This window comes from Dermacentor variabilis, chromosome 7, assembly GCF_050947875.1.
Source record: "Dermacentor variabilis isolate Ectoservices chromosome 7, ASM5094787v1, whole genome shotgun sequence".
In the NCBI taxonomy this organism is placed as follows: Eukaryota; Metazoa; Arthropoda; class Arachnida; order Ixodida; family Ixodidae; genus Dermacentor; species Dermacentor variabilis.
The window spans coordinates 169498059-169570147 of record NC_134574.1 but is presented as its reverse complement, the minus strand read 5'-3'; the positions used below and the strand labels follow the sequence as shown (position 1 = coordinate 169570147).

The 72089-nt window shown below is 44.0% G+C and overlaps 1 long non-coding RNA gene across 1 annotated transcript; it reads right to left on the bottom strand.

Annotated features, from left to right (window-relative positions):
• Positions 1 to 15227: 15227 nt before the first annotated feature.
• Positions 15228 to 58731, bottom strand: LOC142587268 (uncharacterized). The gene is made up of 3 exons (XR_012829422.1): positions 58602 to 58731; positions 17198 to 17360; positions 15228 to 15295 (listed from the first exon to the last, which is right to left on the bottom strand). It is a non-coding gene; the product is annotated as an uncharacterized LOC142587268 (long non-coding RNA).
• Positions 58732 to 72089: the final 13358 nt, after the last annotated feature.

Genomic DNA, 72089 nt, shown 5'->3' with positions numbered 1-72089 from the left:
ACGACGAAAACGCAGGCAATAGAAAAGGGCGCCGGAAAGGAATCGGCGTCACTGTTCAATCCATTGAGAAAATCTACATTCCCTTATAAAAATTTCTAGCAACATTCTTTAGACACTCTTTAGACTTTTGTTACTAGAACCTACCAACAGTCAATTGAAATCCTACCAGCTGTCTTTATACATCCTAACAACGCTCTAGTAACATCCTAGAAACAATTGGCCACCAACTTCCAATAGAAACATGTTCATAGGATGTCTTTAAACTTCCTACCAATTTCCTATGAACATTTGTCTTTATACACCCTAGTAACATACTTTCAAAAGAGAAATGTTCATATATATTCTGTTAACTTCCTACCAATCCCCTATTAACAAGCTTTCTTTATACACCATATTAACATTCTTTCAAAAGAAAAATTTTCATATATTTTCTGTTGACTTCCTACCAATCCCTATTAACAAGCTTTCTTTATACACCTTATTAACATTCTTCCAATTGAACAATGTTTGTTAACGTTCTGCCAACTTCCTACCAATCACCTATTAACATTTGTCTTTAAACACCCAAGTAACATCATATCAAGAATTGGATGCCATCAAGAATTGGCTACCGTACTTCAATTGAAGCATGTTCATAGATGGTCTGTAAACATTCTACTAACCACCAACCAACACAAGTCCTTAGGCTCTTTAGTAACACTCTGGCAATATTTTACTTCCATGTACTTGTGTACTTGCTACTGAGGTCTTATTATCCCCCTAGTAACATTAGTCCCACATACGACCTAGTAGCATAGTGTAAAAACTTGTCAGTATGCGTGAACATGTTGGTAAAAGGCAGTATGAAACCTAGAAGGTGCATGTACATGGAAAAAAAATGCAAGTTTGCACTGAAAGAATTTTATTCACACAAAAATATTTACACAGAATTGTGAGAGAAGTAGTAGAGAAATTAATAAAAATAATAAATGAATAATGACTTAGTCGATTGCGGCATGGCAGCTGTCGCATAGTCTCTAGCAAGCATCGATTATAATGTATTTTTTAGATTCAGAACTGATGTCTGAGAATGTTTGCAGAATGAACCAACCCTGCACAGAAACAAGATGGTCAGTGTTAACATCATGTTCAGGTTAGCATATCACATACACAGAACAGCTTTTTAACAGGGTTCACATGAATCCTAAAATTGTAACAGTCATCCCTGCTTACTTGCAGAGGAGATGGCAAGGATGAGGAACATTTTGCAATGCGTATCTTTTGCTGCTTTGTATTTACTACGTGTTATTAAAATTAGGAAAGTGTCCAAAATGTTTTCTCTACCAATTATCTGCATAAATGAGTTACTCACTCAAAAAGTTAATTGCATGGTTTATTCGTGGTGAAATTTGTAGCGCGCACATCAGACACGGACGCAGAGACGGTGGACACGCGAGCGCTTTCTCACAGCTGGTTATTTTTGGAAGGACTGAACGTAACAGCGCCAGCTAGCTGCACCGAGCATGTGCAAAACGTGCCATCCATATTTATATAAGCAGGTTACAGAGCCTGAAGCAGTATTCAAGAATACAAATGCTTTGTCAGTGATAGCAACCAATGGCTGACTGACGCATATTTAAGCACGCCTTATTATATGGAACGCTTCTGTAATTTGACGTGATCGTTTATTTTTACTCGAAAACAAAATATCAGTGTCAAAAAATACCGGTTCACAATGACATTGGTTGCAATGGTTAAACAAGTGCGAATGATTTTCTTTCACATTCGCACTTGTCTAACCAGTGCAACCTATGGCATTGTGAACCGGTTCGCTGAAACATGTAATTGTGAACCGTGAAACTATACGCTCAATATTTTACTATCTCTCACTAAGTGCAGCCAGAGTAGGAAAGAGCAAAGAATGATTTTAATATCAGACAATATTTAACACATTAAGTCATTGCGAACGCTGTGAAAACGAAGTATTCGCACGCTTCTTGTTTATAGCAACTTCAAGCGAACCGCATGACGCGGGGCAGCTGGAAAATGTAAGACAATCGTTCTTAAAACATTTCACGTCGTTACAGTTCGCGCTATAATAACCTGCCAAAATGCGGCGTAAGAAACAGAAATAAAATAACATCAAAATAATATGTTTATGAAAAATAATGGAAAAGAACATACCTTTTATTAGAGTTTGGAGATAGAGAAAACTTCGGCGCATAGCAGTCTTGAGGAACAGCTGTACGCTATTTGCGCAGTTTAAAACACGGACAGTGCCAATATTAAATCACTTCACACGACACTGCATCGCAGCTGGCAGAGAAGTTCCAGAAACGCTCACATCACGGAACGAAGAAAGCACCGTGGGCTTCGAAAACACCTTGCTGGTTGGCTTGCATCGATCAATTAGCCACAACACAGCATAAGAATAAATAGAAGCAAAAATAGCTAGATTTCTGCTACAATACGCCACGAAACCTACATCGCTCCGACCGTGCCATGCAGGTGTCGCAAAGCAACTGATGGCGATTGCGATGGTCTCCCTGTTTGCCTCGACTCGGCCAACTGTCAAATTTGTGCGCATGCGCGGGAGTGGCATGGGACATTCTTTCCATCCACCTGCTTCGCCTTGACCACCGCGGAACTAAAGCCCCTCTTTAAGCCGAAACATGCCCCCCCTCCCCCACTACCGTGCGATGGTTGACTCACACCTAGACATTCTTCGCCTCTCGGTGAAAGCTGTGGCCGGCATTTTTGTACGCACCCCTCTCTGGGAACTACACCTAGAGGGAGGAATGTCCCTCGTGGCCAAGGTTGAAAAAAAAAAAAAAACTGACCGGACAGCCGGCTCGATTTTGTTGGGCATTTAGGGGCTGCATAGTTTTATCTTTCGAGACAATTATTGTTCTGAAAACCAACTATTTCTCGAAATGTAATAAACATAGTGAAATAAAATCATATTGGGTATAATATGTGTTTATTCTATTTTGCGCAAGAGCATCATTTAGCACTTGCTGCTTTCGAAGACAAAACTTTGCTCTCTGGCGCCCAACGGTGAAGCACATTGTAGTACTATTTTTATAGTCAAATACATGTCCAAAGCGTGGCGGCTATGACGTTAGCAGTTTTCAGACGCGCGAAGCACGGCAAAAGCATGGCCTTTGATATCCTGGCTCTTGGTATACGGAATGTCATTATTACGGATGTCATGATGAACCCTTGTCGGAGCTCAAAATTTTGTCGCCGTGTTGTGAAGCAAGATCACTGAATATTAAGAGTGCATAATTATTTCTTTTCAATCTGTTTTCACACACAGCAAGCTACCATCGCCATAAAGCACATCAACTGACATAGTTACTTTGCCTTCACTTTGATGCAATGCCATGTTTCCTTTAATGTGCAGAGGCCGTCGGTAGGAGGCAGGGACGAAAGCGTGCGAATGGGAACGCGTAGAAAGCTACATTTTTTTATACAGTAAGGGTAATTTAATTATTTTTTCACAGAAAGGTGTTACTTGCACAAAGTTCAGCTTTTCTTTCTATTCGACCTGTGCGCTTCTCAGGTCAATACTCGCTCTCACTCAGCAGCAGCAGCCTTTTGGACATTTGAGCGGCAACGTTCCAGCGCCGTGTTACCCTGAGTTTCGGCTCTTTTTCTTCTTTTTAACAAATATCGTGACGCTACTATGCTGACACGTTCCAGCTTTGGGCGTACTATTTATATCGCAGAATGCACTGACCTGATTATTTCGTTGCAAAGCTAATTGGTGGCATTGCAATAGCAGTGCGTGGAAAGGGCAAATTTACGCTCGAGCCCCACGCCACACCACCCGCCTGCCCGCACGCATGTGGTCGGGTGAAAATTTGCACATTTCGTAGACTGGTACACACAATTCGGTTTACACTGCATGTGCGAGCCCAGTGAATGCCAAAATTTGTGAACCAGTGGGCGAAATGTACAGCTTTTGGCACGACCGCACGCGTCACGGCTCAAGCATAAATCGGCCTTTAATTAACCAGCCCCAAGGTCGGGATAAAGCTCTGCAACTGGTGCGCGGCCTGCATAGTAGTCCGCTATCACACCGGTCAGGTGGTGTAGCGCAAACATTTTTTCTCGGAGTGTGCTGACGTCACCGCACGCTCACGTAGTCCAGTAGAACCTTTAAAAATATTAGTTCTAACAGTTTACGAACATATTTCTTTAAACATTTTAGTAGCACTCCGTCAACAATTGGCTACCGACTTGGATTGGCACTATTATTTAAAACGAAGAGCTTGACTCCTGAGTATGTCATATATCGGCATTAATGTGTGTTAGAAAAATTTATGAAGAACTTTCAAGTTACTTCCCATTCTAAATATTTTTCGGCAAACAGTACGAGCTGTGGACGTACTGGATACATGTCCTTCAAACAAAAAAAAAATATAGTTCGGTGATGTATAGTAAAACATTCTTTACACAAAAGTAACGAGCCTTTTTTCGCAGTACTAAAGTGGTTATAGAGACAAAAGCTAGAAAAATACATGTTGATGGGGACCTTAAAAATTCTGCCACTAAAGTAACAATGAAGTCTCTTACGGTGTATTAAAAATATTCTTTATACAAAAGTAAGAAGGAAGTCTATTAACGGTGTATTTAAAACATTCTTTATACAAAAGTAAGAAGGAAGTCTGTTAACTGTGCATTGAAAATATTCTTTATACAAAAGTAAGAAGGAAGTCTTTTAACGGTGTACTTAAAACATTATTTATACAAAAGTAAGAAGAAAGTCTGTTAACAGTGTATTGAATATATTCTTTATACAAAAGTAAGAAGGAAGTCTTTTAACGGTGTATTTAAAATATTCTTTATACAAAAGTCAGAAGAAAGTCTTTTAACGGTGTATTTAAAACATTCTTTATACAAAAGTCAGAAGAAAGTCTTCTAACGGTGTATTGAAAATATTCTTTATACTAAAGTAAGAAGGAAGTCTTTTGACTGTGTATGAACAAAGGTTACTAGAATGTAAATGTAAATAGACTGTCAATAAAGTAAATAGAAAGTTGGTAGGAGTTCTAAAGAATGTTAACGTTCATTTTTATAAGGGTTCCTTCGTCCGGCGTCATTGCAGACGACGCGTACTTCTGATTTATTATGGACGAAGCAGGTTAATAGCGTGTTGAAATAACGTGCATTATATCGTAACTAAATAAATGCCGACCGAGCGCCCCTTCTTGTCTTGGAATCTCACGTGGACTCTTTTCATGCAGCTTAAAGGGCCACCACAGATGCGTTTGAGTACAACAACAAAGAAGCGGAGTTGACGCAGCGTCAATGCTATCCGCTAGATCACTTGGGTGCCAAGGCGGCGTTGTGCTATCCGCTGCTGGCACGACGCACGCCGATATCGCTCCTTCTGAGTTGTTCGGTGCAGGCAATTCCCGGACCGGAACGAACTGTAGACGACAAGCTAACGTTATCCAATATTTTACTGGACGCTGGCGAACACCGACAGTGTCCCGTCGGTCTCATTTTGTGCGCCATCGAGGTTCGAAGCGTGCAACGCCAGTGGTGACAGTCCTAAGCTCTCCATCATTGTGAGACTCTGGAAGATGCCAAAGCGCTGTGTCTTCTACCCGGCGGAGCTGCTTTGCGTGCTGTGTCGTGCCAACATGTCACACCCATGCACAGTTATAGCTCCGTCCGAGGATTCCAAGTTCAATGCTAAACATTACTGCTATGAATGCTTCACGCTTGAGGTGAAACTTAAAATTTTCATGCGTTCGGATTAGGAGTGTCAAAGCGAAAAAAAAGTGTATACGTGGGTAGTGAGGGAAGTTGGTCACGTGTGACACACACACACACACACACACACACACACACACACACACACACACACACACACACACACACACACACACACACACACACACACACACACACACACAGACATTATATATATATATATATTCACGTATATATATATATATATATATACGTGAATGCGATGTAGTCGTGTCACAGTTATACATCCAGACATCATACACTTATCACTTTGTCCCACACGAACATGCGCATAATCAAGTCCTAGTCAAAGAAAATGCAAGCGAGTACCATGGTGAAAAAATGTAAAAATAGCCAGGCAGTTCTAGAAAACACAGCAGATAGACAATGTCACTACATGTAATCACATAATCATGCGGTGCTCAAGAAGCATAAACTGCACACGAGTAAAAGATAAGGTGTTGACGAGCTCGTTCCCGGTTCTGCTCACGGCGTTGCTGATCGAAAGCTTCCTGCCCCTGAGGAGTACGTATGACACGTGGCCTTCCCAATTCGGAGCCGGAAAGAAACTTGCGCGCGCGTTTGGGTGCGGCGGAGAGCAACGACGTCACTACTCGCGAAGCCTATCGCGCGCCTCTCCTCTTTCTTTTTTCGCGCATGCGATTAGGGTTATGCTGGAGGAGTTTCGCGCGTACATGTGACAGACGGACGGACGAATCGGCTAGCCATATACACCTTCAATGTGAAATTCCGGTAGAACTCATCTACGATGAATATCCAAATATGCGAATTGCATTCATTTGGGACAAAAAGCAAGTCGGTGTAATATGAAATTTTTTTCATTGAAGAGCGCCATAAAGAAGATTGGATCCATAATTTTATACTACCCTACCTTCGGGATCGGCCCATAAGGAACGCTAGACAGATACTCAGAAACAAAAACTTATCAGACAATACCAATATGCTATTTTCGTTAATAGATAACAAAAGTCGGCAGCGTAATTAAGTACAAGGAAATATTTTCTACCCAATACGAAACACAGCGAGCAGAAAAAGAAAGAAAAGGCGCCTGCAGCAGGCAGACGCAAAAGGAAGAATACGTGCACAAGAATAATCTTGTCAATAGGCACTTGAATAATTCTTATGAACAGCAAGCTATGCGTTTTTTTTTTCTTTCTCTCTCTTATGTTCGAGTCAATTGTTCATGGTAGTGCTGTTCTTGTAAATTTATAACTTTTATATTGTTCTTAATTTTTCGGGATCAATGGACTTGTTTGATAGCCTTTTCTTATTTCGATACTTCCTTTCTTGCCCGAGATAGTATGATAGCCCGATCTTTTCCGTGGCCAAACTTCCCATATTGCAATAAGACCATAACAGCTTATATTAAAGGAACGAAGAAAGTAGCGTCGCCCTGCCTTTAGTGGTTGTGCCAGTCCAGCAGCGCACGCTCGCTCGCAAGAGCGTAAAAAGGTAGCCCAGATCAAAGCGTTTCAGATCGTTTCGGCTGAAGAGTGACTACAGTCAGGTTAATGTCGAACTAAGCAATAACGTTGCGTTGACAACTTAGTGCCCGTGATTACAAGCGGTAGGAATTGTTGACGACCACACAAGAGGCATACAGACGACGTCAAGTCAATCTCCCGGGGGTTTTCCGTCTCTCAACTCGATGTGAACACAAGCGGCGAAGTCGCAAGACTGCCCGATTCACTCCATCAATTTTTGTTACCAGAGCGGGACCCGGATAATCAAATTAACCCCGTCTCCAAGCTGACTTTTCCAATTCTCGTCTTCCGTTTGTGAGACGTAATGGGCTCTTTTGCTTGTTGTTTCGTTCGTTCTTCCGTTTTAGTTTATTTAGTGGACCCACGTATCCCCCCCCCCCCAAAAAAAAAACAAAAAAAAAAAAACGTCACCGGGTGAAGGCAGGCAGGAAGATTGTCAGCCCACACTGGAGCCCAATTATTTACGACCTTGGGAAACACAGCCCTGCGAGCGAATTATTTGTTCAGAGCAAGACTGACGTCAAACAGAAGAGGTGCTAGTTTACTCAGGGTCAATCCCTCTGAACCGCTTGTTGCGATTTGTTGAGCAGCACAGCAGCAGACGACGACGTCGCAGCTGCTACTTATGACGCTTCTGGTGAACGGGCTGATTAGGCAGACAACCATAACGAACGCTTCTTTATTACAGCCAGTTATATAACCCACATGCCCACCAGCATGCTCTCTCTCTCTCTCTCTCTCTCTCTCTCTCTCTCTCTCTCTCTCTCTCTCACACACACACACACACACACACACACACACACACACACACACACACACACACACACACACACACACACACACACACACACACACACACACACGCGCGCGCACGCACGCATGGAGGCCCCTCTTGTCAGTGAAAAGCGTCCCTTCGCTGTAAACGGGAAGTAGACGCAATGTTTACTGCAGTCTGGACTTATCATATCTAACTGGTATATTTCATATTGCTCCGTAATTCTGGTGCCTCCTTGTACTTATATCTTCATTGCTAATATTAATTGGCCCATGGATGCGCTTAAGCATGGAAGCTTCCCTACCATCCACAAGCACCCACAGGTACGTAGTCTCAGAAAGCTAAAACGATTTCTTTGAAGAACCCCCTAAGCAATTTCGGCTACAGCTGTAGCTAGCTGTGTGAGGCAACATGAAAAATATTTTCACGGAAGATGCCGATCTCGTTGTTACACGTAAGTTCTTTCTGTATAACTTGAGGCGTTGCGCAGTAGACCAGACGGGACGAGAAAAAGAGACAATGAGACAGCGCTCCACTGTTATCCTGCGTACCCTCCTGCTCTATACCTAACGTTATGTGGCACCAGCTAGCCCATCAGTCTATTCCCTCTACAGTCGGCGGCATCCTGCTCACGGAGGCTGGAAATTTCTTCGAGTTCAAGACACTGCAACGAATGAGGCACGTCGGTTTAATTAAGTTGTTATGCGGGCTGCATTCATTAGCGCCAGGCTGTCACACGCACTGTGAGAACCTCGTTGCATTGCACGCTTAAGGCTGCAGATATTATTAACGGTCCACCTCCCAGACGGGAGGCTAAGACACTTAGGGAAGACCTACGGCTTTGTGTTTCTGTCAATCTGCGTCAGTCACACTTAGCAGTGTAAGTAGTACTCCGGATCGGCGTGTATAGGAGCCTAAGAGCAGAGCGGAAGAGCAGCGTGCGAGCGCTTAGGGGCGCCTTACAAAACGCCTTCTTGTGATTAAATACCGCGTAACTCAGCGGACAGCCGCTCTCCTACTTGACCGCACCAGAGACAGCATTTCATTTACCTCGGCTACGGACACCCAGATATTGAATTGAAGTAAGCCAGAGGCTCAAAATGCTTATGCGAATGCAGTAGTGGCAACTATTGTACATTACCGTTAGAATGCAGTGATACTCCCTAAAAATAATTACACTGTCTAGGGCGTATCTTGCTCCCGAACAATTATCGTTATTTGTCTTGCGCAGCAAGATACATGACGATTACTGCTTGGGGAGAAGTCTCAAAGGGTGAAATTTTCTCTTAGCGTATACGTCTTCTTTCCTTTTTTTCTATTGCGCACCAAACCGAACGGATGTGAAAACACTAGACAATGTTATGGTAACCACAGAACATTCTGCAGTTTATATCAGTAGCAGTCCTCTTTCGTACTTCAGTTCATACTCCCTAATTCATTTTTTCATGCTATTTTTTGTCTGTAACATGCAATATGGTCTTTGTCATGGTGCCTAGGTGCTTGCTTTTCATCACAGCTAGCATGCCGTAGTGGGGGGACTGAATTGATTTTTGACTACAAGGGAATATTTAACATACCCTCAATCCACGGGGCACCGGTGTTTTTGCATTTTGTCAAATAACATAATACGATAAGAAGGTCATGACAGGAGTGTCAAAAACGAAATACAGACAAAGAAAATTAAAGGAGTGAAGACAGCGAAGTGAAGAATGCAAAATAGAGTAGAAATGTGGGACACACGGTGATGTCGTCAACATCACGACTGTTAAAATGTTTCCGTGTTGCGGTCGTTACGAATGTCATCTGATAGTCTTTTCCAGTAGTTATGGAAGCAGGCAGAAATAACTGATGAAAAATATTTGTTTTACCATGAAGAATGCTAAGGGAATTAAAAAGCCATCCGAGTGTGAGAGTTGGAGAGGCAAGAACAGAATTACGCCAGCCAAAAAACGAGAAAGAAAGCCACCAGACGCAATGAAACAAGCAAGCTCGAGTGATCTGGCGATGCTTGTTCGATTACGTGCGTTGCCTCACAGCTCGATCGTCATCACATCGTTACTATCATTAAGTCATTCCTCTCGGGTGAACCTCGAGAGGAATGACTTAATGATAGTAACACTCTGCTGACGGTCAATCTGTGAGAAAAGAAAGCGTGCAGCGTGGTTTTTAATAGCTTCCCTGGAGCTCATTATAGTAATCTTAATGGAGGTACCAGGTGGCTGATGTGAATCTAATTTTGCGCGTCCGAAGTTTAAAGGGAATATGTTGTACAGCAAGGTGAGATGATGAGTTCGTTCCTTACACACGACCTTGAAGAATTCGCACACCAAGATAGAATTTGAACCTTTCAGAGAATACACAAAAGCTGATTTCTCGAATTCGCTGCCTGATACGCCAATACTATATAGCAGATGTAGCTAACGCATTTTGAACTGACATTTCAGTGAGTTACTGTGCCTCATCTTTGAATCAGCACTGGCTAAATGTTCTTGGAAGCTGTATTTAAATGAATATAACAGCTGCACATTCACGAAATATTTGTATTATGTACAGCTGCATGACGCAGGCATATTAATTAAATTGTATACGGAGGCATACAATTACATTTGACACCTAATAAGATCATTTCTGCGTTTTATGTTTGATCTGATAAATTGGAGTAGGTCCCGAGTTAAAGGTTCACTTTTATCTTGGCTAGGGAGCAGCAGTTTACATATCAATGGAAATACGGCTCTAACTCTTACTTCCTGTTGCTATCGTACTATAAATGTCTTTCACCCTTTCTAGGCTATCACACAGGGAAGTGACTGAAGTTCTAGCTACTTTTAGCGAGCGTAGAGTAAAAGTAAAAAAAAAATGTTTTACTGTTCGCCGATTGTCAGAAAATGTTGAACAGTCTTGTGAGAAGTGACGAGAAATTGTGGCCTATGCTCGAGCTCCCTGTCCTAAAGCAGCAGCTGTGCAACGGACGAAATGCAATTTACGATCTTTCTAGACATGAGTGATACGGTTCACTGTCAGGTTTCTCCGGTTGTGTGTCGGAATTAACTGGAACGCCTGCGCCTCAAATATTTTTCCTTTGCCAACTGCCGCAGAAACTCGTTTGAGGGCCGATGTAAGCAGGCAGGCCTGTGCTTACTTCCACCGTCCGCGCTCAGTATACAGAGAGTTAACAAGTGCTGACAGGGCTTCTTTTAGCGCCCTTGTTTAGCAAGTGTGCCCTTGAACCAAAGCAAGGAGTGTCGTAAGTAAAAGAAGAAATAGTTAATTTTCTTATAACATTTTAAGGGACATTTTAGAAAACATAGTCTGTTTCACAGAAACGTATATTTAGGCAAGAATACATTCGGGAGTAAGAGATAAAGTAGGCGACAATGTGCGAGAGATCAAATTAGCCGACAGGAATTGCCGAGATAACGCCAGCAGTCATAAAAATTCTCTGTATACGACCGCTCTGAAAAGAAGCGGAGAAAATATCGATTTACTTTTTGTCATTGTACTTCCCATTTCGTGAATGCTTCGCAGATTACCCATAGCAGAAATGTCACATCGTTCTTGTGAACAGCTATTAACCAGCTTCCCTTGTATTGGTCTGCTATTTACGACCTCATTTTGATTATTTTGAGCGCGTAATGGGACGGCCGTTTTGCCAGAACATTTTATTCGCCCCATTGAACGTGCATTGTAAGTAACAAATACGAGAGTGCAAAGGATATAACGGCAAAGCACTCAGCCGCATTTGTCAAACGGTTGTCATGACAACTTGGGCGCACTAACGTCACTTCTACGCAGGAAGCTAGCGGCCGTAAATGTGGCACTTACGTATAGGCGCCGCAACGCGTTAATGGAAGCACACCAGACAATTCTTTGACTCCGATAATTGACTTAATGATGCCATGCTTAGGAAGAGAAATGTGGTAAAGGCGTAGTGATAGAATGAATTTATCAACAAAAGGCAAAAATGGCAGAAAAATGAAAGAGAGAGATCAAGAGAGAGAGAGAGAGAGAGAAACAGAAGAAAAGAAAGGCAGATAGTTTAACCAGACGCGCTTCCGATTTGCTACCCTACGTTTCGGAAAGCAGAATCATAGACGAAAAGAGAGACAGGGACGATGAGGAAGAACACTAGTTACTTGCACAATTGAAGGGGAGCACCAAGTCTATAAACGGTCGCCGAAAACTTTAGGCTTTAGGTACTGCAGTAATGCTCTCGTTGTTTTCTGCACTACTGATGCGTCAGGTTGCGGCCGAAATATCTTAGTTTCCGAAATGATCTTGCATCCGGCTGCATTGTTTATTGATGTACAGTTTGTTGCTGTACGGTTTACTGCTCAAGGAAAGGTTCATGCTTGAAGTCGTACGAGAAATAAAGGCGCAAAACGTATTCAGTACAGTCTTCACATCCACAAGGGTAGTACATAGTCGTGTAGCACATCCAATGAGGACCAAGTAAGCCTTTCTCAAACTGTCGTCTGCATACACTGGATACTTCCTTAAACCTGCAACTGCCAAAATAATAAATCCTGATCTAATGCGACATTTGTCCCACCTCTAGGTCTGCGTAGCATTTGCTAATTAAAATGAAAGCGATAAAAATATTGTATAGAAGCAGGGAAGAGCAGCAGAACATCACTGGTGATAGAAACAAGAAAGAAAAAAAACGCAGCTCACTTGGTAAGAGCAACCTTCGCTGACAGTCTCAAGGTAGTGTTTCGTGGCTTCAGACTGGGTCCTGCAATACTGCAATATGCCATCGAGACACCCTCAATTAAACGGCAAGCCATCAGCTCTGGGCCAGCTCTGATTTCTCTGCGAGCTAATACACGTGCAACGTAGACATATTGTCATTAGGCCACCACCCAGATGACATAAATTAATCATGTCGCACTTAAGAAACAACGCTAAATACTGCATATTGTTGCAAGCATAAATTTAATGCGTTTCAGTTTTTTACGAGGATTGACGAAAATGAGTAAATAAAACTGTTAAACATGAAGTTTATAAATCAACAGCCCTGGCTAGACTAGATATCAGAATTCCGTTCCCGTATCATCGGAAGCGTATAACAATGTGAGGAATTTCGCTACAGCTTACACGTTTCTTAAGCGACATGGACCTGGACTTGCGCTTGTGAGGGTAGTACTTATGCGATGTGCTCTTGCATCTCGCTTTTCCCATCCTCATACCCGATTGTAACCCTCTGTCTTCTGCTCTTCCCTTGCGCAGAGTAGCAGGTCAGATACTCCAATTTTCGGCCGACCTCTCTGCTTTTTCCAGTCAATACATTTCTCCTTCTACGAGAAACATTTAGATTTCGGAAAAAAAGTCTGACATTAGCCTACATTTCAGACAAGTGCATACTATATCAGCTTTGTTCCCTTTAGCTGTTCTAATAAGCACAGGTTAAGGAACTGTGATATGGTTGGCGATTACTGAGCTACAAAATCGTAAAGATTAAATAGACAGATTCCTAAATGTTCCATTTTTCATAAATTTCTGTTTAAAAAGATATACATAATGACTCAGTGCTTATCCACCACTACTCTTTTGGATAGACAAATAAATAAAATGACAAATAAACAAACGTGTTAAACTTCATTGAAGCTTAGAACGTACAAAAAGCTTTGCAAATTCATATTTATTTATTTATTTATTTATTTATTTATTTATTTATTTATTTATTTATTATACCCTCAATCCTAAATGGCATTACAGAGAGCAGTGGTTACGGTCACTACGAAAAGGAACACACACACAAGAAAGCAGCAATAACAATACTGTATAGTAAGATGGCTTCGTAATACAGTGCGAACTAAGCAACTCTTGACGTGTTCTTAATTAAATGTGGTGGCAATGCATGCAAGAATGTGATTACATGTTTCGTATGTTCATGGTGGGAATGAGCGAAAGAAAGCTCAAGATTTGTGTAACTGAATGCCAATCTTGTGACAATGGTCAAGGAGTGACGATACACAATGGGGAGGGAAAATCAGTACGTCGTGTGGGGAATGGTGATGAAATATGTGATGAAAAAAACTTACACGGACGACTTTGCGGCAACGTGCTGTAATAGGTAGGTCGAGGCTAGATATCATGCTGCTTATACTGTTTACCTGTACTGCTGTTATACTGTTTCATAGTAAGCGGGTGGGTCGCACCACCTTGCTTCGCTTCAGAATACCACAATGCATAAAAAAGCCTTCTACGTGGCGTTTACACAACACCATCGTCATGGATTGTCCAGTGTGGAAAGAAAATCGATGGCCGGATCTTTTCGCACGCAACACGATCCTGGCGATTTCTGAATGCCTACGTATTTTTCAGTCCACGGCCAAAATACTCTGCGTATCAGGCCATAAAGGCCACTATGGTTTTCCTGAGAAAAAATTAACTGAATATGCGATTATAATAAGTGTTTCCATAATTTTTTAAGCTCGCGCGCGTCTACTCTTTCCTTGTTACCATCAACTTCTTCTTCACTTTCTTCCTTTCCTTTATTCCCCTCGTCCCAACGCTGAGTCGCAGGCTAGAACACAGTAGTACAGGAGGAGCTCCCAGCCTTTCTGTTATAATAAATCGAATTCTTTGTAAAGAAGAGATAAGGTCGTTGGTCCGAGGATAATTAACAGATTTCGTTAACAAATATATTCCTAAAGTTCATATTCACCCCAGTAATCAAAAACCATGCTTTCTAAAGCCTTAAAAACGCTAGAAAATAAAAAGAAACGTCTTTACCGAGCGGCTAAATACAACGGGAACTCGCATCGATGGGAAATCTACTACAAATACTACAAAGCTGAAAACGAATATCTGATTGCTATCCGAAGCGCAAAGCGTTCCTTTTGCGACACCAAACTCCCAAATTTGCTGTTACTAACCAAAGACAATCTTGGCAAATAGTAAACCCTCATCCTGTGCGCACTATTATGCTCATCAATGACTCATGCGAGGCGATTACCGATTCTGAATGCGCTGAAACTTTTAATTCCGCATTTGCAAGAGTTTTCACGAAAGAAACCGAAAAGAATGTTTCTTTGCCTTTGTTCAATATTGCAGGTCACATGCCATGCATCACATTTTGTGCTGACGGAATTTAATCCATGATCCAGAAGACTAAGCCATCATCTTCATTTGGCATTGATGAAATGAACTTTAAACTTCTAAGAAACACAACATCAATGGCTGCATCATACTTGTCCTTACTGTTCTCACAGTCACTCTCTTCAGGAAACATGCCGGGTGACTGCAAAGTGGGAAAGGTCGTTCCAGACTAGAAAACAAGTAACATGAATTCTCCATTAAATTCTCGACCCATCTCACTAACAAGCGTGACGTGCAAAATCATGGAACATGTCATCTATTCTTAAATCATTCCATTCTTGGACAGTAATCACATTTAAAACAAGGTTTTTCGTAAACGCTTCTCTTGCGAAACTCAATTAGCACTTTCCGTTCATGACTTGCATACTAACCTTGACATCAATGTACAAACTGACGCAGTCTTTTTGGATTTTACAAAGGCATTGATAAGATATCCCACCGACATTTGCTACTAAAACATCAACTGCTGAACTTGGACCCTAACGTTGTAATCTGGATAAAGGAATTTTTGTCTAATCGCACACAAATGATTTTAGTCAACAATAACCTATCAAGTCCCCTCTCAGTAACTTCTGGCTTGCCCCAAGGATCTGGTCTTGGTCCCGTGTTGTTTTAATATATATTAATCATTTACCTCAGTGTGTTTCCTGTAATATACGCATGTTTGCAGACGACTGCGTCATCTACCACTCTATCAGTAACTCCTCTTGCCATACTGCTTTTAAAAATGATCTTAATAGTGTTTTAGAATGGTGCAGCAATTCGCTGATGACCCATAACGCCAACAAATGTAAATTCGTGTTCTTCTCCCGCCGTCACAGCCCTTTCTTCTTCCCTTATACAATTATTAACACCACCATTAGAACCAATACAATCCTATAAATATCTAGGTGTAACCCTATCTCACGATTTGTCTTGGCGCGCACATGTCCCTAGCATTATCTCCGCAGCTAACAAAACCTTAGGTTTTCTAAAACAATCTACGGAACGTCCCACCAGATATAAAATTACTAGCATACAAGCCACTTGTCAGGCCGAACTGGAATACGCGTCAGCGATCTGAAAACTGCATCAAGCATATCTCACGGACGCATAGAATCACTTCATAATCGTGCTGTTAGATTCATTTATACCTCATACTCATACAACGTCAGCGTTTCATCTCTGAAATCAAAATACGGCTTCTAAATGCTTTCATATCGACGTCACATTTCCAGTCTTCTCCCTCTACCACAAGTTCTTCTTTTCTTCCCTTAATGAAGGGCCTTACATCACAGCAGCAGCACGCATATCTCATCGCACCAGCCGTCCACTTCAAGTAGCGCGCCCACGTGCCTGGACAACCACCTTCACAGCCTCCTTTTCTTCCATGCCGCCTCAGTCTGGAACGGCCTTCCCACCAACATCACTACTACCACTTGTCCATCTCCGTTCACAGAACTTGTAACCAACCATCTTGTTAAAAAATTATTTCTCACTATGTTTTTTCGCTATTTTATAAAAACCCACATTTATGTAATGTCCCTGCTGGGAACCTTTAGGGTAATAAACTAAACTGAAACTGAACTGAACCTATAGCGATTCCAAAACAGCAGTTAGGGCTTTTCAGAAGGGGTGCATCGCCAAGCAAGCAGCTCGTCTTCTTAGCGTCTCGAATTCATATGCTCTCACGCATGATTCGATTCACTGGTTTCCCGCTCACGTAGGGTTGGTCGAGGGTGCTCCCCCAAACCTCAATGAGTCTGCTCACGCGGCTGCGCGCCACCTCACCGACCGCTCTTCCATTGTAAGGAGCGCCGACTCCCCTCCCCCATACGGCCACAGGCACGCTGCCGCTACTCACAACGAGGTAATGAAATTCTTCTACATGTCTAGAAGGGTCTGTCCATCCCCTCACCCCAGGATGAATAGGGCGCAAGCCGTTTCTCTCAGACTCTTACAGACCAGCACATATCCGTGCCAGTCCGTTCTACACGACGTTTACCCCGACGTATATCACGACGACGCCTGCCCGTCCTGCGGGCAGACCTCCACTCTAGCACACACGATCTGCGAGTTCCAGTCGACATACCTCAAGTCCAGCAAGGAGGAGTGGGACTCGCTTCTGCGTAGTCCCGCTCTAGGAAAGCAAATACTGGCTTTCCGGCGTGCCCGTGACCGGGCCAGTGGGCTAGACCTGCCGGTCCCGACGTGGGACTAACCGGATGCGCGACGAGTTCGCGTCGTCGCCGGATCTGCAATAAAGTTCTTTCACTTACTCACAAGACACGTGGTCGACGAAACGTCAGTAAAAACGCGCAGCGTTTATGGAATCCTAAACGAAACTTCCGCGGTATTTTGCGTTTAGCCGCTGAACTAAAAGCTTTCGTCCAACGTCGTTTGGATGAGATCGCTTAATGCCTGATTTGGCGCCAAGTTGCTGCCCACGTGACTAGAGTGCGAAACAAAATGTTCGCTTACTACCAGGTATTCTCACCATCACCCCATGTACAAACGCAGCACCTATTACGTGTGCCTGCATATATCTGTTGAGGTGGCTTCTAATTTCTTATATAAAACCTTTGGGATTGTGGCATATTATAAAAAGTAACAAAAAAGAAAATGAAATGTAGGCACCTTGTTAGCATCACTAGCATCGTTACATCCTTGTCACGAGAATAAAATGATTCGTCCAATGCGAACAAAAAAAAATAATGGCAATCGTATTGGTTCCTATAGCCTTCACCTAAAGACCCATCGAATGGCACGGGATGGCTGCTAGCTCGTTTTCGAGCTTTCAAGGAGCCTTGAAGAGCACTTATGTTGTGCAAAGGCCTCCTGGTCAAAACACGAGACACAAAGGAGCAGAAAACGAGAAAGTGCGATAAAAACCAACAGGACCCAACAAGGCGCATCAAAAAGTACACGATTTGACAAAATGAGACAAAGTAAAATTTTACAAAATACACTTCAATTTTTTGTTGTTCAATAATAACACTGAAACGAAAACTACGCTGGTATCTACAAAGATGCAGGATTACTGCTTATGCTCATCAGACTACTACGAAAGCTATGTAAGGGGTGTTCGAACACAGTGCAAGAGCCTTACCAGAGGGTGGCTGCAAAATGTGACCTTGTTGCCTTTTTGGCCGGGCCACTAATGGCGCTCTCCAGCGACGTTGGCCAATTTCGGGGCAAGAAAGCTTTTTTTCCCTTCGAACTTAACCTGCTCTGGGATAAAAGAAACAGAAGCGGTGGGAACGTGTTCTCGCTTCTCGGGCCGTTGGGTGAAGCGGTTGCGGAGCGTATAGTTTATGGCGGCGTACAATGTTGAGCTCTTGATCTGTGGCCCGCCAGTATGCTGCGCAGACAGATCCTCGTTGTTATTTTGCGTTCAACGCCTGGCGACCGTTATCACCCCAACTCCGTACTATTTCGTCTTTCCGGCCCCACTCCATTCGCTCCTTTGTCCCAGCCCATCAAGCTTTTCCGTCCCATGTGTTTCCTTCCTGAACCGCGAAAGACGCTCGTTTGTCATGGCACTTTAGCTGCCGATGTGCGTACAACCATAGCGTCTTTGTACAACCAACCCTGACACGCACTTTACCATTTCCACCTTCCGCTCTCTCCAGCTCTGCCTGCGACCCAGCGACGCAAGGTCATATTGTTGTGTCGTCGTGGTCTGTCCTAATTCAATATGACAGACCATGGTTCTCTTGATCTCAAGGTACACGGCCTCCCCCCCCCCCCCCCTCTATGAACCTGCGGTAACGAGGTGTCCACGTGACGCGACTGTGGTACCTAGAGCTACGGGTATTAGAATCCGTCTGCGGTAAAAAAGAAGTCAACATGCGTATTCAACTATAGGTAAGTTAGTTTCGTCTGGTTTTTATTTTCGCCCCCTCTTCATCTTTCTTTTGTTTTACAGCGAAGCTGTTAGCCTCTCGGTGGTCGAAATTTTTCGTGTCCGTCCGTTAGCAGAAATGATCTCTGCAGTGGCTGCAGTGGATAATCTGCAGTGGCTCATACGCTCGTAACCAAGCAAATGATGATGAACCAAAATGTACTGGGCCCGAAATAAATCGGTGGTGCACGCAGGCACCAGACGGGGTGGTTTCCTAGTTACAGGACCGATATGTTTCCAGCAGCTCCTGGCTCCTGTCCGTCAGTGCGAGCTGAATCGGTAGGGCGAGGCTGGATAACAAGGTCTCCCATCGCTCAAGGGGTTCGCGATGCAAGCAAAAATGCAATCACTCATACTCCCGTAAGACAGAGGATATAAGCACTCAGCAAAGTGAAGTGAAAGGTCCATACATTCTTTGGAATCACGCATACAACATACAGAACAGTATACGTTTCAATAAAGAACAAGCTCCAAACAATAATCCGAACAACATAATTGTTGATAAGGCGCTCCTGAATATAATGCGAAGCACGCAGGGTTCCCTGCATACGTTTCCCGGTAAAGATTACTGTTTCGCAAGGCGACGGCTGCTTGCGACGAGAAGAGTGACTTCCCTAGCCTTTCCTATGTAAAAAAACCAGCCTAGCAATTGATTTCAATGCTCTTGCAGCACCACTATGGGTGGTGGCGTGCTGTAAAAATTGCCATTACTCCCATTACTACCATTACTGTAAATTACCATTACTATCATTACTCTCAAGCAATAAAACATTGCATACTCCCATCAGCCGTTGTAGTGCTGATTTCAACAGCTTCGACGGACATCCACTTTCGCAGGGCTGGGATGGCGAGTCAGTTTTTTTTCCTCCCAACACTGGGTCTGTTTTATACAGGGTATTAGCACTGCGTGTTTGGCGAGCTGTTCTCAATTGTTGGCCTCCCTTTCCCGGAACGAAAGGCTGTTATTTTGAAGGGAAGTCGAGCGAGTCATCAGACTGAAGATGCGAGTGGTTTTCGAAAGGTGCCGCACTACAATTCGTCTGTCATCCTGTCGGTCGGTTAGCACGCATTGGCTGGACACTCTCAACAGTACAACAACTCGGCGCCCATGGCGTCGCGCGGATGCACCCTCCACAATAGATGAAAGAGTAAAAGGAGAACGATGGCATATACATTACTGTAAAATAAAAATTGACTCGCCATCCCGGCTTGTACCAACAACTGCATGTTTGTTCAACGGGAATGCTTATACCGGGTGTTTCAGCGAACACTTTCAAAATTTTTTGAAGGTTGTCTGTGGCAGATGGCTCAATTCCACTTTATGGGCCGGTCTAATCGAAGCAGCGGACACTACTCGCACAATAAATTGAAATGCAAAGTCGGCTAATTAACAATAATCCACTAGTTAAGTATCTAGCTAATTATCTTAGGACCTATACTGAAATTTACAAATTCTAGCAGTGGGCTTCGCAAGGCGGATCCACCTGGAACGAATTCTCAGAACGACGCCAGTTTCGAGATATAAATTCCTGAACTTTGCGGGGAAATGCATTGGCGTTCCAGGTACTTGTGGTCTTCAGTGCATGAGAGGTCGTTTTGTTAACAAATTAACTGCAATGCCAATGCATTTCTCCGCAAAGTTCAGGAATTTATATATCGAAACTGGTGTCGTCCTCAGAATTCGTTCCAAGTGGATCCGCCTTGCGAACTCAACGGCTAGAATTTAATTGTAAAGTGCAATATGGGCCATAATGTAATTAGTTAAAACTTAATTAGTGAAATCTTATTAATTAGTCGATATTGCATCTCAATATTTTGTGCAAGTATTGTCCGCCGCTTCGAGTGGACCGGCTCATGAACTAGAATTGTGATGTCTGCCACAGGCAACTCTTAAAGATTTGTGAAAGTGTTCGCTGAAACATCCTGCATATGACTAGAGACTAAAGTACATGCCAAGACAAATTGCAAATGTAGATTAAGAAAGCCAACTGATAACAAAAAAGAAGAGGAAACACGGTAAAGAGGGCATATTTAAAGACATATGTTTTGAAGCATCAACAACAAGAACAGTACTTAAAAACAAAACGCACAAATGCCAGGTTAAACAATAAAGTCATCAGTTCAACAATCATCAGTTCACTCTAGGTTACACACGCATTATTTTGGTAGCCGAATTGCTTGGCCGCAAGTGTTAAGGAACTATTTTAATTTGTTGATATGAAATGCTGCAATTATTTTTCTTGTTAGTTTGTACGACGTCGTGAGAGGACAACAGTATGATTGAGAATGGGATTACAGCCGCATAAGCTACAATGCTAGACAAGTGGTAAAGCCATCCAGACCGAGAGAGTGAGCGGTTATGCTCCTTCAATCTCGTGCTCATACGTCGCCCACACTGTGAACATACACCATGCCGAAATATAACAATATCATAGATACCAAACCTAGATTGCACAATACGTACTTGGACACGTGCTTTGCTTAGAATCCAGTGTGTACTGTTTTATGGCATATCGGGTTGCCTTTTCTGGCCTATACTCTTGTTTACTAGAGAAAAAATTTGGCCGAGCTGTTGTGGTGCAGAAACAACCACATCTAACAGAAATCTGGGGCGCTATAAAGTAAATCTATTCCAAACATTTCTATTCCAAACATTTTGCCTGTCTGTCACGCAGCGTCAAGAAAACGGCGATAGCTCCCCATCTGATATGATGCGTACTCACTGATTATGCATGATTTGACCAAACAAAAGAAAAATAGTTATTTCTGATTTGACGCCTTTTCGCCATAAGCGCTCGGCTATTGATCATAAGTTTTCTGGCTGCACCCACTTCACCTTGCTGTCATGCGAAGTCACAAAACCGCAAATCCTCACCGCGCAAAAGTGACGTGTACGCATTAAAGATGCATTAATATGCCGAAAAAAATTGAATTTTCTTCTGAATAGCCGCGGGCTGCTCCGTTAAGAAAGGAATTAAAGATGGCTGCCGCCGATCACTCAGGCAATGGTTATAGTCGCACTTTCCGGGGAGCATGGGTTTATTTGCGTATAATCAAATGTTTTGCGTGGCCGTGTAGCGTTTTTGAGCACTTTCGGCACGTTTATAACTTCGTTCTGCAACCTCTTCTTTGCTGAGGATCCGTTTTAGCGTCATTCTTAAGCTTACTTTGCATGCCGCCGCGATTTTCGACAAGCCATCGCAAGCTGAGTAAGGGAAAGCGGACCAACCGCCGACGTCGGCACCACCCCCTTCATCAGGTTATCGACTTTTGGTGCAGTGGCTCGACTTCATCAAATTCCTTTCCACTTGAGCGTGCTACTTGCCTCTTGTCAGCCAATTAGATAAGACAAGACGCTAGGGGTAAGCAGTGTTATTCGTTTTTCAAGCAAACAAAAGTGACCTGCGATGAACGAGGAGAGCGTTTGATTGGTCTGTGACCGCCGGAAGCTTGCGTCAGCGGTTACGCAAGTTTGACGTCAGGAGATTGGAATGAAAACGCATTGGAATAGTTTTACGTTATACGGCCCCTGACTGCGACATCCGACGTCAGTCGCTACAGGAAGCAAAAGAAATTGCTCAAAGTGTACAGCAGAATATTTTAGCATGGTTTGAAACTGACAAACTTGTTTTAAACTCCAAAAGTACTAACTATGTAGTATTCACTTCTAATCGAAAAGTTACCCCTACTAAATGCAACTTGTACATTGGAGACATACCGATCCAATAAAGTAGTAGTCATAAATATGTAGGGATGTCTCGACTCGTCGCTACACTGGGCTGCATATATTGAACAAGCAACATAAAATTGCTCTTGAGTTATTTCTTTTATTCACTTTATTTAGAGATACTGTCAGCCCTTACACAGGGCTATTAAAGGAATGGAACAGAATTGTAGTTAGCATTCTTGAAAACAATGACATCAGATATTTTGTATTCAAATCTAATCAGTGAACTGAAAAAGTAATAGCACCAAATAACAAATTAGCAAATTGTTAGCAAAGAAGCACACCAGTTCCCCTATAGGGAAAAAAAAAGCTCATATTAGCAGTTACAAATCAGTGCATCAGCTATGTGTTTTATGAAGGAATCAACTGATGAGGATGAGACGGATTCTTCAGACAGAAAATTCCATTCACTCAAAGCTCCTGGGAAGAAGCTATACTTAAAACAGTCAGTACGAACGACAGGAGTATAAATAAACATTGAATGGCGATGCTTAGAGGTCTCACTGCGAAGAATGTCAAAATAGTCCGCATATTTTATATGAACATGATGATGAATAATAAGATAGATATTTCAACCTTTCGTATTTAGTCCTAGCCTGTAATGTAGGTTGTCCTGCAAGGTCACACAGTTGAGAAGGGGAGTCCGACCGCCGGTAATTATTGAATATGAATCTGACAGCTGGACGCTGGATGTTTTCGATTTTTGATATGTTTGTGGCAGAGAAAGAATCCCAGACAACTTTTGCATATCCAATTACTGGCCTAAAAAGTGTTTTACACACTAAACATTTTGTTTCTTGTGTCGCAAAGGGAAAATTACACCTGAGACACCAGAAGGACTTGCTTGCCTTAGAACCCATATAATCTATGTGATCGGTCCATTGAATATCTTTTGAGAAAATCAAGCCGAGGTACCTATGCTGCTCCACTCTTAAGTTCATAATTATCAATGTAGTAAGAGTTGTGTTAAAGATTTTTCTATCGAGAGACTATTATAACTACAATTTTTAGTGGATTCAGCTCGATTTGCCATTCATCATAGCATTTATTTAGCTTCTGCAAGTTTCTATCTAGTTTTTCCTGGTCAGCTACTGTTTGTACTTTATTGTATATAGCGCAGTCATCTGCAAATAGCCTGATGGGAACGTCTATATTCTTCGGCAGGTCGTTAATAAATAAAAGAAATCAAAGGGGGCCCAGAACACTACCTTGGGGTAACCCTGACTTAACAAATGAAACTCGAGATTTCGTGTCTCTAATCTCAACACATTGCTTGCGAGAACGGAAAGAAGATGAGAACCGATTTGTAATGGTAGCATTATTAAAGATTAACTCGATTTTTCGTAGCAATCTTCGGTGAGACACTTTATCGAATGCCTTTGAGAAATCCATGAAGATCATATTTGTCTATCCACGAAAGTTAATGGTTTCCTAAAGATGGTGTACTAATTCGATGAGCTGAGATGTAGTAGACAAGTCTTGTCGAAAGCCGTATTGACAACCAGATAATAATTTGTGCTCATTTATATAGCTTGTAAGATGTTTCGAGATAATATGTTCAAGCACGTTGAGCAAGCATGAGTAATTGAGACAGGGCGATAATTTGCTAAATTGTCTTGACTGCCGCTTTTCAGTATAGGAATCACTTTAGCTCGCTTCCAAACGTTGGGGAAAGAACCGATACGAAGCGAAGACCGAAAAAAATAATGTGAGATATTTTGAACTCCATTCGGCGTGCCGGCACAGAAACTCATTTGGGATGCCATCGGGTCCGGGGCTTTTCCTTAGGTTCAAATTTAGCAAGAGGTTGAGCACACTTCGTTCGGAAATTTCGACGTCTGTAATAGGCAGCCTGTCAAACGGAGTGAACACAGAAACAAAGTATCCGTTGAAACTCTCAGTGGCTGGACACTTCATTGATTGTGCCGTGGAGCGAGCATTCGACGATGGGTTTATATATCTAAAAAATTTGTCAATTGCTTCTCTCAGAAATCTCGGGATTGTGCTGCCCAAGAACTTTTGTTTGGATGGTTTCACAAGTTGCTTCAGTTCCTTGCCGAGATGTCGAATAGTGGATCGAAGCTGAGTGTTAGGATTATTCTTACAGTTCTTACGTTTCCGTTTTAGTTGTCTCTTTATGTGTATTATTTCTCTAGTTATCCTTATTGTTATACCTTATTAAAGGTGCACAAACATTTCCGTCATCAAACAGTATGTCTGGTTTATTTCAGTAATTTTCATTGCCATTAACCATATTGTTTAGAATAATGAGGTTTCTCCTACGACTCATATCAAAATTCAGAAACGTACGGTGAGAATAATAGCATCGGCCACTAAGGACACGCCCGCTGCAGTTTTTTGCAGTCAAATGTAATACCACTTTTTCAAGCTCCCGACTACATCACAGCTATGCTAATCGGCACAATACTAACCACTAACAGGCCTGACCTCCGATTAATATTTATCCCACCTACAAGGGATACTAGGCAGGTTGAACATTAAAAATTAAACTTGCCGAAAACCTATAATGTACATGACCAACATTTCCTATTTGTTGGTGCAACTATCTCGAATGAAATACCCAGTTTCAATAGAAAACTTGCCATTATACTTCCATCATTAAAACATCACTTTATTTTTTATTTTTTTTTATTTATTTACAGAATACTGCAAGCCAGCTTGTCACCCAGGCAGGAGGGAATACATTCATACAGTAATGTAATTAAATACGTTCAAAGAAAAGAAGTGCATATGAAATATGAAATACATTGAATCATATGAGATACATTGAAGGATGATATAAATACATAAAAAACACATTCTACAAGCATACAATGCAAGGGATTGAATTGAAAGGAGAGAAATATTTACAGTGCCAGTTTACACTGGTTTTACACAGTTTACACAGGTTTTCTTTTTTCATGCTAACACGCATGAAAGTACTCATGCGATCACACGTTTATTTGAAATGCAGTTTTTCAATGGCATGTAATATGTTATTGAACAGGAATACATCGGTCGGCAGAGAGTTCAAATCATTTATTGTACTAGGAAAGAAGGAATATTTAAAGCAATTTGTACGCGCGAAAATAGGGGTTATCTTGTCAGGGTGATAATTTCTGGTAGCTCTAGCTGGTAGAGGCTGGAGACAGGGTGAATGACCAAGTTGTAGTTCCCTTTTCCAAAGGCGGAAAAGCAATGTTAGGCGTGCTACCTTTCTTCGGGATTCTAGGGTGGCAATATTATTTTCATTAATCAATTGAGAGGGGGAGTCATAACGTCCATAACAATTGTATATGTAGCGGACGGCAAGCCTGTTTATCTTTTCCAGTTTTAAAATATTTTTTTCGTGAATGGGTCCCAGGCAACGCCAGCACATTCTAATCGCGTGCTTACGAGTGTGTTGAATGCCAATTGTTTCACGGATGGAGGAGAATGTTTCAGCTTGTGTCTCAGTAGGACGAGTTTACGTGGAGCAGACGCACAACCATTATCAATGTGTTGCGACCAGGTTAGACGATTGTTGATGGTTACACCCAAATATTTATAGGAGTCTGTTTCAGAGACCGCGGATTGATTAATAGTGTATTGGTATGTCAGAGGGTGTTTTTTGTCGGTAATGCGCATAAAAACCGTTTTTTCTTCATTAAGTTGCATTTCCCAGGTGTCGCACCAGTCAGAAATCGCAGTAAGACATTTTTTCAGGATCACTTGATCATTGGCATCTTTAATCTCTTTGTAAAGTAAGCAGTCATCCGCAAACAATTTATTACTCACATTATCGTCTATGCATGCTGTTATGTCATTATTATATATACTAGGAAAAGTAGCGGTCCGAGCACGCTTCCCTGCGGCACTCCCGAATTTACGGGGAGACATCCAGAGTAATGGCCCTCAAAATCGACGAATTGTCTGCGCATGCTCAAATATGCACAGATACAGTTTATAATGTTAGGTGGAAACCCATAGTTGCTTAGTTTTGTTATCAAACCAAAATGAGAGACCCTATTGAAGGCTTTGCTGAAATCGAGGAATATATCATCAACCTGGCCGGCTTTAGCAAGAACGGAGGCAAAAGCGTAGACGCTAGAGAGAAGCTGAGTAGTGGTAGACAGCCCCTTACGAAAACCGTGTAGGCAAGGGGACAGAATACCACGTTTCTCAAGAATTTCCGTCCTGTAATTTGAGATAATATGCTCGAAAACACCTATATAAGACTACCGAGTTTTGCTTCTTGCTTTGGATTGTAACTTATGCGGACTTTATATTATGGATCAAAAACGAGTCAGAAAGTATAAGGATTGAGATTATACTGTCAGCGATATTTATTGCACTATGCCGGAATAAAGTGTTTTTTGTTGTTTCTTCTTTTACAATACGATCTCCTTTGTGTAACTACTTGACTTACAATTCCTCTTGCAACCCGATTCTTGGAAAACGCCTCTTTATGCGTAGGTGCCACAGCAGAGGATGATCATAATCGTCATTATAATAACAAGCATCATCATCTAACGACCAAAGCACCAGTGTGCACAGCCAATCAACCGCACGTCTGCTGGCATATTGTTCTAGCTAGCGAACCGGAGCTCACGCTGACATCCGTGCTTTTTCTTCTCATTTCCCACTGCCGCTTTCTGAAATATACCGTTCAAAAAGACGCGACACTCTTCGTGAGAACACGACTGCGGACTGTATCAGATTGGCCTTCCTTCTTGTTTGGGCGAATGCAGCCCACGTCAGCGTATTGCTACGTTCAGGCTCCGGTAGTATATATTGAAAACCGTGCGTTTTCCGTATCAATCGTGTTTGTAGCACTACTAATGGTAAGCACTGCGGGTCCTACGCAATCACTTCGTAATTATGAAGACTCACTCAAAATGCACAGAGACATTGCTTGTTCTTTTTAGTAAGTTCTGCAGGGTGTTCCAACGAAATATAGCTTCGATATATTTATCGGCAGGAAATTATACTTCGTGGCGGTAGGAGATGTGGAATCTGAGCGTGCCGAGAATAGCTCTCTGTGCCAGTTTTTGCTCGCGAAACACCGCAGTCACCAGATAATTGTAGGGTGTAACCAGCCAGCCGCTACTACTGCGAAAGTAGTATTATTTCCCTTCTACGACGTTTAACACTCACTTATCTAATTTATTTTGTTGACACTGTTTGTCTCTTGTCAGCGATTACTTTTCATATTCCTGGCAGCACCTATACGTTCGACCATTCCGCTTCCCTTAATCCGTGAAGGGGAACATTCGGTATTTCACTTCATTCGTTCTTTTTCGAGAACAAAACTTTCTGAGAAACGACACCTCATCTCTTTTGAAGACTCTGCCATAACATTCTCTTTGTTTTCTCAGCCTTATGATATGAAAAAGACTCCATCGCCTGGAGCTGCTTGATAAAGGCATTAACTTAATTTGACATGCTGACACTCACGATATGCAGTACATCTTATGGACGAAGTCACTTCTTCTTACGTGTTTTGTTTCTCCTTTTTGCGCCAAGACACTTCCCCACTCTACAAGCTAAGTGCTCGTCCTTGACCTTCAAAACGATGCTCCTAGCTTTTCCTCCGGGAAGGCGGCAATGTCCAATCACTTCCTCTCGGAAGAGTCGCTAAATTGCCTGAAGACACCATTTGCAGTGACAGGGCGTGCACAAAAGCAACGGAACCATACGCGATGCCAGCTACTAGCCTTTTCTACCGGTAATAATGTACTCCGGCAATCTACGAGGAGAAGCACTCCGTGGGCAGGAAAAAAAGTAAGGCATACTGTTTATTTTGCAGCGTAAGATTAGGTGCTGACGTAGACTACAAAGCAAGAAATACCTGACGTTATCGTCGAAGGAAGTTAACCCAAGCACTTACTCAGGTGTAGTGAAAGCACTCATGCTTCTGTCGGCTTCAATATATTTGCTCAAGTTCCTCTTGAGAGTCATGCAGTCACCAAAATCACTCGACGCCAGTCATGAGGATATCACATTTTTCGTTTGCATTTTGCTCAACCCTGGTACACTGAAATAACATTTCGGTGTTTGTAAACGTTCTGACGGAGTTTATCAATGCTCCCACATAGAATGCAAGCGCATTTGCCTAAGAGCTCCTGAAAAGACACCCCGCAAATATTTAAGCGACGTTCTGCACACAGCGAGACACGAGGGACATGCACTGCGTTTGTCATGCGAATAGCTATAGCCGCATTTTCTTTGCACATAGGGCTTCGGCACTGCTTGCGCAATGTCGTAGGCTACATACTTCCCTGCAATACTTAATTTCAAAAGTGCATCGCCAATGCAGTGCAGTGATACGGTTTATTCAAAGCTTCGAAAACAAGGGCATAGCACTGGGCTTTTAGGAAAGCTTTGAAACACCGCTCTAGTTGCAAAATTCAGGCCTAGTCGCCTTTGAAGTGTAACTACAAACCCGTCGTCGTTTCTACTCAGAGGCACCCCTATGGAACAGATAAAATAAACAAACAAATAAAGGAGTTAAAATTTCTCGGAATTCCTTTTGCGACGGACAAGGTTCCGTCAGTATTTCTGCTTCGTTTACCTCGAGGATAGAGCCTAGGATCCGGCAGATCCGGTCGCATTTACCTGCACAATAATAAAGTGATGAAAGGAACAAGAGACCCGCTGCGCAACAGCTCGGCAGTATCCGTGAAATACGAAGCATATACGACTAAGCTTACGTAGCTACCGAAGTGTGCACTTATACATGCTTTCTCAACCAGCTCGCTTCCGTCTTTTTTGAGAGTCGTTCCCGCTTATGCGTCTGTTCTTTCAATTTATTTTGAAATTATTCACCTTTTCTTTAAATCTTTTCTTATCTTCTATTATTTTTGTTTGTATATTTCATTCAAATCATCACGTACCGAACTCACAAAGCTATTCGTTCGCATAGGCACCTTGCCATTGCTTGGCTGCCTTCACTACTAATATGACTAGCATCAGGAATGGTTGGCATTTCCTCTTAGAAGAATTCTAGCGTAAGAGATCTTTGTTTTTGTGAATACATACCCTGGAGTCAAAGTCGAGGTTTCTCGAGGCTAACGTTTCCAGCTCCCAAGTATCTTTTTTTTCAGTCTACGCTGTGTAGTGTTCCCAATTCGCTGCTTGAAGTTAAGGCGCATATCGTATTACGGGGTTGAGACTCTCGGCCGCTCAAGCCATTCCCTATCACAAAACAGGAAATACATCGCCGCGTAGAATCTATAAGGCGATATTCTACTCAGTTGTTCGTTGTTTATACTTATATATGCCCACACATATATTTATATATACCATACAGTTATATCCCGGGTCAAGAGAAACGTTCTTCCAACTCTGAAGCTTTGTTTCTGAGAAATACATGGGGGACCTTTTGTAGCTTCATGCTACAGTCGGTAGGATGACAATTGTTCTCTTTCATGAACATTCCTCCACCTCACGGGCTTTCGCAGAACTGATTTTCCCTATTACAGCATAAGTTGTTGTGGCCTCATTCCAATAGCCGTTTCGGCTGGCGATGCTGTCCCGTCGCAGCTATCGCCAGAAATGAGCTAGAAATACCCATTACCCGCCGGGACCGAACTCGGGCACTCTACGCGGGAGTCAGCTAATCTACCACTGCGCCATGCCAGCGCTTTCTAGCTGCTTCAGAAACATGCCCTCAACACGCGTCCTAGTGCGCGAGGAGTCACGCGATGCGAGGTGGACGCCGCTTAGCGTCGATACGACCACACTTTACATTGCAGTTGCATATTATTGGACCAGGTGGCATGCCATGTAACAGCTGCATAGGTAGCGGTACAAGGTAGACAGATAAGTTTTGAGGAAAAAAAGGAAGGTTAAAGAGATGTATACAAAAATGCTAAAATGAAATGTATGTATAGCATACCTGGTTAACCCAAGCAGGCTAGATGACTATTAGTCACCGCCCCGTACCAAAAGGGATGCAATAAGTCGTCATCATCACACTCCACAGGATCTTATGGTGACACAGGTCAAGGTATGTGACATGTGCGCAGCGTGGTCTCGATACCTGCGTTTACTCTTCAGTACACGTTATGGAGCCTCCTCGCAAGTTATGAACCACTGCTGAAGAAGCGGATCGTACATCTACATACGCGCCTGCAACCAGGCAACATCGGGCTCAGCAGACCACTGTGTACAAGTCGCGAGTCGGCGTAGACTGCGGGCGGACAGTTGAGTTCGTTCTCAGGAAAACGGCGCAAAGAGACTTCGCCGCGAAGGCCCTCTAGTGCGTACTGCCGAAATTGGAACAACTATGGAGCCATTTCTCCGCTTACACTGTGAGTGTGCTGCGTGTGCCGAGCAGGCCTCTGAATTTTCAGGTCTTGTTTGTTTTTAATGTCTCTCCATGAAGTTTGCAAGATATACTGTATTCATAAGTATATATGCTTCTGCTCAGAGGCAAATTCAAGGTGGGGGGGGGGAAGTGGGCGAGGGGCGAGGAATTGCTAACGTCATGCTAAATTATGTGAGTGCAAAAGTGACTCCAGGTCTTGTGGGTAGCCAGGGCACTAGCCCCCCCCCCCCCTACAGCTCCCCCCTCCCCACCTCACCTCTGGATCAGACAGTGCTTCTTTACGGTTCGTCCTGGAAAGAAATAATGGCATAGCCCGTTGCTTTACAACAACCTGCACCTAAACATCCGCCAACGTTTTACTTCATTCTGCAACGCGATAGAGGCCCTGCTGCATTCGCGGTGGAAGCGGCTCTGGACGGCAGGTCAGCTATTGTGCGACCGCTCTCTTCGTACGTTTCGCCTTGCACAAAGGAGGAGGAGGTAAAAGAAAAGTAGAAGGCAGGGAGGTTAACCAGAATAACGTCCGGTTGGCTACCCTACACCGGGGGTATGGGAAAGGGGAAAACAAAGATAACAGGGAGAGAGAGGAGGGAAGGAAAGAAGGAAATTGCGGGAAGTTTGCTGACGCGTGCGGTTTTACAGGAATTGCAATAATAGTCACAGATGGTCGCACAAACCCGTCGTCCTTAAGAAACACAAAAGCGTCTTCACCGCTTTATCGGCCGACGGGCGATGGGGGCGGTGTTCCAGCAGCACCTGCACAGAAAGCGGCCGATTGTCCAGTTTTCGGAAAGCTTTGGCAAGTTCTTGTCTCTCTAGGGCATATCTTGGACAATGGCACAGCAGGTGGTCGATGTTTTCTTCGGTGCCACAGACCTTGCATGCTACACTGTCAGTCACTCCAATTAATGTAGAGTATGCCTTCGTGAAGGCAACTCCTAACCAAAGGTGACAGAGAAGCGTAGTTTCACGTCGAGGAAGTCCGAGTGGAGGTCGGAGTTGCAGGGAGGGGTTTAGTCGATGCAGTCGTGTAAGGCGTAAGTGTGGCGAGTTCCACTCGGTCACTGTGAGACTGCGTGCCAGGTGTTGAAGCTGCCTTGCGGAATTGGAACGCTGTGCTCTTCTTGATGTTCTGTGCGAGCAGCGTTATCGGCGGAATCATTGCCACTGATTCCACAGTGGCCAGGTACCCATTGAAAAACGAACTCGTGGCCTTTTTGTTGGACATCACGGTAACGTTTCACGACTTCGTATGTCAATTGGTCATGACATCCGTGTCGGAGAACTGACTGCGTGCACTGTAGTGCCGGTTTTGAATCACAGAACACAGCCCATTTTCTAGGTCTTTCAGAATCAATGATTTCCAGTGCTCGACGCAGGGCCGTTAGTTCTGCCGCCGTTGAGCTCGTGACATGAGATGTCTTGAACCGCAGTGTCATTCCTCGCGCTGGTATAACCACGGCACCACCAGAACTGCACGACGTAGTCGATCCATCGGTATAGATGTGCACGTGGTTGCTGTATTTTTCATGCAGAAGAAGTAAGCTCAGCTGTTTTAGAGCAGGGGCCGGTAGATCTGTCTTCTTCTGTAGTCCTGGAATCATTATATGTACTTGTGGACGGCTCAAACACCACGGAGGAAACGCTGGTACGGCCGCAGGTGCGTACCCTGAAGTAAACGACGCACGATGTGCACTGACAATACCGCTAAACGTCGAGCAGGGCCTTGCAGCCTTGCACAAAAATGAATACTTGCTTCAAGGCGCTCTACTGATTTTGCCGAAACTTTCTTCGGTACTTGCGAGGGTTGGCGCATAGCTGCCCTATTTGCAAAGTATGTCTTCGTAAACTTAAGCTATTTATTACAAAAAAAGAGACAATGGAGGCTGCTCCTGGGAAAAAGTTATTTGGCGGAAGTAGGGCGATATGCGCTAATTTTGCTGTTAGCGTTAGCGAAACAATTAAATCGCAAATTAACGTAACGATCACGGAAATTAAAGGCAACAATTTCATAATTTGTCACGTGTTATCGTAGGTCTGCCGTTATGAATTTGAAGGTCATTGCGATTTGTCGAGATATATTCCGAATAAAAATTTCAGGGCACGAGATTTAATATAATTGAAAAGGCGTATACAAGTACATTCACACATATTCTTGGAACCACCCCGACCTTTGAATTCATGAACTCGACCAACTCCTGAAGCAGCTTCACGCTGAAGGCTATATATGCGTTACTGAAGCTGCTGACGTCCTCGAGCCCACACGAAATACTTTCAGTACGTCACCTGCTGGATTGCGTACCACTGGATTGTGTACACGCTTTACCGCGTTTGTTATCTCTTCTTTTTTTGCGATTGCAATTATATGGACACTCCAGGCGCATTTTGGCCGTCACCGTCGCCGTGATGTTCCGTATAAAGCCCAAGGCGATAACACCTTCGCCTTGCGCCGTATTCTGTATGAACGAGTGAAACCACGCGAGGCGAGCTGACGGTCTTGGCTAAATCTGGCTCGCGCGAAGAAAGAAAACCGAGAGCAAACGCGAAGTCTTCCGTCGCACGAAAGGCCGTGGGGGGATGGTATGGAGGGAGGGGGGGGCGGCGTTGTGCTTCGACAGCAAGTGAACATTTCGCGACCGGGCGCCAGGGCAACTGACGATCGCGGCTCGATATCGCGCACCATATATGGAGGAAAGTGAGGAGAGAGCGCGGGAGGGAAGCGTGGGGGCTTCGACTTCGCCAACAAGGGATTTTAATGCCAGGCACTCAAGCAGGGGGCATCCAACCCAGAACAATAAAGGCAAAAATATCATGAAACAAATAGAAGCACTCGGCATGACACTTCTAACAGACCCTGCAGGCAACAAGAGCAGGGAATAGTATCTGCGCGAACACAAGTCCGGACCTAACAACAACTAAAAATTGTCCAAATGCGGAGTGGTGCAACACCTTCGAAAATCTAGGAAGTGACCATTGCATTATAAGCACCACAATCCGCACAGCTCAAATCCGCAAACAAATAGGTACAGCTAAAATAACAAATAACAAACAGAGAATCGCTTAAAGAACAAACCATGGACATAAATGACTTAGATAATTGGTTTGAACGCATACGAAATATATAGCAGAAACATACCAAAACCATCACCAGGACGGACAAAACACCTGAAGTGGACCCTCACCTACTGCGTCTGTGGGATGCAAGACGAAGCCTGACCAAAAGATGGAAGTGACAGAAATGCAACCGCAAACTCAAAATGAAAATCCAAGAAATAACCCAGAATGTCGAGGAATACGCTAATAAACTTACAACAGCCAACTGGGAACGCTTCTGCGGATCACTTAATGGAACCCTAGGGACGGCAAAAACGTGGAACATTCTCAGAGGAATGATTGACCCACTCAAAACCAGACGCGAAGGACAAAAGAACTTGGAGAGATTGCTACACTCGTACCCAGGCACAAAAGAAGAATTGCTTCAGGCAGTCCATAGAAAGTGCTTCGGTGACAAAGCCCCGATACCCCCATATCAAACTGATTACACCGGACACCAAAACCCAGAAACGGATGAACTCTTCACGGTGGCACAAGTTAGAGCAGCAATCGCTAGTACAAAATAGAACACAGCGGCAGAGGCGGACCAAATATCAAATGCCATGATTAGAAACATGAATGATGAAGCCATAACAGTACTTACGAACTTTATGAATGACCATTGGGTCAAAGGAGCGATACTACAGCAATGGAAACACGCTGTGATAATCATGATTCCAAAACCAGGGAAGAAATTTACTTTAGACAACCTTAGGCCCATCTGTCTTACATCATGTCTGGGAAAGGTGTTCGAAAGATTAGTAAACACTAGACTCCAACGTCATATTGAAGTAAACAACTTCATGCCTGACACCATGTTTGGCTTCAGACCGCATCTTTCAACACAGGACATAATCCTGCTTTTAAAAGAGGAAGCATTAAAGAACGTCCCCAAGGCAGGAGAACACATTGTCATGGCTGTCGACATAAAAGGGGCCTTCGACAACGTAAGTAACAAAGGGATACTGGATGGACTTGCAGAGACCAGCTGCGGTCAAAGGATGTACCAGTACAACCGAAGCTTCCTCAACCAAAGAACAGCAGTTATCAAAGTAGGAAATGATGAATCTGAAGTCATCCATCCTCCTAACAAAGGAATGCCACAGGGTGCGGTGATTTCGCCTACACTCTTCAACATAGCCATGATTGGACTAGCTAAAGAACTCCAAGAAATCCCCGACGTCCGTCATTCCCCATACGCGGATGATATAACGATATTGATAACCAAGGGCAACTTGGGAGAGAAGGAGGAGAAGCTTCAACGGGTAGCCAATATAATAGAAAACTATACCCAACAAAGAGGACTCCAGTGCTCTGCGGAGAAGTCAGAATTCATTCGCCTCACAAAATCCAAAAAACAAAGAACTGACCCGAGACACAAACTCGAGATCAGGCTGGAAGGGAAAATTATTCCTGAGAGGTCAATAGTAAGAGTGATGGGGATGTGGCTACATGTGGCAATCTAATGTCGGATGTTTACACACTTTAACCACGATCAGAAAAACAACGCAACAGATTAACCAGATGATAGCCCGTGTGGCTCATAATCGGACAGGAAGGGGGGAACAAGGCACCCTCAGACTGGTGAAAAGCCTGGTCATTAGCAAACTAATGTACTCCCTACCTTACCATACCACGAACAGGGAGGAAGAAGAAAAGGCTGATAAAATAATAGGGATGGCATATAAGAGAGCCCTGAGGTTGCCACGCAACACTTCAAATGAGAAGCTTCTAGCCCTCGCCCTCCACAATACATTTCATGAGCTGGCTGAGGCCCAACTCATAGCGCAGAGGAGTCGATTGGCGCAAACGACAGTCGGCAGAACTCTTTTTCAAAGAGTCGGCCTTGGAGAATGCATACAAATATACCAAAACGCCAAAGGTCTACGCTGACAGATTAGAGCTTTGTAAGGGGTATCACCAATACCACAAAACATGGATCCGACATTACGCGCAGGAAGGAGAAAAGCTAGAGCGGAATACATAGACAAAACAACAAAATACTTGGACATTGCACGATTCACGGATGCTTCACCATATTGGGCTAACGCAAAGAACATGGTGGCAGTTGTTGTAAACCGTAAAGGGATAATCACGGCCTGTGCTTCGGTTTCCAGAGCAACCATTTTAGAAGCCGAAGAGATAGCCATCGCCTTAGCTATAAGAGAAGGCATAGAGCACAATGCTCCACTAACAATAATCACAGATTCTCAGGCCGCATGTAGGAACTATCAGAGCGGACAAATCGGTGCGAGGGCACACCGGATACTTACAGAAATCAGCAGAGACCTTGACGTCAGGTACCCCCAAACGATAACATGGGCCCCGGGACACGAGGGTGTTACTGGGAACCTCCATGCAGGTGAGGCGGCTCGAGGTTCCACTAATTGCCGAGCTGCCTGTGGTAACATGGTGGAGAACCTGACGCCCATCGATCCAAGTTATAAACCGATCTTGCTACACTACAGGGAATTCAGAAGGCTCTACCCAGCCCCGCACAGAAACCTTTCAGCCGTGGACTCAGCGACGTTACGCAGGCTCCAAACGGACACATACATAAACCTACATAAATTGCACATATACTACCCAACACAATACAAGGACATATGCCCGTCGTGTGGGAGCACACCAACGCTCTACCACATCACATGGGAGTGCACAGCTCACACAGAAGAACAAGAAGATAACACGAGAGCGAGGTGGGAGGCATTGCTATCCAGCTCCGCCCTCGGGGATCAGCTCAGGCTCGTCCGGAGGGCAGAAAGGGTGGCGAGGGCCAGCGGTGCCTTGGAATAGGGGTCCCACCACAAGGCGTTACGCCGTTTTAGGGGCAACGAAGTTCTTTCTACCAATAAAGTTTTCTTCTTCGCAAGCCCTGAAAGGGGCCGCACTAGACGCTTCTAGTTGTTATTAACCGAAACCTCCCAATGCAGACGCCGGAGAAAAGACGCAGGCAACAATAATTGCGGAACAATACTAATGAGAAATCAATATCCTCCAGAAGCCTAATAAGTGAAACAAAAGATTGGCCCATACGGAAACAAGTGCACAGAGATGTGTGCATGCAGTAAGCAAAATCTAGAAAAGGTAAACTATTCATAGGCCCACTAAGCTCATAGACTCTAGATAAGATAGTTCCTGTGGCGGTACAGTCCCTCACAAAAAAGTGAAAAACAATTCACTTAGAAACTCCCCTGGGAGTTGTTTAAGTATGCGTAAGCATTGTGCTGCTTGCTCATCTCCACGCAGGCCGGTATTATAAATGTTATGAACCTCGATCAGCACAGTATAAACGACAGCGCTGCAACAACAGGCACTTATGCGGACGCAAGCAAACTACTGCAGGTGGCGGCACCAGGTGCGCTGATGACGTTGCGAATTTCCAATCATGAAAAGCAGCTGTCACTCTTTAGCGCCTCATTCATCCACGGCGAACTATAATCAACCGTGATCAACCGTACTCCGGCGGCAGCTGCGTGTGGTGTGGCCGCGTGGTGGGGACCTGCGATGGGGACAGAGTACACCGTATGCTGATAGCTTCGTGTGCGCTGTGTTCTCGCCGTTTACAGTAGCTCGCGTTGAAGCGAGACGCGCGGGCCTATGTATAGAGTGATCTGCGATGGGGGCACAGTGCTTTAGAGCTGATAGCTCCGCGGGCGACGTGCTCTCGCCGCTCACTTCGCGTTAAAGCGAGAAGCAGCACGAAGTTCAACTTGCTCGCTGCCGCGTGTCCTACCTTCAAAGCGGTTGTCTTACGTGACGGCCGGCCGGACCAGCAAAGATGAAGACAGTCAAGGATTTTGGCATCGCGTCCTGGAACTCAGCGTGGAACTTGGCTGCGGCGGTGAGCACGTGGCCGTCAGAACACACGCACAAAGTTAGTCACAAGGGGAGCCGGCACAGGAGCCCTCACGCTTGCACACGCTTACGCAACCATTGAGATGGGGGCAGAAATAAAAGTGCTGGCTAGAACATGTGCGGACACGCACGCACGCACGCGCGCGCGCGCACACACACACACACACACACACACACACACACACACACACACACACACACACACACACACACACACACACACACACACACACACACACACACACACACACACACACACACACACACCCACACACACACCCACACACACACACACACACACACACACACACACTCGCGTATTCTCTCGTACGCACTCTCTCTCTCTCTTTCTCTCTCTCGTATGCATGGGCACTATCATGCACATATACGAGTATGCGGAAATATAGTGGAGAATTAGTGAAGCAAGTCGACCGGGAAATTCGTCACGGCCGGTGGGAGTACACGGTCCAAAAGCCCTTGGGTCCCTTCATGTACGACGAATGGTGCCCCATTTTTGTATCCAGAATACATTTCCTGCTGCCGTAATACGGTACTTTCGAGTGAGAAACCCCCTTGTGATGGGTCTCTCGCCTTTCTTCTAGCTCTGTTCGACTGATCGGGCGACCGCTCGAGGCATCGCTCTAATAATTTCTCGCGTCCTTTCGGATGACTATTACTCACTTTGCGCAACATCTCCTCTGTTCTGCCGGGTACCGCGGTAGCACTACAAGTACAGCTATTTTACCTTCTTAAGGGGCCATGCGATCCGAGTGACCAGTCATGTGATTGTGGTCGCTGATAACTTCCTCGCTTAAATATTTTTCTTTCTTTCGTGGGGCCATTTTCTTGTTTCTTACTTTATTGCTTCGATGTACTCTTCTTTTAAATTGAACTAGTATTTCTCTTGGCTTAACATGAAAGATGATGAAAACAGGAACAAGAGAAGCATATATACACTAACACAGTAGTTTCCTTAAAGCCTTGTGCCTAGTCCGGTGATCTTCATGTAGTCCAGATCAGGCCTTGTAGCTATTGATGCTACTGTACGGTAATACAGTGTCTGAGAGACTTGGCAGCATTCACAGTTCGGGTTTTTCGCACCATCGATAAGATGTTTATAGCGTAGAGTGCAGGCGTGGTCCAGGCAAATACGGTGAAGCATTCTCGCTTGGCGTTGATTGACTTTAGTCGGGAGGCGAAAAGTCCTGCCACAGTCTATTTCCCGAAGGCGCCTTTATCGGTAGCCTGGTTGAGCCCAGTAATGTGCTGTGCAATTGTGCATGAGCGCAGTCAAAAAAGAGTTTACATTGTTTTGAGAGTATGGAATCATTCTGCTATTTACTCACTGGACGAAATCGCGTCCATAAATATCCCTTCCTCCCTTCCTATCACTCACTCACTCACTCACTCACTCACTCACTCACTCACTCACTCACTCACTCACTCACTCACTCACTCACTCACTCACTCACTCACTCACTCACTCACTCACTCACTCACTCACTCACTCACTCACTCACTCACTCACTCACTCACTCACTCACTCACTCACTCACTCACTCACTCACTCACTCACTCTCTATAGGGCTGTTTGAAGTTACCAAAGGAAGCTGCTTCCCCACTAAACACACGACTTTGACGCTTCTTACCAAGTTTCCGTGAAAATTTTGCCGGAGTCCTTTGATGAAATGATTCTGATGATGTTACAAGACTTAGGACACTTGGATCCAAGGCAAATGAATCTACAGTGCTGAGAGCTTGGAATTAAAGATAAAGCATAAAAAAGAGGCTGCACTTTTTTATTCGCAGTGCAGGGAAGTGCTCACAAAAGCAGCGAAATGACTCGTTTAGCCAAAGGAACGCGATAAAAAACATACGGAAAAAATCAAAACAAATTAAAAACAATGCTGTGATGAAGCGACCCTGCGGCTGACATTCCGAAGCAACAGTGCCGCGGAACGCACGGCCCCACCGCGTTCATTAATCTTCATTAGCCGCCGCTTTCCTCGACCCAGCACCTCGCGTGATTGGAGCCAATGCCGCCACAGAGCCGTCTTCAACTGCAATGCCTGCCGACGTTAAACGTGGTATCTCAGCTTCGTATAATCGCTCTCACTACCCTTTGGTTTTGAGGTCACAGGCTTTTTGGCTCCTTCAGCGTCTGCGTAGAAAGAAGTACTTAGTTCTCGATCCACTTTCTCTTCGCCTTGTCGGACGATTCGTTTTAACCAGCGATAGGTTTCTCCAGGAAGAGCATTTATAAAAGTTAAACAAAGAAACTAGCTTCCCAGGGATAGAAAGTGCGGATACCAGAACGCTCATGCAATTAAACTTTTGACAGTGTGACAGCCGAGTTGGCCGAACTTTGAAAGCTGGCTGGCAGATTCGTTAGCTTGCCTCCCTTTTAGATCATGACCTTGTCAACCTATTTCATTTCATTTGTTCACGCTATTGCTGCTGTTCTACACACTCCTTTGAATGTGCGCTGCTGTCAGTGGATCTCCTATTGTTGAGAAGCGCTACCAGAGCGCCCACTATGAACGGTGAGATAAACTTGTTTTTTTATACATCGTAATAAATTGGGTTGTATTCCCTTTATTGGTATTGTTGAAGTTCTCAAAGAGTTTAGGAAAACAGAGTTCGAAAACACAGAAAAACGACATTTTCGCTCACAAAATGCGAAAGACTGTAAACAAAGAACAAGTTGATGAAAAAGAAGAAAGATAGTACAAAAAAGTAAGAATAAGGGAAACAGCCTACGACAGAATTATTTTCTAAACTATATTTGTCTATACATATTTGCGTTGATAATCACCAATACTTTTTGTCAGCGTGTTGTTTATTGCCCCTCATGGTCTTGTCCACTTCTAGTTGCTATCTCACACTATCTTCTACTCACCACTCCCGTATCAGTCACACGTTTCATGAGAGAACATGGGGCTCACGTCCCAGCCGAGGTGCCCAGGGTTTATGCAAATGCTAGCGAACAATTCATAAATAAAGCTCGGAGAGGAATAATTTTTCGCTATTCTGCAGTTCCGTGAACAGGGCTGGCATGATGGAAGGACTCATTTGTCCGATTTTATTCCCTTCTCATCATCCGACGCTCACAATTAGTTAATGCAGGCGATAATATAGGCAGAGCGCCGCTTCAACCATTGAAGAAGCCCGAAAACAAACAGAATTGGTATAGAATCACCTGGTGCTATTGTATTCCATAGCTTTCTAGATAAGGCTCTCTAAAAGATTCTGAATTTTTTGTAGCCTCTAATTAGATTATTCATAACCGTCACAGAAGCACAGATAAACCTTTGTTGAATTACAGGTGCTTCCTCCATCTGTAAACGGCTCATAATTGAGCCAAGAGGCAGTTACAATCTTTGTAAGTAACATCAGCGCAATGTTATGGCGAAATGCAATAGTGCAGTTCATGTATGAGAACATTTTGCTCGCGCACGTTTTGTGGATAATTTAGCTATGAACTTCTAGAGAAACTGGATCTCAGGGTCGAGAGATCTCAACAATGCTTCGACCGACGCTCCACCAACAGTATTACCGGGATCAGCCTATGCTGAACGCTGGACGAGAAGAAGAAGAATTGAATCGAGCGAAAGAAATTATCATCATGGCGGCCAGGTTGTGCTCATTATTCGGAGATAGGCCACACAGCTGCGAAAATACTCGAAGCGAGGGAAACACAAAAGGCACGCGCATTCGGTGCGCACTGAAGGCCCACGCGTGGGTCGCGCAACAAGCGCACAAGAAAGCGCGATGCTGAGGTTTCAGCGTACTGGCGCATCCTGCATTTTCTCTTCTGCACATCTTGCCGTATGACTGCGTTTTCTCCTCAACGGCTTTCACATGAATTCTTGCACAAGCGAAATGAAAACTTTTCGTGGTACACCCAAGACGAAGAAAATTTCGAAGCTTCCGGAATAGAAGCAGCCAGGGTAGTGATAGGTACACAAAGTACCCAGCTGAGCTTAACAATGCTAACAGGTTTAGCAGCTGGCACCCCGGGGTTCTTTCCCCATCTCCCTTCATGAAGAGCCTTTTATCACTGCAAACAGAAATGTTCATCAAGAATAATGCTTGCCTGGTACTTCTGCTATTGCGAAACTTTCCACCATAGCTGCTTTAGTTTTTTATGAATCTGGGTCACTGAAGTTTAGCGTTTATTTGTTCGAATTTATTAACCATGGCGTTTAGCTACTTTTACCTCGTTAACCTCCGCTTTTCATTACCTTCACTTGACACAGCAATTTTTAGAATGAAAGAATAAAATTATGTATAGTACTGGAGGTAATACTGCCACAGCAATCAAAGTAAGAAAGTAAGAAACACGAAAAGATGCGAGAGTAGGTACTTAATCGAAAAAGGCATAAAAAAGACAGAAAATTGTCCATCTAAAAACTGCTCTCTCTTTCTCTCCCCTTCACTCAGGGGACTAGCATTTGCCTACGGCTGTTGCCTGTAGGATTTAACAGCAAGTACTTTTTGAATCAGGAAACAACAATAACTAAATGAACAGAGACAAGCGTTAGAGACAGAAACAGCATTAGAAACAATCAAGCCAGTTGTATGTGAAGCTTGGAAAACGAGTGAGGCCCTGGAAACAGCATACGCTTTTCAAAGCGGCTCGTTGCAGGACTCGCCCGCGGTGCCACGTTGTTAAAACGCAACATTTAATAGACGTGTATGCGTGTGTTCGTGTGTTAGGCTATCACTTTTGCGTCCCTCATTGAAACACAGTCGATGTGGTCGACGGAAAGCACGAAAACTCTACCTATATTCAGTCATTGCGCAACACGGGATGGAGAACAGCCGAGGCAAATTCCCTTGTGCGAAGTTCGAAGCGAGGTGAAGCATATGCATAAAAGAAGCGTGCGCTTTCATAATACTCCGCTTCAACTCCAGAGCGCATCAATGAAGCCCTTGCGAAGCATGTGTGAAATCGAATAGTGGAAGTTAACGTACCGAAGCAACACACAGGCTGTGAAAAACGCTGTACTGAAAGACGCCGTATTAATTTCGATCAGTTGAGGGACTTCAACGTGCGTGTAAATTCAAGAGGGGCGCTTTTGCATTACGGTACTATTGTAATGCGGCTGCCACAGCTACAAATATAACCTCGTGCTCCGAATAGAACGTCATAGCCTTGAGCAACCGTGGATAGTAAACGTGTGTCAGCGATGGTGCCTGAATTATATGACAATTATTAGGACGAGGCTTTCTCTTTGGGGAGTCTCTGATTTTTCTTTTGAAATACTGGTAAATGCACAAATGTGCTCAATAGGCTATCGTTCGACCGAATTGAATGATATTGTTTTATTTATATGTATTGCAGATGCGCAAACCCTATAATTAAGCAACCGACGAAGGAGTTTCAAGATTTCATATCTTGGTGATTGAAGTACATGTTATACCATGTAATACATATAATACCATTGCATATGACATATAAATACAGAAGGAGGTCTCAAAACTTACAAGATTGAGAGTGACACCTCATATAATACCATATATCAGACAGCAACACTTCGGTAAAAGGGGTAAACGCAGAAAATTGAGCTATGGAAAATGTTCAGTTAAGCAAAAGATTATAATATATATATATATATATATATATATATATATATATATATATATATATATATATATATATATATATATGTGTGTGTGTGTAAGAGCACTTATTATAAATATTAAGAAGTGTTGATGAGTTTAACAGATATGAGCGCAAAGCCTTTTTAAATATTTCAAAGGATCCCTTCTTTATCCCTTGGTAAGAGGAAGTTACTTAATTTTGCAAATCGAGTTGAGGATACACGAGGAAACTGATTACTGTGTAGTAAAGGAATTGGAAGCTTTCCATTGACATATTTATGTATAAGACTGGGGCCGTATTCTGTAGCGGTTCCTTTGGGAACCGGTTCCTTTTGGCTGTTGCCATTGGTCGGCGCTTCGATGTCGTCATCCCTGGTGGGCGGGACGACAAATTTTGATGACGTCACACAGGTTGCCAATCATCTGGAAAGGAACCGGTTCCCTGCTAGGAGTGGAACCGCGGAGAAGTGGTTCGTTTGAGAGTCGCGCGCGGGGGCGAGCATGATGTCGAGGGTTGCTAGGGCAACCGTGGCTGCCGGCTAATCTCGCGCCAGCTGACGAGCCGGCACCTAGACGAGACGAGACAGAGACGGCAATGGCGGCTCCTTTGGTTGTGCTGCTGGCGAGTGCCGAAAGACAACGACGCGACGAGAGGCAACGACGAGAGGCAACGACGAGAGGCAACGACGCGACGCGTTCGGCATGGCCGAAGAAGAGTTTCGAAGGCATTTTAGGCTGTCCAAAGACATAGTGCGCCGTCTTTGCGATGAGCTGGAAGGACATCTCGGACCTCAAAGATTGCGTGGTGTCGACACTACGATGAAAGTGATGTGCGCGCTGCGGTTTTTTGCCACCGTGAGCTTTCAACAGTGCGTCGGGAATGAAGAAGCGATTGCACTGTCGTAGCCTTCGGTCAGCCGGATCATTACAGCCGTCGCCAAGGCCATTACGGTTGTGGGCAAGGAAAAAGGATGGGTTAGATTCTCATCCACGGCGCAACAGAAAGCCGCCGTCAACAGGAGTTCTAGGATGTGTGGACGGGAGTCTGATAGCCATCTTTCGCCCTAAGAAGCTCGGCCCCGGCGAAACGGAGTCGTACTGGAGCCGTAAAGGGTATTACGCCCTCAACTGCATGGTCGTGAGTATTGTTCATTGACAAATATTTTCGATATGTGTTTGCGCGAGTGCACGTTGTAAAAAACTTCGTTTCGTTATTTTTCATCAATTGCCGGTAATACTTGTGTTCCTATTAGAGAAAGTAGCGTTTGTGTTGTATGTGTAATGACGACTTTGATCTTTGCATAGAACACGGCCGCACTTTTTCAGTGCTCTCCAATCACAGTTGAATAGCCTTTTCGATGCTACAATGTAAACACATTACGCGCGACTTAAACCGGAATAGACGCCGTAGCAGTGAAGGGAGTCTTCGTCTGCGAGCGATCCTAACAGAAGACGAGCCCTTGTGATTCTTATTCGACGTAAAACTAAAGCATTGTGGCCAACAGACTGTAAACGTGAAAAGGAGCATCCCATCAATGAAAATGGTGTGAGGGAGAATGAGAATGTGTGGACACCCATTTGCTCTAGCTGTTAATGCGGCACATGCTGTTTCCGCGTTCTTTCCCTTGTAATAGGCACTTTGCCTGAAAAAAAAAACAAAAAACACAGGTGGCACTCTTTAGCAGAATCTTATACAATATGGACGGAAGAAACCAAAGGAATTATTTTGCACATTGTGTTGTTACCGCACGCCATACATGAGCATGGGAACACATGCCAACATTGCATTTGTAGGTTAAGATGACATTGTTATCATGCTGATCATTAGTTCAACTGCCTACTGCGTATGTTGATATCTCCTTTTCTGTAATTGTGTTCACTGACTGAACAGTAACTGATTGGCAAGTAGTGTTGTAAGCAAAAGGTTGTGCCAGATATCTGTTGCAGTGGCACTGACACCTTCTCTTTGCTTTCCCTTATGAGGTGTGCGACGCGAAGCTGAATATCCTGGAAATTGACCCACGGTTTCCGGGATTGTGCCACGATTCTTTCGTCTGGAGGCATTCTGCATTTCGCCGCCGCCTCACTCGTGGCCTGTTACTTCATGGAGAAGTCTTGCTTGGTAAGTGCACCTAAAGTAGCAGTGCTTCTTCCACATGTAAAACATACACAGTCAAATAGTTTTGCATCCTAGCAAGCTTTAAGAAAGCGTGATTTGCTAGAAATGTGTTGTGAATGCAGCAGTACCTAATGAACCTGCAGCGACTATCGAGAGAAACAAGTCTCTCTTAAAAGGCAGATATTTGTACCAGCATGTATACAACAGCTGACTTGTTATGCTGTTTATTTATTAATTTCAATACACTGAATGCCACGTGGAGCGCTACAGGCAGGGGTGGAATTCTACAGAACACGTCGAAATGGCAGTTTTCAAGTATGGTGGAAAAGGGTTGGTGACAAAGGACTCGGGGACCTGGTCCCTGGTCCCTGTCCTTGGAACAAAGGAATAAGTGTGTGCGTGAAACTTTCGGCATCGACGTTAGTGATCGGTGTAGTATATATTGTAGAATGGTGCAAGTTGCGCTATTTTGCTTTGTGTCACAATGTGTGCGATTTTTTTTGTTGCAGCGACATGTGGTGCTGGAGTGATTAGAAAGGATCAAACGGGTAGCTCGATTTTGGGTACCTTCATGAGAAGAGGTACGAAAGGTAGAGCAAGGATCCCAGATACTGGCAGCATATTCGAGAGTAGACCTTAGAAGTGTTTTATAAAATAACACTTCTGAAGAGAGAAGAGCTAATAAGTTTTAGTGGAAGATGTACATTTAGGGAGGGGCAAATGGGATGAACGGAGCAGAAAACCACGAGTATGAAATAAATATTACATGTCCAACTGAACCTGAGAATGAGATTTACAGCCAAGACAACAGGTGAAATTGGGCTTTTCTTTAAAATGAGTTGAACTTTCTTTACAACTTTCCGGGAAGGTCAATGTTTGATAGATATTGCAACAATAAATCCAAGACCCGCTCCTGTTGTAAAAGGGCCCTGGCGTAGACTGTGTTCTTGCATTGTGCCTTAATGTATCCATTTCGTTCACTGACATGCAACACTTTACAGGGGACTCTGGGTACCCGCTAGAGCCATGTATGGATCATGACTCCTGTGCCTGGTCACCCAAATCGCCTCACGGCAGAGGGGCGCTATAATGAGGCACACGCATCAATGCGAAATGCCGTTGAGCGGTGCATAGGAGTCGTTAAGAGCCGCTTCCGATGCCTGCAGAGGTATCGGGTGCTCCACTACTCGCCTCAGAAAGCAGCCACTATTGTTGCAGCTTGTGCAGCGCTGCATAACCTCTGCCTTGTAGCACGCGTGCCTCTGCCAGACGACCCAGATGACGACGGTGCACATGACGACAGCGCACAGGGGCCAGCCCAGGCACAAGTGCCGCTTCAAGTACAGGTGCCACTGCAGGCGCACCCTGTACAGCCTTCTCGAGCTTTGTTTCAAAGAGGCCGTGCGGTGCGCGAATCCATAGTTGGTGTGTTTCGGCTGCCCAGAAATTTGCGCATTGCCTACCTGCAAAGTGTGCGTCGGCGCATTCGCTGGCAAATGAGGCGGAGACATGTGCTGGTGTAACATGTTTTATTTTTCTTTTCATGAATAGGCCGTGCACTTCAACATAACGCATTGCGTGTGCTCACATGTGGCTAATCGTAGTATGTTGCATACTGCGGTAGTGAAAAGCACATGATTTGTCTATGTTGAGCATTACAGATACACATGCAGTGACAAATAACCATGTGCCATTATGTTACTCCTTTGCTTTGTTCACTGTGCTTTTGAATATTGTCTCGCCAGGGAATTTTCTTTAAATGAAGGTTATTTCCAAGGTGAATGGCAACCAATCTTGCATTGATGAATATTGCTTTGCGATGCCTATTTTACTGGGCAGTATACATTGTTCCAAAACTGAAGGTGTCTGTTCATGTGTGACACACAAGCACAGCACAAGTTACACAGCAACTGAAATGTCGTTCAGAGCAATCTGTATAGCACATATTGAAACGTATAGCAACAAACGAGACATGCCAAGCACTTTTTGGAGCAGGATTTCTTTAAATATCAGACACTCATGCTTACTACTGCTTTGTTTAAACACAAGAGTTGCTTCAACATTGCATGTATTGCGCGCATGATTTCACATAATGCTCGTAATTGCTGCTTAACAAGGTGCAACTACGCTATAACACAATATAAACAAAATCATGACAATGAAACATTCCTTTATTTTATTCATTGGGTACCTGCTTCGCCATTCAGGCATTACAGCAGGGAGGGTACAACTCATATAAATGAACACTCAAAATTACATTCATAAAGCATGGAAGAAATCATCATTTGAACAAATACAGACAGTGTCAGGTGGTAGAGTATTTCAATCCCTTATAGTACGAACATAGAAAGAGTAGCGGAAAGCGTCGCTTTTAACCCTCTATTGCATGGCGTCCCATATTTGGCACATACCAGTTACCATTCTTTTTCGCGTGTGTGAGATTCCCAGTTGAGAATGTGATACCATCAGAGTAAATCTCATAGTTATGTGCACTTATTATGGGCAAGTGCTGCCATCTCTTGAGCGATACGCAAAACAGAGGTGAAGTAGATTTTGGGATGCGACGTGAAACTCAGAGGGGGCAAACACGAGCAATTGGTTTTTTTTCCTCTGAAAATTTCGACCGCAGAAACATAGAAAATTATTTTGGCATATTTTTTGGTCTCGTCAATTCAAGGCAGTTACTAGTTTTCTCAATTTTACCTGCAACTACAGCAGAGAAACCGAAATCGGTGTGCGCCATATTTGGCACAGTATGAACTTGAAATACAAAATATGGTAACGTGCTGCCATCTGTTCAATAGCCCGAAGTTGCAGGTCACTCTATCACAAGATGGAATTTTGACGATCGGTACGGTAAGGGCGAATTGTCTACCAAACAGCCGCCTGAAAAGCGAAAAGGAACTGAAATGTAAAGGACGTGGTGCTTCAGAGGCACTCACAAGCGCGATAGATGACGTGGAGTTATCGTGTGTGCGTTGATACGATAACCGCGCCGTGACATTTCTGTCGAGCTTTGTTGGGAGAGATCCAGTCCAAAAGACTAAGCGCTGGTTTACCTCCGCCAAGGTGTTTCGCGAAATTGATTGCCCCAGCGTAGTAAAGGTCCATAACAGGCACATGGGTGGTGTTGACCTGCTGCACTCACTGTTTGGACTTTACTGCATACATATCAGAGGTCGAAGAAATGGCACTTTCGAATTTTTACGCCTATGCTAGACTTATCGGTAGTAACAGCATGGGTATTGTACAGGAGGGTGCAGGAGCAGCTTAGGAGGAGACAAGTACTACCGCTGGCTCATTTAAAAGCAGAAATTGCAGAATGCCTTACCTCGCATAACAAGTGCCTACCCAACTAGCGACCAGGAAGGACTTCTAGTCAGGACATCGAATTCCAGGTTGAAGTGAAAAAAGCACAGGGACCAGCGGTCGCAATGCCACCCAAAGACGACCGATCTGACCAAGTCGGCCACTGGCCAGAAGTTGACGAGAAGAAACAAAGATGTAAGCGGCCACCTTGCACAAACAAGTCGTTGGTAAGATAGAGGAAGTGCAACATTCATCTGTGCCTGAACGCAGCAAACAACTGTTTCATTTCATTCCCCACATCGCACTAAAAAGACCACCGTCCGTGAAGCTTTGTTTTCCGCCCATGGCAGCAAGAGCACTCAGCCATCTTCATGGTGTGCCATATTTGGCACAAAGCTTTATCTTTATTATTACAGTCGTGTTTGTTCATTCAATCAATAATGAAAGCTGAAAAAATGACTTTTCATAATTCATGCAATAGAGGGTCAAAAGGAATCTCACATATTTTTAATTTGTGATCCCGCCTTTTAGAAACATGTGGGCGGCTGAAAATACAATTACCTGGCTATCCCCGTATTAGAATGGTATATGTTATGAAGAAATTTTAATCTGAGGTTTCGGCAACGGTGTTCAAGAAGATGCCAATTTAATGCTTTTTTGCTTTCTGTCATGCTAAGCATCCTGTCATAATTGCCAAGGACAAACCGAACTGCAATGTTCTGCACTTTTTCTCATTTATCTACAAGTTCTGTAGTATATGGATCCCAGCAAACACACGCATACTCTAGTGTACTGCGCACATGTGTGAAATACAGTTGCTCCCTAAGTTTCTGTGGCAAGCTACTAAAGTTATGTTTCAAGAAACCTAACGCTCCGACAGCCTTGTTCTTAACATGAGTAACGTGTCTGTTCCACCTTAGATCAGCAGAAAAAAATACACCTAAGTATTTATATTCTGACACTTGTTCAAGAGTAGCATTATTTATAGTGTTACGATTGCTGTCATATGAGCGCTTCCCGGTAAAGGTGACGTGGACACTCTTTTTCTCATTCAGTGATATTTTCCATTTTTCACACCATGTGGCAATCAAATCCAAATCATGTTGCAGTGCTTGTTGGTCACATTCGCTGTTGATGACCTTATATACTATACAGTTATCTGCAAACATTCTAAATATTTATTTATTTATTTACGTGTACCTTACAGGCCTTCGAGAAGGCATAGTGTAAGGGGGAAATACGGTAACATATTAGTATGGAATCGGGAAAGAAATAAACATCAGCATAATGAAAGGAGTGCACACAGAACATGGAAAATTAATACATTAGCAAATACAATATGTAGAGCAATAACAATAAATGGTAAACAACAACATAATAGCATAATAACATTGTAAACGTTTCTACATGTTATACAGTAGTAAGTATTGTAAAAAAATTGGGAGTGCTGAAATTCTTTAACTTGTAGAAAAAAATGCAAGTAAATTACAAAAGACATGACGTGTTTAGACGGTTGAAACGGCATATTGATTGCTTAGCAGATTGCGAAATGCAGTGTGTTTAGATTGGCATGCAATGGTATCTGGTAGTGCGTTCCATAAACGGACCGCACAGGGCAAGGTTGAAAAATTAAAAGCGTGTGTGTTGCCATAAATTCGGGTGTAGCTGAACTGATTGTTCAGTCGTTGTGACGTCAAGGATGCTTCTTTCAGGTTTGATAAGGTTAGGCCAACTGTGTGAACAAATCTGTGAAATAATAATCGTACAGAAGATGACATATTGTTCGGCAAGTCGTTAATGTAAATTAAAAAGAGAAGAGGCCCAAGTACACTGCCTTGAGGTACACCAGAGGTGACGTCAGAGAGGCCAGAGGAAAAGTTAGCAACAACAGTGAACTGTTCGCGATTAGTAAGAAAATTACAAATCCATGATAGGGTTAGTGAGTTGAGTTTAATTGCCGAGAGCTTTGACATCAGGTGACTATGGGCTACACGATCGAATGCTTTCGAGAAATCCAAAAAGATGCAGTCAATTTGTTTATTACTGTTCATATGAAAGTGTAAGTCTGACGTGAATTCTAGTAGTTGGGTTTCGCAAGAAAATCCTTTTTGGAAACCATGCTGTAAATGATGATGTAATGCCCGAAGTGGTGCCATGAATGTGACTTCTGGGGTACCCCAGAAGTCACAGGTACGTATTCAGAGGAACATCCGCTGAGAGCCACAGACATCTGTCTTGAGCGAAGATACTCGGCAATCCATGCGATAACCTTCTCATCCAATTTGTAAAGTCGAAGTTTAGCGATCAGTAGACTATGCGTAACGACGTCAAAAGCTTTTTTTGAAATCCAGAAATATACAATCAACAATTTGTTTCTTGTCGACTGCTGAGACTAGCTCATGAGTGAATGCAACCAATTGTGTCGTACACGAAAAACCCTGCCGAAACCCATGCTGACTAGGATGAAGAAGGTTATTGTTATCAAGATGAGACATGATGCAGGTATACACATGTGCCATAACCTTACATACATAAAATGCTAGTTAAGGATACTGGTCCATAATTCTCAACTCTGTCCCTCTGTCCACTCTTATGAATTGGCACCACTCGCGCTAGTTTCCAATCACCAGGAACAACGCTGTTATTTAAGAAATTTTGAAATAAGCGACAGAAGTACAAAGATGCCCGAGCAATTTATAAGGAATGATGGGATATCATCCGGACCACACAGTTTTGTTCGTTTCAAACTCTGTAATAATCGCTCGATGCTCGTCACACTAAATACAACCTCAGACATTTCGCCGGCTCCGACCGGAAAATCAACTCTATTAACCCCACTAATGTTTGAATGAGTAGACTGAAATACTGATGAAAGGTATTTAACAAAAATGTCGACCTTACTTGACGCAAGCGATAGTAAATAGCTTGACGATTTCCGCTCAAGCTCGGGCCATCTTCTGAGCGGCAACACTAGCGCGCGACCACACATCGGCCATAACGGCGGTGACTGAGCGAATCGCGACAGCACGTCGACTTGGCGTTGACCTATTGAAACCCATGCGCCTGATGTTCACCTCTTCGTCGGGCTCAAAGAACGGCGGGCAGACTCCGATGGCGCTCGCCCGCCCTCGCGGTCCGGGCAGGCTGCCTCCTCCGGTTTCTCTGTGATTAACACGTTTGTTAGAATATGGTGCGCAAAAGCTCCGTCAACGAGTGTGCTTACCTGGCTGCATCACGGCGGGCGTTATACACGTCTTTCTTCCACACGCCGCGCCATTGGGCTGCAGTTTTCACTGCCGGGCCCTCAGCGTTCAGCAAGGCAGTCACTTGCTGCCAGAGCTCCTCCTTGCGCGCCGCCGTCAGCTGTTGACCCAGCACACACGACGCCTTCGCAAGGTAGGGGTGCTCTTCAACAAATGACACGAGTATATCGCGTTGCCTCGCTGAAACATGAGGACCCAGCCGCCTAACCTTCTGCGAGGACATCGTTTTGGATCCGCGGCGCGCAAACTGGCAAGTCCAAAACGTAAACAAAGCGAGGCAACTTGTTTGCATAACGTATGGCACACCACCTAGCGACTAAATAAGAAAACAACACAAATAAACTTACAACTCCCAGTAGCGGTCTTCGCCGCAAGCTCACATTTATTACTGAAAATATATTTGCAAGTGTTCTATACAAACCAATGTTTTTTTATCAAACCAGCAACATCCTTCAATTGCTATACCGTCCCCCAAGCACAAACAAAAATGATGACGTGATCTTCCGGCAGACCGCCGCTCGTTGATTGGTTCCCCTCACGCCGCCCCGTTCCACTCTTTCTCCGAGTTACGTAATCCAGACGTAACAGCCAAAAGGAACCGGTTCCCAAAGGAACCGCTACAGAATACGGCCCCTGCTTAGAAAGTATTTGTTTAGTTTTTGAACCGACAACATGCCATATGAGCAAAATAAGGAGGGCGCATTGCACATGAAGCTGCTGAAGGTTATTATTCTTATTGCTTGATTATGGAGATGCTGAATGATTGATAAATGAGTAACGTACGTCTTTCCCCACGGCGAGATGCAATAGACAATATTACTGTGAAAGAAAGCGTAATAAAGCGACAACAATATTTGAAAACGAAAGAAAGGACGCACTCTTAGTAGGATTCGAATAGCATACGCTGCCTCTCGCGTAAGCAGTGAGACGTCGTGTTAAACTTTAAATTTTCATCTAGTTTGATTCTGAAATACAATGTATCAGAGGTAGCATGAATTCAAGTATCGACCATGTAGACAAAACGATCGTTATGAATAATTCCGTTAGCTGACGAAAATATAACCAAGTTGGATTTCTTGTGATTTATATTCAATTTATTCTTGCTGAACCAGTCAACATTTACCAAGTCGGTAGTTAATTTAGACAATGTCGAGTGGAACTCTTTATTGCTGGTTATTACAGTGATATCATCCACATAAAGTATGCAGGAAAAATGTGCAAGACATTGCGGAAGATCATTGACGTAAATCAGAAATAAAAGCGGGCCCAGTAATAACCCCTGCGGCACGCCGATGTTGATGGCTCGGGGATTAGAGTAGGTACCAGACACGTATACTATTTTTTCACGACCATGCGAATAAGTAGGAATTAGTTCTAATAGGAAGCGAGATACACCGATTGACTCCAGTTTCTGAAATAAGATGTCGTGCATAATCGAATCAAAAACTTTCGAAGGGTCAAGAAATACACCAGCAACGACATTAACAGAGTCGAAGGCCGATTTAAGTTTGCATGTTAGGAACATTAAGGCTAATTCAATTAAGTATTGCGGTCTGAAACCATGCTGGTTATTGTAAAGAATATAAAACTTGTATAGATAAGTTCTTAAACGTTCGGCAAAAAGGTTTTCTACGACATTACCGACAGATTGAAGAATTGCTATGGGGCGCTAATTAGAGAATTATCGCTTGTCGGCCTTTTTAAAAGGCTGGAATAAATGTTGCTTTTTTCAGAGCTGCTGGGGAAAACCAGTTTGAAAGACAAGATTGATGATGTGATAGAAAATATCACAGATTGAATGCGCTGTCATTTTTATGTTGGCAGCATAGAAATTTTCAAGACCAGTGACTGCATTCCTAATGCTAATGATAACGGTGTAAACTTCTACAGATGAAGCCGGATAGCGAAAAAAGAACGTGGTAATCGCGAGGATGTCTCGTCGAGGGGTGTCATCGAGGGGTGCCATCGAAAAAAAAAATCAGTATCTGCTATCTTGCGGACCACAATATTAAATTTTTTTACAACAAACAAACAGTGACGCTTAGAAAAGAAGTCGCAGGCCTGCGCGGCACAGGCAGCACAGTGACAGCACAAGCTGGAGGAACGTCACCACAGGAGCTCCATTTTCGTGAGCACGCACTTTACAGAGGGTTTGTACCTTGCGCAGATGTGCCTTAGCGTGTACCTAAGAGTAAACACATGTACCGAGACTACGCGGCGCAAATTTGACATCGGCGCACATGTGAACCCGTGGTACGATACCATACTGTTGATGAGGATGATGACGGTAATTTATTTCCATCCATTTTAAATCGAGGCTGTGACACATAGTAACTTAGACTGCTTATGTCAAGTTGTGACGAGTGGTACAATATGGTGCTAATGATGATGATGATGGTTTATTGACATCACCTTTGAAGCGCGGTGATCTCAAACAGTCACGTACCCTGCTTGATGTAATCAGGTATGCTATAGGTTTTTCATTCCAGCATTTTTGTATACATCTCCTTAACCTTCTTTTTCTTCCTCAAACCTTCTCTATCTACCTTTTACCGCCACCTATGAACTGCTACATGGCCTGGCACCTGGTGTAATATCATCCAACTGCAATGCAAAATGTGCACTTATCAACGCTATGCTGCGCGTATCTCAGATTGCGTGTCTCCTTGCGCGCTAGGATGCGTGTATAGGGCATATTTCCGCTACAAGCTAGCAAGCGCTGGCGTGGCTCAGTGATAGAGTAGCTGGCTCCCGCACAGCGGGCCCGGATTTGACCGTGGCGGGAACGCGATTTTTTTTTCTCATTCCCGGCGATAGCTGCGACGGACACCGGCGGTTGACGCGGACACCATCGCCAACCGAAACAGCTATGGGAATGAGCCCACAACCTCTTACACAGTAAAACCAAGGCATATGTTGAAATAGATATACATTTGCATTTGCCCTACTGCAATGATAAAGTGCATAGCTGGTAAGCTATAGTAGGTTTCGCGCTTTAATGTGATAACGAGCAAGTTGGCATCCCCACATGCACACACGTACAAGCATAGAGATAACTGCGCCCTTTCTTATTATGTATTATGATGTTGCACGAAGCGGCAGTACTCTGCTTTTAGAGGCTTACGCCAAGGCAACAATCTGTGATGTCTATTAAAGGAAACGGTTTCCCGAGAAAATGTCACCAATCTGACATTTACAGTGTCACGGGCTCGTGAAGGTGCACTATTGCATAAAACACCGAGAAGCCATGGCCTCTTGCGACTTGATGACTGCTATTACTGGATCCCGCAAACTTTGCTTCATTCGTAATTCATTTAGTACAAAGAGTAAATAATCCGCAATAACCAAACCCACCTAGTCTTTCATAATGATCAATACCAGCAATGATCGTGGGCAGATGAAATAAACTATTCACCAAGTTGGCAGTTGTTGAGAGGAACGACTGAATGTAAAGCATATAATGCACATACTTGTACACGTTACATAAAAAAGTGATCGATTACAGTTACAATTATTGCTTTCAAAAATGTAATTCATTACAGTTGTCAATTATTACCCTACGTAACTGATAAAATACTAAAAATTAACTATTACTTTCACATTACTTTCCCCCTACTTTTACTAACTTTAAATTAAATGATGGGTTTTACGAGCCAGAACCACGATTTGATTGCGATGCACGCCGTAGTGGGACACTTGGGAAATTTGCACCACCTGCGGTTCTTTAGCGTGTACCTAAATCTAAGTACATGGGTGTTCTCGCATTCCACCCCCATCGAAACGCGGCCGCCCTGGCCGGAATTAGAGTCTGTGACCTCGTGCTCAGCAGCCCAACACCATAGGTACTAAACAACCCGGCGGGTCTTTTATTAGTTTCGCACAGAAGGAAATTTCTTTGGTAAAGTATTTTGCTTAAGTGTTCTATCGTTTCCTTGAAATGTCATCTGCAACAACACTGAAAACTCTCTTGATGTGCGCTCTGGAGAAGACGGCTGTATTGTAACGAATGAACACCTTTCTCACAAGATGGTGGTTACTCAATGTCAGCCCACATGGCGCAAACACATGCAATGTACAGCCAAATAAACATCAGGAGACGGACAAACGGAGCACCATCTGCCTCTTTTTGTCTGTTTCCTATTTTTCTTCGCTATACATTGCATGCGTTTAAGCCATTCGGGCTGTCATTAAGATGTACCTGTTGGCCCAGCAACCAGTTCTGCTAGGTTACTCAAAGCCGCTATGCTCTGGTCTGGGTCCTCTGTGACGTGCAGTGCTTCATTATTTGTGAGCCTAGGGAGAAGGCCTTCCTGATAGGGCCAGTGACAAAAAAAACGCAAAAATTGTCCATCGGTGATTCCCTGGCATCAACATCGCAAAGTGGCCATTGCTACAGAGCCACTGAGGCACCGTTTATATTTATCAGCCAGCATCTGATGGGACCTCCTCCCAGCGCCCTTCAGTCGTTAGAGAGTTAGACCTAAAGTACTAATTTTCTAACGACTAACTTCACGTTCCTTCAAAAGGTGGTTAATCTACATAGCAATTTAATATAAAGCTGCACATTATTGAGCCCGACAAATTCTGCTCGCGTGTTAGGATATAAAATATAGGTTGGTATGAGCCACACATAATCAAATAGACACATACATATGCATTTACCGGCCAGAAACTTCTGCCCATAACAGAGAGGTCACTGACCGCACTAAGCGAAGAAATGAGAACCACCTCTTATCGCCAATAAAGGCCGCTTACTATCACTTCCAGGCGAGAGCAGAGAGAAAGAGATACAGAAATAGAGGGGGATATAAAGAGAGAGAGAGAGAGAGAAACTTCTAACAGAAAAGCTGGGAGGTCAGACTTCCTGGAAAGGCACGCAGATCTGCAAGTCTGCCATGTTCAGGTTATTGACGCGCCACTGCAGAACGATGATTGTGCTAATGGAGGTAACCAATGTACGTCTTTTTATACCTTTGGACACTGTTGTTCCCGCCTAATTCAAGTTGTCAAACTGCGCCGCCTGTTATAGCTTGTTTCGCAAACAAATGTAGCTGGTTACATTTAATTGATTACTCAAAAAGTAATTGAATCACAGTGAGCGTTATCCAGCACACAATGTAATCGGTAAATTACAAGGTTACCAAAAAATTATTGATTACAAGTAACAACTGCATATACTTGGTTACGTACAAGCCTGATGTTCTTTATTTTGTTCCTGTGACGCGTGCACCAGCTATGTCATCGGTGAATAAGGCAGAGACGATACTTTCGCAGATTTCTCATAACCAGCAATGATCGTGAGCAGAAGAGACTAACTCCTCACGAGGAAGTTCTAGGTTATTAAAACAACGGGTTACTGTGAAGCATATACGTAGGGTTGAGCGTTTTCGGTTTAAACAAGCAAGCAAGAAAGCAAGCAAGCAAGCAAGGAAACAAACCGAAAAAGAGAGAAATAAATAAAATAGAAAATTAAAACAAAAAAGAACACCGAACTTCTTTAACGAATTTAATTTTAACCGAAACGATTAAGTCAAGACCAATTTATGTTAGCTTCATGGACACATTAGCCACAGCAGGCCACCTATCCTACCCTTGGAAAGCTCACTGCGCATGTCTCGGCGGCTCCACAATCTCGTTAGCATAAAGCCGACCTTCAGTAAAACACAAGCGTTTAACTCATCAGCGTTGCCGCATGCCATTTCATTTTGGAACCATCATCCTGACGATATCGTCTCTATTACAGATCGCGAAGCATTCCATGACCATCTGCACTAACATCTGATGCCTAAAGAGCGTTCTAACTGTTCAATACTTGTCAAATGCCCAATTTACTTGTTTTTGACGTGTTCTCTAGCATCTTCTCTTTCCTTGTTGAATTTATTTCTTGTTAAGTTTTGTATAACTTGTTTAAGTGAATATGTATACTCGCTTGACCATGATCACTGTGTTTATAATGAGCATTTTGTCGTACACAGTTGAGCACATGTTATTTTTTTCTCGTGTTATGTTGCCTTCATTTTTCACTGTCGCGTTGCATTTTACCGCACATATATATCATATCTATTTTTCTGTATTTGTCGCTAGTTGTTATAATTACCATGTTAATGCCCCCTTTACACTCTGCTCCTGCAAGGAAGCTGTAAGGTAATCTGAATAAATAAATACATTTACCTGAGAGCTAAAACTGCGATTGCTAGGCATCTGCAAGACTACATGCGTTTTGATAGAGGGAGCCTTAGGACGTCAAGGTCACGCCCTAGCCTGCCGCCCAAATAATCATTGCACATTTTTTTCATCCCTCTTACCTGTAGCTGTGACGAAGACGAGGAGCATGGAGAGGGAGTAGTATGCGCAGAGGAGTCTCGGGGAGCGCAAGCCCATGTCACTGCAGTGTTCGCTTTGCAGGGGCAGTGGCGGATGAAGTGGACACGTTCTGTGATATAGCAGGATGAAAAAACAAAACTAATTGGTTGACGTTCATCTTAAAAACTTTTTAAAGCGCAATACGAAGGACGAACTTGGTTAAAACACATTGGCCGGCTAGTTGGTTTGAGTCCATGATAAAATGCGTAAGCGCGACTGAACAAGGACGTAGAAAGAAACAGATACGCTGTCTCTGTGTATTTGTTTCTTCTACGTCATCGTTCAGTCGACCTTACGCAAGGAAAGACGAGACACAAGAAGCGACAGTACAAGACGCTTGCTCGCATCTGAAAAAAAAAGGAAAGAAATTTATCAGCCCTTCCACTTTGCGAAGAAGGACGAGCAGCGAAGCTGTGTCACGTTTTACATGAGTCGACGCGTATATGTATATATAGATATTATTATTATTATTATTATTATTATTATTATTATTATTATTATTATTATTATTATTATTATTATTATTATTATTATTACAAAAATGGGGCTGTCTGTTTCCCTCCCGTAGAAGCCCATGTAATGACAGTAGACTGGAATTGCACAATATTTACAACTTCACTTTGGACTATGCAACTAGGAAAAGTAGACGAAACTCGGCGCAATGTCAGAGTCGCCTTGGCTAATTTTCATATAATTTGTTTCGTGATAGTCTCAATAAAACAAGAGTTACAGTCGTTTTCTGTAATCAAATTTCCTCCGTAGACGGCCATCTATTGACAGCAGACGAGAATTCTATAAGATTTACAACTTCATTGCCGAATAACTAATTAAGACTTGTAAATAAAACTCGGCATAATGATAGAGTCGTGTTAGCGGCCAATTTAAGTATAATATTTCCAAAATGCCCACATTAGATTAAGAGCTACAGACCATTCGCGAGAAATTTGAGACGAAATTTTTTTTCGTGTCGACGCGACGCGTAGACATACGGACGTCTACAACCGCCGCAGGGTTGCTATATATGCAGCTTCGCTGTAAAATTATATTATCCACGCGTCAGATACACACACAATAATGTGATCGCACATGCGGAGAGGCAACAATCAATGATAACCTCATGTTAACTGTAAAAAAAAGTAATCTGAGCATGCAGGTGTGTTAAAAATCAGGAAAAGCAAACTCCTTACGTTTAACAAGACTAACAGTGACTAAGTGTGACTAACACAAGCACCCCTCTTCCTTCTTTAAATATGATGGGTATCTGTTAATTCTCGTGTAAAGTGGCTATTACTTCCGAAATCAAGTTCTATTTCATTAAACATGAGATAGCACGCGCATTCTGTACAAGCGACAGATACGACACCCAGATACGACACCCCAGATGATTTCACAATAAAAATTTTCATTTTCCAGTAAGCGTCTTGCCCTATTGTTTCTTGTGTTTCGTCCTTTCATTGTGCTTTGGAAAGTTATTAAGATGAAGTTCTGTGATGGTAGCGTGGGGTCGTGCTTATATTTTGCCTCCGTCTCTCTCTCTCTCTCTCTCTCTCTCACTTTGTACTATGAGTTGAAATTCTGAACTTGCATAATGCTATAAATAAGCTTTGATTCTATTTGTTCCTGAATATGAAATTCACTCTAGTAATTTTTGCATAATCACATCGCCGTATGAGAGTGCGCCCATCCCTCAGATTTCGTTTCGAAAACTTTACTATTGCGCGTGCTGTATGCAAGTAGAGTGTTGAAGAACAGCGTTTGCGGTTACGCGACACGGATGAGCGCAGACTAGTGAGCTAGATTCTTAATAATAATAATAATATTTGGGGTTTTACGTGCCAAAACCACTTTCTGATTATGAGGCACGCCGTAGTGGAGGACTCCGGAAATTTTGACCACCTGGGGTTCTTTAACGTGCACCTAAATCTAAGCACACGGGTGTTTTCGCATTTCGCCCCCATCGAAATGCGGCCGCCGTGGCCGGGATTCGATCCCGCGACCTCGTGCTCAGCAGCCCAACACCATAGCCACTGAGCAACCACGGCGGGTGAGCTAGATTCTTGGCGAGAAAAGACGATGAAACGGCCCGTAGAAAAGTATATTCACCGAAAAAAAAAAAAAGAAACTGAATTTTCAGGAAAACGACAGGAATACAAAAAGTAGCGGGCAGGCTCACATCCAGTCCAAACCAACGTAAAGCGAAGTATTCTTGGTGTGATTGGCCCATGAGCCATGTGCGTGTGCATATGAAGTGTGATTTTCGAGGTATAGTATTAGTATTAAAGAGAAGCATGTTATACAAAGAAAGAATTCTATTTTCAGCGAATCATAGACAAGGCTGTACATTATAAACACACATTTACAAGCAGTACGTAATACATGTATTATTTGTTTACGGTTTCAATGGTGATACGCAGTGTCGTACTGCAATTGAGGCGTTTCTGATGCGTCCGTTTCTTCTAGTGCAACTGCGGATGGAAACGCGCCAAGCGTTTCAACAGGCGGCTTTGGCCACGAGAAAGAGTGTTCTGTGCCGCTTGTCGAAGCATGTGTCCGTGGCGTCCGGCCTTAGAGTACGGAAGTATAGCGAATATTTGGAAAATACACGCCGATATCGCTCAGCACTACAAGAAAGTTTCTATTGCCCCTGTAAAGCGTGCACCATTTAGGTCACTGCTGCATAAGGCAAAGCTGACTTCTCTCCTCAACTCTTTTGTTTTAAAGATAAATAAATAAATAAATAGATAGAGGCGAGAAACATAAATATATTATATGACATTTCCGAAAACTATTGCTAAAATTCTTGAAAGAGGACTGCCCGCACCCTTTCACTTAATTTCACTCATATGCCACCGGGAAAGCTGTCGGTGTTAAAAAAAAGAAAAAGAAACGAGAAAGCAAAGCAAGTGTCGACTGAAATGAGTGATTATGACGCAAGTGGGCTTTACACAAGTCTCTGCATGTAATTTGTAGTTATTGTTCATTAAATGATGGCATCCTGGAGACGTAAGCCACAGAAGGGCCGGCCATTGCAATCATCAAAAATAAACTCCAGCTACTAAGAAATGTCAAACGAAAAAACAAAAAAGTGGAAAGAAAACAAGCGCACAAAGGAAAATAAGTTGGGGAGTAAAACATCAAGTAACCGAGGCATATCCTGCTGTACAATAGGCATTGTCAGAGCGCTATGCATCGGCAACATGCCAACGTCCACTCGAAGCGCGCCTCACCAGAAATGTCACTATCTTTGCAGGCACTATGTGACAAACAAAGCAAAAATAACCTTGCAGGCAGCAAAAAAAAAATTCGCTAGAAAAAAGTACCCTAAAGAAATCCCTCCATGTACTACATTCAATGTGTTGTAGAGATGTTGCTACATACAAAAACAGCAGCGAATATTAGTACAACTGCACATAAACGGGCACCAAGACGGAATATGAGTGCATTCACGATCGATCGCATTTCAGAGAGAGTGCATAAGGTCACTATCTATAAAAAGCCACGAAAAGCTGTGACAGCGTACGCTTGTTTTCCTGAGCATGACCAGGGACCAAAGATCTCCTCCACGTGTAAAGGACAACTAACCGGCCGGCTCAATCGATTGCGCAAGGTTCCTCGCTGGCGTTAGTATTGCGGAGACACTCGATGGGCACGTGTTGCACAGACGCATTTGGACTTTTACAGCAAGTACAAGCAGCGGACGACCTTTTCTTGACCCTATGTAGGAGGGGAGGCGTGCATAGACCACGTCCAGGCATAGTCGATGAAATGGCACATCAAAGGTGCGATAAATGCCTTGAAATAATGCGAAAAGCTAAAACGGGACAATCTTGAATAGGAAAGATGAATTTGTCTGTTTGTCAAGCTGCATGGCATCACTAAGTTGTTAGGGCACTGTGGACAAAAAAAAGCTTGGCGTTGGATATAATCTGATCAAGATATAATATTCTTATAATGCTATAGAACAAAAAAGCAGGTTTATACGCATGTAATACAATTGCAACTGCCTCCTTTCGTCATATAATATCAAAAGAAAGTTGAACCAGTTGAAACTTTCTTACCCAAAGCTATATACGAAAAACACACTTGATACATCCAAGCCCGAGAAATACCCTGTGACATATTGTTATAGCTGTATACAGAAAATGGATATAGCGGAAAAAACAATCACGAGATCTCCATCCGGCACTGCGAGCAGGACCAGGACTAAGGCATTTAAGTGCAAGAGCAGGAAGATCTATGCGTGCAAACAAACTACGACATCGAGCCAACCGCGGTGCCACATAATGTCCAATGACTCCGGCCGATGCGATACAGGAGCAGGAAACCACCTCTCAGCACGTACACACATCTGCGTAGCATCACCCACTGCGTAAAAGGTTAGCGACCGTGGGAGAGGGATCGTAAATTGGCATTAGCTTTCCCGCGCGGGGATCTCAACTATCTTGCCTCGAACGTGGTGGAAGCGTTACTGTGCGCCAGTGTTCTGAGAGGCAAGGCCACAAGTATCCTGGAACATCCAAGGACGCTGCCCCGTCATCACAAACACAGAAAGAACACATTCGGGTGGGGTTCCGAGCTTTAGGGACAACTCAGAGAAAATATATGACCCTGTGTTTGCTTTTAAAAGCACTCGGAATAAAGGAAAGGGGAGAGAAGAGACCGAGATTTACGAAGTCGGGGCATAGGCGTTATCGGTTACGCGCACTCGGTCACGCAAAGCTTGGTGCGCACTGATGCGATTCGAGGAGTCAGAACGGCGAAGCAGTAGAAAAGGTTCTGCACAGAACGCGGCGTGCTTTAAGATTTTCCCATTCGTTTCCGCCACGGCTGATGTGTGGTATTCTCACCAAGCGATTCCTGGTAGCACAGTCGACTGGATCAACTTCCATACGATGTTGAAGTTATGCGTGCGCAGAGAAAGAAAAAATTAGAATGTAAACTGCCTGTCTTAAGTACATACAGATATTACAAGTTTGACTCAGTCACCACTGCCAAAATAAATAAATAAATAAATAAATAAATAAATAAATAAATAAATAAATAAATAAATAAATAAATAAATAAATGGGATGGGAAGGGGGTAACCTGCCGAAGCTGCAGAGTGGGTCTTAGGAAGGAAGTGGTAGTCGAGGGTAATTAACTTTAACCTGCACGCAAAGCACGATATTCAGGCAGATTTGCATTCCGACGCCATGCGGCCGAATGCGGCCGCCGCGGCCGGGATTGAACCGGCAACCTCGTGCTCAGCAGCGCAACGGTACAGCCACTGCTACGCCACCGCTAGCACAACAGATTCTTGTAGCAGAGTACTTGTCTGACTAAAGGGAACGTATCCTTCAAAGCCACACACATCATTTTCAGCATGAAAAATCACGGCTTAACTCACGGGATGAACAGATAGAGAGCTGAAAATAAAAAAGTTGCAACAGGAGCAGGGAATGTTCGCCAAAGTTGTCTTCATGACAAATGCAGCGGTAGAACAGGGCTGACTACTGGAATTTCGATGTTGACAGGGCAGCAGGGCACTTGAGCTGTGTACGTGTTGGCATTGGTCTTCAGAAGACAGCCCTTGCATATCTTTGCCCAGGACAGTAGGCCCGCCATCCACTCCTGTCATTAGCGGGCGTTGAATCACACGAACTAGTCACTTATCTCTTGCTGCGCGTCCTCCCAAACTCTGGTCAGGGCGCAGTAGTGAAGCAAGGACGGGTGCTAGTTGCTAAAACATCCCACTTCCAGCGCTTTCGTGCATCTGTCACGCTGTCTAGGACACTGTTAACCCGGTGTGAATCTTGTGCGCATCGAGCCCACTCTGCATTTTAATGTGCGCGATGACCGGTTTAAGTGGGTTGCAGTGACGAACGACGTCGCGTGTTTTCAGAAACTGTTGCGACTCCACAGAACCCACTTGGTCGATGGAGAACCATCCATCACCTTCAAACGCCGCCGTGCACACTTTATCGTCTTCCAGTGTGGCCTACGAAACAACCAGAGCGCGGGGATTGCCTGATAACTTTTAACGCACGACTTGAGCTCTTCGCTTTCGAGGCCTGCAAGCTCTGAGCAACGCGAAGCGCGCTTAGTTCGCGACCACCAGTGATGACGCGACTGTTCGCTTATAGTCGATATGAGCCGTCCACCTATAGAACAAACACCATTCTCGCGAGGCAACTGACTGAGTGCTAAGTGTCACAGTCGACGGCTAAATTGGGAAGAATGATCGCGAAACTTGACTGTGAACTGTGTGCGCGAGGTCATTGAGGGATATAGGTCGACCATTTTGTAAACCCCGGAGAGAATAATAAATGCGTAGGCGTGGTCGCCTAGATACGTTGCTGTGGGTCCTCGATGTCGGCAATTACTCGGCGGGAACATTACTCTGAATCGCCGCACTTGCAGCTGCTTGCAAGTATAATTAATATTTTTATTTAAATGCAGAAGATTAGATTATGTGGTATTTACGTGCCAAAACTACGATCTGATTATGAGGCAGGCCGTAGGGGGGGGACTGCGGAAATATTGACCGCCTGGAGTTCTTTAACGTGCACCTAAATCTAAGTACACGGGTGTTTTCGCATTTCGCCCCCATCGAATTGTAGCCGCTGTGACCGGGATTCGATCCCCCAACCGAGTGCTTAGCATCCCAAGACCATAGCCACAAAGCAACCACGGCGGGTATTAGATGTAGAAGTATGTGAAGATAGGCCACGTTAGAGCCGGCTATGCTAAAATTTCATTTCAGTACTAAAGGGAAAATAAGTAAAGGAACTGTACTAGAAGGGAAACTTGAGTGAGTTGGTGGCAGTTCATGTTTCGAAAAGTAGCAGCGCTAAACAGACAAGGACATAAGCAAAGAATACGACACTGGTGCTGACTTACAACTGAAGTTTATTTCAAGGAATGTCACGTTTATAAGCACGCGCCGACAGAGCAACAACTAAGTGACTGTACAGGAGCGATCCTGGTGAGATGTGTAGCCACACATGGAATAAACAAGCGTGTCACAAAAATAAAACAACATAAAAATAATGCCGATAGAAGACTTTCCCTTCAAACTTACCGACAGTCTACCATGATACACTTTCTTGCATATATCTCAACTCTTTGTTACTAAGAATGACAGACGGCTTACTAAAACACCTTTCCCTTCCCTATCAATATAAAAGGCTTCCATAAGCTCCCTTGTGGTTTGATCCTTATGCCAGAACAAACCGTTTTATCTACTATCGGTCGGCGCCCACACAACTCTACACAGTGCAAGGGCATGTGCAAAACCACCGTACCTTTTAATAATGACAAGTGCTCCTTTAATCTAATGTTCACACAGCGACCGGTCTAGCCCACATAAACATTCCTGCACAACAGTGGCAACCTGTACGCAACGAAAGATGTACGATCTACATCGTAGGTATACATGTTTAAATTCTCGGAACAGAAACTGCATTTTTTGCCATGGCCCAATAATTTTTCGTGCAAACGGAAACAAATCGTAGCAAGTTTGCTGGGAGGGAACATGACCACACGCACCACTTACCTACTATAGTGATGTTTTTCAAGCAATGCGAAAGCTTCTGCAAATATGGCACCAGCACCGGTCTTTTTTCATTGCACGTTGAATCTCTTGCTTTTCTCTTCACCTTATCAGTACCCTTTACCCAGTTGATCAGATTATGACAGACCCTCATGATTTCACTTCCCTAGTAACGAGTTTTAATGAATATGACATTCCTCAATATAAAGTTCAGTTGTGAGTCAGCGCAAGTGTCATTTTTTTCTTTGCCTATGCCCTTGTCTGTTCAGCGCTGTTACTTTTCAAAACCTCAAAGGAAAGGCAAGAAGAAAATATCAAGAAACCCAAGAAGAAAAAAAAAACAGTTTGAAAAGTACATATATTGTAACGCGAAATTCGCGCCCCCGTTAACAAGTTTACTCCCTCCCATTTTCGAGCTAACTTCTAAAAAATGTGAACAAAAACAACGTTTTTTTCTTGTCAAATATATCTTTTGGGGTGGAAGCAGGCCTACCTTCTACTTTTTATTTGTTTTGCGTCTTCTCTCTGATTTCATCGTCACTAATCTTGTCCTCCTTTCTCCCCTTCCCCGAGCGCAGAGTAGTTGGCTAAAAGAAAGCGCCTTAGACTGACCTCTGGGACTTTCACATTCGAAAACTTATCTCTTTCTCTCACTTATTTCTTGACAACTCACTGCTCTGAACATTTAACTCTGTAAAAGAAAACAACGTTGGAGTACTTCATGTGCGTGTTAAATTTGCGTTCAGGAAAAATTAACGGCAATTGAGTTCGCAGATTTCTCTTTCTCCTTCCTGCATATAAGGTAATTGCAGCGACGCCACATCTTCATCACGCTACGGTGTTCCGCTTCTTATAAAAGGTGCAGACGCAGCTGATTTGTCAAAAGTCGCGTCCAACCGTCTTGTGGCGCTTTCATGAAATCTTTCTTGGCACTGTGGAATACATTATCGCTCTGTGACTGACCGACGCGTAACCCTGTGCAGTGGTGCAGTGGACCCAGCCTACGCCCACGTATGCCAAAAAAGCAGGCGTGCCTCTTTCGTGAGCCTAAAACCAGCTACTTCTGCGATTGCGATAATTTCTGTGCGAGTAGGTGAGAAGTCGGTGTACTCGCCCATGTTATGGCCACTCCGCTCAGTGTCACCGAGTGCGCCCAGTATTGGTGAACCACGAAGTTCGCAGCAGCTATTGCGGTGATAGGAGAGCAGAGGGGGATTCCGAGAGATTTTACGATATTGCTACGCGCACGTAGAAGAGATTCCTGTTTGATCAATGCCAATGTGTTGACGAAGGTCGAGACGACCTAGGCGCCGGCGATTCGCCCGTTGGTCGTCTAGCAGCCATTGTCATCTTCCTCGGCCGCCTTTTATATATGGCGCGCTCCAGGGCGCGTTTCTCGTGCCTCGTACCGCGAGCTGCGAGATGAGATAAATAATATGCAGATCTCACGCCCTGTGCGAATCTGTGTAAGCTAAGCTTCGTATGCTGTTTGCTTTGAGTGACGATAATTAGCGGTGAAGTTGACAGCAAATGTACAATTTCTTCAGCGTTTACTCCAATACGAGAGTGGTGAGTTGATGGGAAACGTTACCTTGCGTGCACCACTGCTGTTTGTCTAGATATCCCACAGAACCCGCAGGGAGGCGTGTTTGCTTTGAGGCGTTGTGCGTCATTGTTCTTAATCTCTGATAATTGAGCATAGTCCTTGCCTCACATGGAACATCGCATCCTGGTAGAAGTGTAGAACTTTAATTGAATTATGGAGATCTATAAAATTCACTTAATTATTATAATATTGTACGTATACATTGTATACATACATTCCTGGTATGTACCACGTTTCGTTGCGTAGCGAAAACGCTCCTGTTCCGCGCGACACATCTTTCGGGCCTGGGTGTCCTCGAAGCTGAGTGCGCGCTTTGGAGCCATCTTGTGGGCGCGTGTTTATGGGCTCCTTCTGCATGCGTGGCAAGCACGCTGTTCAGACTCCAGCTGCAAGCGCTTTCTTCGGGCTATGGATGATTGTAATGTGTACACTATCACACTGCCCAGCACGCAGCCTCCACAACCCAGCACCTGCATTTTTGTCACATAGGAAAGGAAGCACAGCACATGCACTACGCACAAATTACACCTCCCAGCACGCGGCGGCGCCGGCCGGGATGCCCTGAGTCGAGCGCCGTCTGGTGGTTTTGCAAGAAACCAAGCGGCACACGCGGGAACAGTGCCCGGAAAGTAGGGAGAACAGGCAAGGAAAGCTTCGTTTTAAAAAAGAAAGAAGGATAATAAACAACTTCTGCTTCTGCCATCCGTCCGAACGGTTCTCAGCTCTTTCGCTCGTTGACTCAGACATTGTTGTAGTGCACTTAACCTCGGCCCCAATAACGTGGTGACGCGGACGTGATATAGAAAGGGTCAACCAGCCAGCCTATCCATCTCACCATTATTATTCGCTCTCAAAGACTTTACAACAGCTGAAACGACAGATCTGCCCAATCGCATGACATCAAAGACTGCTTCTTGGGCGCCGCTGCACCGCTTCTCTTCAAAAGAATGGGGGGGGGGGGGGGCTCTTTATCAGCCATCACCATTTTCCTCGGCCGCCTTTTACATTTGGCATGCTCCGGCGCGTGTGTTCCGCCCCTCGTGCTGCGAGCATCCAGAGTAGAAAAAAAAAAGGAAGAAGAATAAAACAGAGCGTCTGCCTCTGCCCTCAGACCAAACGGTTCTCAGGTCTTTTGCTCGCTGACTCACACATTGTTGTAGTAGAAGAAACCTCGGTTCCTACCGTCGTTTTTGCAAACAGTTTGCCGAATATGCTGCTGTAGACTAGATGTCGCCACCCGCACCTTTGACAGTACTAAACTGTATAAATCAAACATCTATGATGTAATGATATTGCCAGGGACAAGCCCTACACCGTGCCATGTCCAGAATATCTCTCCTGTCTTTGCTGATTCCTAAAGAGAACACATTTCGCGATGACCTTATCTTCTTTACTTACACACAAGAACCTCATAACCCACATGGAGTTTCTGTGCACAAGTGCACTCCGCTGCCATCTACCCCACATAACATCAGGCTATGCCCTTCCATATCACCCCGTCAAACCACCATGGGTGATGGCTCAACCTTCCGTATGCGTACATGTCCCCGGCATACTAAAGAAATCATTGATTCCCGTCAGTGGACTACAACAACTTGCTCTCGCGTACATCTGGTCAGAATACCAGACATATGTTCATGTTTACACAGACGGCTCCGCGTCATCTAAGGCATCGACAGCAGCTGTGGTGATACCAGCCCAACAGATGACTCGAGCTTTCATACTAGACCATAATTCAACATCAACCGCTGCAGAGCTTGTGGCTATTCGGGAAGCGATTCGCCACATTTGCGGGGAAAGACCTCAAGAGTGGTGCATTTTCACGGACTCAAAACCCGCGCTGCAAATTTTGGGATGCTTCCTGCGCCACACCGCATATCAGGTTCTGGCCCTGCAGATCACCGAGCTACTTTCATACGCTCAAGAAAAACACCACCGCATAGTGTTCCAATGGATCCCGGGACACTGTGGGCTCAACGGTAATGAGATGGCCGATGCTGCAGCAAGGCGCGCCCTCAGCAATGGTCTGCGAACTGTCGTGCCATTCTCCAGACCGGACATCACATGCCTCCTGTCGGAATTAATGAGGAGTGCGACGAGACGATACTGGGCCCAGCCAGACGCTCGTCACGTCCGCCTTAAAAGCCTGGATCCCGATATGAAATTTCCCATTCTGCGTGGAATTCCACGCCCTCATACATGCCTGATACACAGACTGCGCTTAGGCGTCGCCTTCACGCGCAAATATTTGCACATTATTCGACGGACAGACTCCCCGGACTGTTCAGTGTGTGGCGCTGTAGAGACTATAGAACATGTGCTTGTGGTGTGCCCTGAGTATGCGCGAGAAAGACTGACATTAGCAGATACATTGAGACATTTACACAATGGACCACTGTCGGAGGACCTCTTGCTAGGCGCGTGGCCACAGAGTTGGCAGACGACAGAGACAATGCGTGCACTTTCACGTTTCCTAGGTGACACGGGCCTGGACTCACGCCTGTGATACCAGTTGTGTAATGTGTCATTCACCTCGTTCCTCCCATTATCATCCCCCATTGTGACCCTTTTTCTTCCCCTCTTCCCCTTCCCTTACGTAGAGTAGCAGGCCAGATGCTCCGTTATCCGGCCGACCTCTCTACATTTTCCAATCATTAAAATACTTCTTCTGTTGGTGGAAGCTGCGTATTATCATATGCTTCTGTGGTTCACATTCTCGAGGTTGTTATATTTGTTTTTCTTCCATAGCCTTGGGTACTCCACGACTAGAGCATGCGAGATTTCATGTTACAAATGCGCCATCATTTGTATAAGACGGCGAAACCCTGATCTGCTGCCTCTTTGATCACTCAGAGCACTCAGTCTAATACACAATGGTCAGAATTGCTGTTATCCTAGGCGTAAAGCTAACCAAACTCAGGTCTCCTCCTTCCATTTAAAAAAGCAAATTGTTTGTGAGAGCATGGTCACCGATGATTAAATATCCGGAAAGTAATGTAATGGTTGTCTTTAATAACATAGAAATTCAATGTTTCTATGAGGAGATAGTTGTCATGGAGTCAAATTGCATTGAACATACCAGCAGTCCTTATTGGGGTCATCGTACATTTGTTTACACGTAGAAGCATTGGAAGGTAGGTTGCTGTAAGTGCTGAAGGTTACAAAACGGCGGTATCTGCAAAGTAAAAATTTGTAAATTTCGTGGTCGTCATGCTTAAATTTTTTCAGCTTGTCAATTAGTGTCAAACGTTATTTACAATTGGAGGTACCAATGAATATTTGATTTTTTGGAGTTTCTACAATTTAACACAATTTCTAAAAGGCACAAAATTCATTCAAATAGGTCCAGCGGTTGTTTTACAGAAGCTTATGTATATGAATGTGGGAAATGGAGTTGGTCCCGAGCTAAAGCTTTCTATTAAGTTTCCCCTTGCTTGGATTAATCTTATGAATCAAACTCAGAGTATGTAAAACTGTAGGTTGGGTGCAGCAGCTTATCAAAAGAATCGCACTACTACACACGGAGGTTTCGGCCGGTTTACATATTTGTTGTTGATTGACTGCCACTGCTGGCAAACCTCTACGTACGTTCAACGCTCAACATTTTATCAGTCGAGAATAACTGCAGTGTAAACTTCAGGGCTAAGTGTTACACGTGCCCTGTAGTCAATGTACGTAAGAACACCCTCTAAGCATCTATAAATGTTAGAGGCTCACGCGGATGAAATGTCATGTCACATAGCAGATTTCTGGGACAGAGGACAATAGGACAGAGCACAGGACAGAGCGCAGGACAGACCGCTCTGTCTTTTGCTGTTATACTTGATTCTTTGTCGCGCTGTTAAAAAAATCTGCTCTATGACAAGATGTAATAACGAAACCAAATAATCACGGGGCTAGTGAGATATCACTTTGCGCCACACAACATGCTCATTATGCCTACCGCTGAAAGGACTGCTTAATTTGTACAACTCAGTTGCGAGTGTCCTGGAGGGCTCTCGACGTCAACAGAGTCCCTGCAATCGCTGTCCTTGTTCTCTGATATACACTCACGACTATTGCCGTCATCATCGCCGTTATTGTTATTGCGGTTTGTTTGTTTCTTTGTTTCCGAGTGCCGAGGATATGCCCACGTTTTTATAGGATGTGCTAAAAAACGGGCTGAGCCTATCACGGAAGGCAAATAAATGGAATAGTGAAGAAGCGCAGAGCAAGGGGCAGAGCAAGGGGCGCCACCACTGGAAAGAACCGCGGCAGAGGAGTATGTAAATCTGTCTTTGTCCGGATTTGTAT